Here is a 72089-nt window from a genome sequence, read left to right as displayed (position 1 = left end):
GTTTTCTTCTTTTCTACCCTGTGGGTTTTTTACTGATCAAGAAATCAATTATACTTTATAATTTCGACATCATTTTCACAACAAATTGGTGCGGTGAGCATGGAGAAGATGCCATCAATAAAGTATGAGATTGAAAAGTTCACCGGAGTGAACGATTTTGGTCTGTGGCGCTTGAAGATGAAAACTCTACTGGTTCAGTAGGGTTGTTTAGAAGCGTTAAAGGGAGCCGCAGTCATGGACGTTGCGTTAAAGGATAAAGAAAAAAATGACTATGGTAGAGAAAGCCCACGTCGCCATCTTATTGAGCCTTGGTGATAAGGTTTTTCGATAGGTTTCGAAGGAGACGACGATGTCGGGTCATTGGGAGAAACTCAAAAGTTTGTACATGACCAAATCACTGGTCAATCGCCTCTACCTAAAGCAAGCTCTGTATTCATTCAAGATGGGTGAAGACAAAGTTCTGGCTGAGCAGTTGAATATGTTTAACAAGCTGATTTTTGATCTTGAAAATATGGATGTAAAAATCGAGGATGAAGATCAAGCGTTGTTACTCTTGTGTGCTTTGCCCAGAACACATACTCACTTCAAAGAATATCTCTTGTATGGAAGAGAGTCTATGACCTTTGAAGAAGTTCAATCAGTCTTGTACTCCAAGGATTTGAACGAATGAAAGGAGCACAAACCATCTTCGACTGGTGAATGTCTGTCGATTAAGGCGAAATTCACAAAGAGAGATGACAAGTTCGACAAGAAGAAGGGTAAAAGTCAGCATAAGTCTTATAGTGGTGATGCATTTGGTATTCGATGTTATCGCTGTAAGAAGGAGGATCATACAAGAAAAGTATGCCCTGAACGCCTGAAAGATCATGGAGATAAGGATGATGGCAACGCAACCATTGTTCAAGATGATTTTGACTCATCTGATGTTCTTGTGGTTTCAAGCGACAACTCAAGTAAAGAGTGGATTATGGATTCAGGTTGCACTTGGCACATGACTCCAAATAAAGACTTGTTTGAGGAACTATGTGATCAAGATGGTGGATATGTATTACTTGGAAATACTAAAGCTTGCAAGATTGCAGGTGTTGGATCTGTGAGATTCAAGCTCCATGATGAGTCAATAAGGTTGTTGACTGAAGTCAGGTATGTACCTGATTTGAAGAGAAATTTGATTTCTCTTGGTGAATTCGACAAGAAATGATATGTTTTCCAAGGAGAGAAAAGTATTCTAAAAGTCATGAAAGGGTCGAAGGAAGTCTTAAGAGGAGTGAAGAAACAAGACTTGTATACCCTTGAGGTTAAAGTTGTCAGTGGTTCTGCAGATGTTGCATCCATAAAACCTTTGTCGAAGACAAAAATTTGGCACATGAGATTGGGCAATGTTAGTGAAAGGGGTCTGGTTGAATTGGGGAAACAAAATTTACTTGGTGGAGACAAAGTCGAAAAGCTGAAGTTTTGTGAACCCTGTGTACTTGGAAAATCTTGCAAAGTGAAGTTCAATAAAGGCAAATAAAGAACACATGGATCCCTTGATTACACCCATGCTGATATTTGGCGGTGTCCATCATATTCAGGAGCAACGTATTTTCTATCCATGGTTGATGATTATTCCAGAAAGTTATGAGTATTCATCCAGAAGACTAATGATGAAACTTTTCAGAACTTCAAAAGTTGGAAGACTCTGGTCGAAAATCAGAATAGCAGGAAGGTCAACAGGTTGAGAACCGACAATGGCCTTGAATTTTGCAATGAGGCATTCAATAGTTTTTGTGCAGCCTCTGGTATTGTAAGTCACAACACTACTGCAGGTACTCCCCAACAAAATGGTTTGACTGAAAGGTATAATCGAACCATTTTAGAAAGAGTTAGATGCATGTTGACTAGTGATGGGTTAAATAAGGTGTTTTAGGCAGAGGTTGTTTGGACAACAACATATCTGATAAACAAATGTCCTTCGACTGTGTTAGATATGAAGACACCTGAAGAAATTTGGTCGGGACATCCACCAGATCTCGAAAAACTTAGAGTATTTGGCCTCACAACCTATGCCCACATTAGGCAAGACAAAGTCGAACCTAGAGCTCAAAGATGCATGTTTATGGGATATCCTGAAGGAGTCAAAGCTTACAGGCTATGATTCCTAGAGCCAGGTCATAGGAGGTGTACCACTAGTCGAGATGTAGTTTTCAATGAAGCTGAGATGGCTTTCAAGAAAACTGATGACGTTAGTCGAAGTGCACAGATATCTGAAGAAGAGTTGGAACAAGAATAAATTCATGTTGAGGTGGAGCATGTCGATGCGGAATTGCGTATCCCAAATCAAGTTAAAGAAGAAACACAAGATGGTGAAGATACTAAGGAAGATGAGAAAACTATCGATGACTACCTATTGGCAAGAGATAGGCCGAGAAGAGTCATCAAGCCACCTCAAAGACTTGAGTATGCAGATCTTATAGCTTATGCCTTAATCTCTGCAAGTGAGGTTCTATATAAAGAACCTAGAGATTATAAGGAAGTTATAAGGAGTCAAAATAAGACTGAATGGATGAAGACCATGGATGATGAGATGAAGTCTTTTCATGATAACCACACTTGGGAACTAATTAAGAAAACCTGTTGGAGCCAAGTTAGTCAACTGTAAGTGGATTTTCAAAGTTAAGGAAGGAATCGAAGGAGTGACGTTGAAGAGATATAAGGTAAGATTGGTCGCAAGGGGTTTCACTTGGAAAGAAGGTGTGAACTTCAATGATGTGTTCTCTCCTGTTGTGAAGCACATGTCCATTCAAATATTACTTGCCATAGTGGCACAATTTGACCTAGAACTGGAACAAATGGATGTGAATAATGCTTTCTTGTATGGCGATCTAGATGAAACAATCCTGATGAAATAACTTGAAGGGTATGCAGAAAGGGTAAGGAAGATTACGTGTGCAAGCTAAATAGATCTTTATATAGACTGAAACAATCTCCTACACAGTGGAATATGAGATTCGATAAGTTCATGACACACATAGGTTTCATTAGAAGTCATTTCGATCACTGTGTTTACTTCAGATTTCGACATGGAAATTCATTTGTTATTTTGTTACTTTATGTGGATGATATTCTCATAGCAAGCAACAATGTCAAGGATGTAATGAAGGTGAAGGCTGAACTTAGTAAGGAGTTCGATATGAAGGATCTGGGAGAAGCATCCAGAATTCTTGGGATTGACATCCAAAGGGACAGAAAGCCGTCTAAATTATGCTTATTTCAAGAGACATACCTACAGAAGCTTCTCGACAAGTTTGGTATGTCGAATTCAAAGCCTGTTATGACTCTGACAAACCCTCAATTCAAGCTGAGTACATATCAGTGTCCCAGTACTGAGGTCGAAAGAGCTTATATGAATAACATCTCATATGCTAACATAATAGGTTCTTTGATGTATGCTATGGTCTATAGTAGATCCGATATAGCATATGCAATAAGTCTTGTAAGCAGGTACATGGCGAATCTTGGAAAGGCTCACTCACAAGCATTAAAATGGATTCTAAGGTACATAAATGGGTCTCTGAACAGAATCTTGACTTATGGTGGAGCATCAACATGTGGTGAAAATAGTAAAGCAGAAATCGAAGGGTATGTTGACTCTGATTATGCAGGTTGTATGGATTCCAGAAAATCTGTTTCTGGATACGTGTTCACTATGTTTTGTACAACAATCAGTTGGATAACAATATTTTAGAAGGTTGTTGCCTTATCAACCTCTGAAGCAGAATATATCGCCATCACTAAAGCTGTGAAAGAAGTACTGTGGCTTGAAGGTTTTTCTAAGGAACTAAAACTTCAAGGTCGAGTTATCACTATTAATATGATAGCCAAAGTGTTATACATTTGTCAAAGAATTCAGCATATCACGAGCGAACCAAGCACATCGATGTGAGACTGCATTTTGTCAGAGGGATAATCGAGCGTGGAGAAGTTCAAGTGCTAAAGGTTTCGACAGATCACAATGTTGCTGATATGATCACTGAGACATTATCAAGTTGCAAGTTTTTCCACTGTATGTAGTTGGTAAAGCTGCATGAAGAAAGCTAGTTTGTTCACTTGATATTATAGAGTTTGTTCCAAGGTGGAGATTTGTGAGATATTGCATCGAACTCTAGTATAGTCGAATGGTAGCTTCTTGGTTTGACAATTCGACATGACCTTAGCATACCGTTGAAGTCTGTTCACATGCTATAGTCGAAATATGCTAGGATTGTTAGCATGTCAAATTGGGCATATTTTTTTATGCCTAATTGTTTAAGTTAGCTTGTTATCTAAGTTGGCTTGTGTAATGAGCCTGTGTGTAAAAGCCCATTAGGTTAGTGTGTTAGTTTTCTTATTAATAGCATACTAGTCTCTTAACATTGAAAAATGTAAATCCAAATTAGGGTGTGAGAGGTTATTTACTATTCTATAACACTTGTAATCTTATTTCAAAGAGAAAATAAAGAATAACAGGTTATAACAAATTTTATTGTGTTCTTATTGATTTCTTCTTTTCTACCCTTGTGGGTTTCTTATTGATAAAAAAAAACAATTATACTTTATAATTCTGGCATCGTTTTCACAACAATTATGTGTGAATTTTAATGTTTATTGTTAAGTATATAGTGTAATTTATGTGTGTCTAACTAGTTATTGTAGAGCTATGGCCAATTACATCCTCTTGGGAGAAAACAATCAGAATGTTGATACAACTTGTTATAGTATATAAGTAACAAATTACAGTAGAAATATACAAGTTCAATAACTATTTACACTTTGTCTATAACCGATTACAGCTGTAGAATTTTTTGTTTCTTAGGTTATTATTTGTACCTCACTTAATGTAATTTCTTATAAATATTCTCTAGGAATTTCATTAATAAAGACTCTCTCTCTCTCTCTCCAAATCTCTCTCTCTCTCTCTCCAAATTAGAAATCATGATTCTTGTGGTTCCTTGTCCCAACATATGAAATCAAGAGCCTTGTTTGATCCATCAAATACTTATTGTGCAAAAATGTTTTCCATCTCTGATGAACACATCCCTACAAATCTCCCAATTCTCGACGCAAAGAATTACGACAAGCAATGCAAACAAATGAATGTGTTATTTGGTTATCAAGATGTTCTTAAAGTGATCAAGAACGATGTTACTCCACTTGTAGAAGGTGCAACGATTGCATAAAGGATTTCACACAAGGAAGAGAAGACGAAAGATTATAAGATGTTGTATCTCATTCATCAATATGTTGATATCGACAACTTTGGGAAGGTTGGTGATTGTACATCCTCAAACGAAGTCTGGGAAATTGAAATTTTGTTCTAGTGCAGAGACAAATGCTGAACACAATGTCTGAGGCAATGTATACCAGAAAAAGTAGTTTGCAGGATAGATAACAAATAATAATTAAAGCAAGAAAGAACACAAAAGATTGTTAACCTAATTTGGTGCAACCTAACCTACGTCTGGGTGGATTCCAATCCAAGAAAGGAAATCCACTCTCAATAGTATTAGTAAAAATAGTCTTAAATGAACAAACCTTGTTCAATGCCTCAACCTAATACTACTTATAAATTTCTATTTAGGACTTCCTATAGAACTGTTCCACTCTCAATAGTCAGAAGGACAAATGAGCTTACTCCGAACTCTCTCAATTCAAGGCCACTTTCTTAATACTATCCGTGAAGCTTCATCCAAGCTTCCTTTGAATAAGAGACCCCTCTCGCTTTCACTCAAACACTCTCCGTGTGTTTGGTCAATTACAATAATAAGATGGATGGTATAAGAACCTTACAACTCAATACTCAATTAATATGATTTAGATTTGAAGCACATGAATTGCATGTACAAAATACAAATGAAAACAAAGACTTAACTAAAACACAATTCTCCTAATGATTAGATATTTTCTCTTGAGGTCTAAGTCTTCACAAAGGAGATGAACTCTTTATATAGCCATAAAATTCCAGCTCCAAAAGCCCATAAATCTGAATCTTTATTAAACTTCTAAAAAGCACATGAGATCAATCTTTAATAATGATGATTTTCAATCTTGATTGACCACCTTAAATAAATTTGAATCTCTTGACTGTTCTTGTTGTATTTGATTCATATCACATCCTCCAAAAATTCACATAAGCAATCAAATCCTTATAAGTAAGATTGAGATCTTTGTAACCAGTCTGAGAAACATGTCTCACATATCATGGAACATTTGGCTTATCATCTGTCCACGTAACACAATTCTAAATTTTGAACAAATCCAATAATTTTTTTACTTGATATACATCATAATTCTAACTTCTCAAGTAAATGATTCATAATAAATCTCTTGCTAAAAACTGAACCACACTTTAAATCATCTTTAATAGAGATTCGAGATTTCCTCATTAAGTGCAACTCCAAATCTTGTAATTAAAAATAAATCCAATAAGATACCTTCATGGAATATAAATCTTCAATCAATATCTTTGCATATCAATCTTTCAATAAACTGAATCCGAAAAAATATTCCTTTAAAGCATATTCAAATGATTTTTTTCTTCAATGCAAATCCAATCCAAATCTTTTTAATTAAACCATATCTAATTAAATCTTATTCAAACTTATGGATTAGTAAAATCATTTTCCAAACTAATTTGGATTAACAAAATTCTTCCTAACGTAATCTTCTGATCGTACCAGAATTAATGTAGAATCATATAATGTAGTTTGTGCAGAACATGCGTCCAAATGTCACACAATATGTTTAAGACATATTGCACAACAAGTTTCTTGAATTTGAACAAACTTGAACATTAAACAAACCTAAGCCAACTTATTGCAATAACTTATGGGAGCAAACATAATCACGCCCAGATTTATTCACGAAACTTGGCTTAATGGTTGATGCCAGATGATGAACACATGCTGAAATATCTTGTCCCACATGATGCCTCATCACAATTTACATATTGTGTTACGCATGTTGTTTTACCAAATGCAGCCAATCAAAAGGAAAAACAATCACCCCCTTTGTCAAATTTTGGCTAAAGATATGCAGGAGTAAATAAAAAACAATCCTCATTCAAATAACACACCATAAAAGAACATATAAGCAACAATAGTAGCATACATATCAGAGATCGTGCAAGGTGGTTGCTACATTCATTACTCCTATTTTTTGCCATAATTTGGCAAAGGTATGGATAGAAAAATAGAGCATCAATCACATTCTAAGATCGGAAATGAATACCAACTCTGGAAGAACACAAACCATTTTCATAGTACATAAACACATCAAGGTAACAATACACAAGGTCAAATATTCATTACATAACCAGTAACACCAGCAAAAGAGACACAGTGCACAAACCATCAACCAAGTGCAAAAACCATTATCATATTGAATATTAAATAAGTGGCCCTTTTTATTATTCTCCCCCTATTTTCCTCAAAAGAGGCAAGGACATAGGACCACCATCAACCAAGTAGCAAAAAAAACTGAAAAAACCAACAAACCAGTAGCAAATCCTGTAAACATGCAAGATGTTATGCAGATTGTCCCATACATTCTTTAGGACATTCTTCAGAGTAGATTATCAGAGTGTAACAAAACTAACAAAAACTTGCAGTAGCAACAACAACAAGTTGAGGTGAAAAAGATCCAGTATTTCTTCATTAAAAACAAGTGCACAAATGTATATCACAATGTCAGACACATTTTTCCTAACAAATAACTTGCAACTAAAATTCAACAACCCATGAGGAATATCATCATTCTTAACCATAAATTCCTTCATCAACTTAGGATAACAAGCTCCAACATTCATCATTGTCTTCAACAACTAAGGATTACTGAGAAGCTTCAAAGAAAAAGAATCATCCTGATTCCTAGTTTTCTCAAACACATATTCTCCAAAATTTAGATTTGCCTTTGTTCCTATTTGGAAGATAAGTTTGGCCAAAGCAGTGGTTATCCCTGAACTGTGATTTGTGGGTGCCCAATTAGTTGCACAAATCCTATTAAGAATATCATACTTCAAGCTCAATATTCCACTATAGAGTAAACCTCTCTCGGGTCATTGTTTCACTTTCTTACCAGTTATATATTTAGAAATCTTATCAATAGAGAGAACCTTATCAGACCTTGCGGACTTGATTTAACCCAAATAGTAATCAATGATTGAAGAGGAAAACTTCACACACTTTCATCTATCATACACCATTCTATACTCCTTACTTCATTTAACATTACACTTAGTAGTAATGTTTACAATGAATTCCTTAACCAACTTTTCATAGCAAGGACCAAATTTCATTTACCCGCTACCTTTAGCAACTCCATAATCTCTTTACAATCAAAAGCTTCTTTACCTAGTTCTCTTTCACAAGCAATCCTTCTTTGGAAAACATACTTCCACTTCTGAGCACTTGTTTCAGAATGAAATGACACATTATCGAGGGGAGCACATGAGATATTCATTGGAATTCTCTTTCCACCAACCTTTCTCCTTACAATGTTCATAATGTCTATGATATCTTATTCATCACATATCTCAGAATCACTTGTAGTTTCCTCTTCTTCCTCACTTCCATCTTCTTAGTCATCCTCATCTTGAGTAGCCTTGTCTTGAGACTTGGTTACTTTCTCAATGATTTTCTTCATTATGTTGGCAATAGCAAAGTCACCATCCTCACCAACTTCTATATAAACATCCTTCTCAATGACATCATCCTTGTTAGTGACATAATTACTAACATCCCATTTGACTTCCACATTCAAGTACCTATTGAGGAAGGAACTTTTCACATCCATATGATAAAGTGTGAACATAAGGGTAAAAGATGAGCTTCAAGATGAGCAATAGGAGTAGAAGCTTCATCAAAGTCAACCCCTTTGATTTGAGCATAAACTTGTGCTACAAGTTATGTCTTCTTTCTAGTAAGAAACATATTACTTTTCTTGCTTAGAGGCATCTCTATGTCATTCAAGTTATCATTAACATCTTCCTCCACATCTTCTACTGCACGAGCCTTCTTTCTTTTTAATGTAGATTTTATTTTCTTATTATTATCATCAACCTCAAAATTATCATAATCACTCACATAATTGTTGTTACTTGAAACTGTGTGATGTCATATGCAAGTGTACATGTATGTTTTAAGTAGGAAGTGATATAGTAGTAAGAATGTCGAACCCACATGGAGAGGAAACTAACTTAGGATGACTTTGTAAAGAGTTATCTTTTGTAAATAAGCATGAGAATAAATAAATAGTTTATGGTTATTACATGTTTAGTTTAATAGCAAACAAAGAGGATACCAAAGTTATGAAAGTGAGTTAAATAATAGAGAGCATGTTGGGAAATGATCCATTAATATAACTTTGTCATTTATGTGCACATGATGTGTTGTGTCGTGCCAGGAAAGGTTAAAAAGAGATCTAAGGGTGTATCTTTACATCATAAAAAATGTATACCTCAGGGCAAGGGGAAACATTTCTAAGCCTCGCTTGTAACCCTGAAGCATGCTTGATTTTATTTTGAAAATCCTTTATGATTGTAGATATTTATCTCTAAGTAGCTAATCTAGTGAATATCTCTATCCTAATATTTGCAATCACTTTTATCATAAAATCTGTTTGTTGTTGGATCTCTCACAACAACAAACTTGTATCTTTTTCAAAGTTGATCAATCAAAGAAGGTGATTTATAACATTTTAACACATGATAAAACAAAGCATTAATAACACACCATTTAACATAAATACTAAATTATATTAACTTTTCATTTCTCAACATAAAAGGGTTTATCTCATACTGAGCTTAGTACATACAATAATACTTGTTCTTAAGCTAGTCATTCTCAAACACACGATGAAAGAGAAATAACAACCTAAGAGCAACTTTTTTGTCTTCTTGCTATAGTTAATCACCAAGAGATAACTTTTGTCACGTCAAGTATCAGCACCAAACACTTGAAGGGATGAGAAGAAGAATCTCCATTCATGTTCAACTCACTTCCTTCACTACTTTCTTCTAAGTGTTTTTCTCTAAAAAATGTTAAACATCTTTCACTTCTTCAAGAGCTGCTTTTATAGTTGCTCCAGCTAGGGTTTTGCACCTTGTCTTGAACTATGGGATTAAGAATAAAATATCAAATCAGACCCAAAGAAAATCAACATTATTCCCTCCATTTCTTCCAATTCATACAAAAGTAGAATCATGTACAAACAACAGTGTGAGACAAAGGGTAGTTTGGAAGTCTGTTGACAGAGATAAGCATGCGACATTGTCCTTATGGCAGGGTGGTGCATTAGTGGTCGTACTATGTACTTGATTTTGTATTCTAGTGCATGTTGTTATCATTTCACCTCAACTTTCATTTCACATGCAGATTACGGCCACATGTGCCCTAGAAATGTAATTTATGTTTCTCCTTTTTCTCAGTTGCTTCCAGTTTTCCACTTCCATTTAGGCACAAGTTGTTGTCCTAAATTAACGTGCCAGATCTCATCATAAGCTAACCTTTCATAAGCAACAAACACATAAAAACTACAAAAGAGAGCACCTATTGTGCTCTTTATAACCTACTCTTGAAACAGAAGAATGCAGTAAATTTAACTAATGAATGGTAAAATAAATAAAAAGATTCAAGTATTAAGTTTTGTAATCACTCACAATATATGAGTTATCACACCCCAAACTTAAATCATTACATGTCCTCAAGTGATGTGACATATAACAACAGGAAAAAAAATTCATTGCCCTTTATCTCATAATCTAAAAGTTTAACTCATAATCAACTCAGAATTTATCTCAGGGGTCTGTTTTCAAAAATTGGCACAACTCAGTCTTGCTACTAATCAACTTGTGTGTGTGTGTTCTTCTTGGTGCTACATGTCATGCCAAAACTCTTCAATTAAGATAGTCAGTCCAATTCCTAGTTTGGTTATCTTATCACTACTACAAAAAACACATTTAACTTTAGAAGCAAAATGCATTTAACCTCAGCTGCAAAAGCGAGGTAGCGAAGGGTGTCATGAAAAGTGACCACTTTACCCTTCGGTTTCTAAATAACTTAGGGCTAAAGTTATCTACACATGGGTTTGCTCCCCACCATCTTCCTTTTTATTATTTTTAGAACTAGATGGCGCATCCAATATTAAATCTCGATTTTGTGTACAACTGAGGTAATAATGCAATATTTGTTTACCCCGGTTAGGAGTAAAAATCGAGGGGATTACATTATATTTTTTTATAATTTCGTTTGTACCTGTATTACAAAACGATATCACAGAATATATAACCATATTTTGTAGATTTCTGAAACAGAAACTTGTACATTTTGCCAATTTTTCAAACAGAAACATTGTACCACAAATATTAATTGTTTACATCAAATGCAAAGCCAAAATGGCACACACCTTATAATTTTACAACAAAACTAAAACAAATGATTAACCGACAAATATAATAACCAAAATGGAAACTCTTGTAGATTGTCCAAAAGTTCTTTGCCAATGTTAGTCACTGGTTGTTAAACACCTATAATTTAAACAACGTTTAAAACCAATTAGATAATCAATAAAAACATTAAATCTTTAGTAAAAAGATTAAAATGAGTAAAATGAATAATTATAAATTACTAAGTGATATAAAATATTTACTTACTAGTTTTCCCATAACCCTTTTTTATGATCGCGGCGAATAACATGCACATCATCTGAATCATTTTCTTCAGATGAATGTCGTACATGTGTTCCAAAACAATGGGGATCATAGTTAAAATCTTGATTTTCAGTAGTATTATTAGGAAGATATTTTCCGTGAAGAAAAATTGACCATCTAGTGTTAACATGATCAATGACATAAAAAACTTGTTTTATTTGGGTTGCCATGATGAATGGTTCGTTCTTATAAGTTGTCGTTCAAAGATCTAGATGTGTGAATCCAAATCATCGGTTTCTACACCAGCGTTACTGTCAATCCACTTGCACTTAAATAAATGCACTTTAAAAACAACATAATCAATCTCCAAAATCTCCTAAATGACCCAAAAGTATGCTCTAGATGCTAGTACAAGATTGTTATCTTTGGAACTAGAGAACTACATGAATTCAACTTCAACCATAACCCTATTATTTTGCATGGTACTACGATCATCCTTTGATTTTGTATAGAATAGAAATTTAGTAATGTCGTATGTAATCCAAGTAATCACATTAAACTTAAGCATACATGAAAACCATTTAATTGTCTATGATGCACTACTCTCGTTAGGAACACTTTCATTAAACCAAGTGATGAAAGTTTTGTTATGCTCTGTCAACAACCATCTTTCCTACATATGGGAGATTTTTTTTATAAGACTTTTGTGAGCGGTCAAGTAAGGTTGAAATTCATCCATGTTATTCAATATATATAAATATGTTTGAAGAACTACATCTCATCCAAAAGTATTAACATTTAAACCTTGAGTACCTCTACCATTATATCTTCCATCATGATGAGACTCAGGAATTTCTATAGAGTTTGCTTCTGACAAATAGTTTGTACAAAACTCAATAGCTTCTTCTATGATGTATCGTTCAAAAATCGAAGCCTCCAGACGGTGATGATTATTTACATACCCTTTAAAGATCTTCATGTATCACTCTACCGAATACATCAATCGTAAATAAATTTGATCATAAATTCTAATCTTCCTTACTATATGAGCAACTAAGTGAACCATAATGTCAAAGAATGATGAAGGGAAAAACATCTCTAATTGACACAAGATAATTGCAGCCTCATGTTCCAACTCGTCTAAATTTCCAGGATCAATGACTTTACTACATATAACATTGAAGAATAAGTATAATCTAGTTATAGTTATCCTTACATTTTTTGGTAGAATGCCACGAAAAGCCACTAGTAGAAGTTGTTGCATCAAGACATGACAATAATGAGATTTTAAGCCAACTAATTTGAGATCTTTCATCGATACAAGTTTCTTCACATTTGATGAGTACCCTTGGGGAACTTTGATACACTACAAACATTTGGAATTTTCTTTTTCTTTTTTTGATAGAGTGTGACAAGCCTGGGGCAAATATGTTCAATTTCCTATTTCTTTTGGAGATAACTCTTGTCGTATACCCATCATCATCATATCCTCATGAGATTTCTTAGTATCTTTTATCTTGCCTTTGATGTTGAGAAGTGTTCCATCAAACTATCACATACATTTTCTCCACATGCATCACATCAAGACAATGTCTTACATCAAGACTAAACCAATATGGGAGATCAAAGAACACCGACCTCTTTTTCCAAATATTTTTCTCCACGGGCCCTTTTTGTTTCTTTGTAAAGATAAAATTAATGTGTTGTTGTCTTTTATAAACTTCCTTCCAAGTTAAGGGCTTTGGAGCGATATCAAACTTCTGCTCTCCGTTAAAAGTCTTCTGCAACCTACGGTATTGGATGATTCAGTTTTTTTTTTTTATGCCCAAGATAAACAGTATTTTTCCATTTTTTAATTGGTGGTGACATGTAAAAAGTTCACATATAAGACACACTTTATGTCCCTTGACGATGTACCTAGACAAATTACCGTATGCAGGAAAGTCATTAATTATGCAAAACAACATGGCACGTAACTTTAAGTTATCACTTGTATACGCATCATCAACATAAACGCCTTCCTCCCACAAAAGTCTTAAATATTCAATCAATGACATTAAATAAATATCTATGTCATTTCCGGGTTGTTTTGGACCCAAAATCATCATTGGTAATATCATATATTTGTGCTTCATGCACAACCATGGAGGTAAGTTGTAAATTATGAGAAGAACAAGCCATGACACAAGGTTAGTACTCAAATTACCAAAAGGGTTCATTTAGTTGGTGGCAAGTACAAGCCTAAGGTTCCTCGGTTCAAGGGAAAAAACTGGAAACAAGGAATCAATATTCTTCCATTTTGCAATGAATCAGTTACATCGCGGATTTTTCCATGACATCTAGTATTATTTGCGTCATTTACATTAGCAAACAATCTCTTAAAGCATTGAATTATCGGTAGGTACCACATCACCTTGGAAGGAACACCCTTTCTAGTTACATTGTCATCATCTTCAACACCATTTTCCTTCTGCTTTTAGCGCGACTCTCCACATCTCGGGAAATCCTTCAAGTTTTCATACTATTTCCTGTATAATATGCAATCATTATGACATGCATGTATTTTTACATAGTCCAAACTCATTGGACATAATATCTTCTTGGTCTTATAACTACGGTTCAACAATGTGTTACCTTCTAGAAGCATTTCTTTCAATAATTTAAGAAATTTAGTGAAACTTCTATCCGCCCATCCACTTCTTGACTTAAGATAAAATAGTTTTAACACAACTAACAATCTTGTAAAACTTTTGCATCCCGGATACAACGAATCTTCCACGCCTCTTTGCAAAGTATCTACCACATTAGCTTTCTTGAAATCATCTACTCCAATATCATGAATCATGTCTTCTAGAGTATCATTCATAAATTCATCATCATCTTCAATTGTATGTGACAGAGGTCTTTTTTTTATCACTTCACCATGTCATATCCATTTCGTGTAATTTTGAATAATTATATCACAACCTAAATGATTGAATATAACAACACTTGGATGTTTTTGCGTATTTCGGCAAATTTTACAAGGACACCAAAAAATTCCATTATCGTTAGGAAGATTTTTTTCCCGCGAACTCAAGAAAATGAATCACTCCATTCTCATACTCTTTACTTAATCTATTGGATTTTATCCAACTACGATCCATAATCACATACATCTTCGGAAAATAAAATAATTATAGTACACAACCAACAAAAATAATCGTATAAGACTAGAAAAAACATAATAACAACAATAATAACGAGACAACAACAATAATGAAGAATTTGTACATACCGAAAATGTGATGAGAGACTAAAAGAAAAGTGTTGGCTTGACGTTCGAGCTTCCTTCCTCCTTGGAGAATAATGGTGTTTTAGTTTCGTTCGCTGGAGAAGAATATTATTTCAGCATCGTTCGCTAGCTCGGGCGCAAAAAGTGAATGAGACTTAAGATTAACATTAAAACTAAAGGAATAAAAAATTCTTTAGAGAGTTTTTATCTCGGTTTTCTTAAAAATCGAGGGAACATATCCGACGTAAAAACTATAAAAATTAAATGCGCATTTTTAGTTCTAAATAAAACATAAAATTGAAAGCGCTGGGAATCGAAGATCAAACCCTGAGCAACTTATTATGTCGGTTTTTGGGAAAACCGAGGTGAAAGATTAAGTTTTTTAAAAAATAAATAACTAGCGCGTTTTAGGTTATTTGACCTCAATTTTTCAATAGCTGAGATGAAAGTTTCGTCATGAAATATATTATTTATAGTAGTGCATTGTCGCACCTCGAAAAAATGGGGATACGACTTCAAAGCGAAGCGCGATCGCACGCTCGCAATGATGGACTGAACAGAGTCGCCACCGAACTTTATTTATTTCTAAAAAGGAAAGGGGAAATATCGATAAAACCTCTAAAAGAAAGGATAAGATATGGTCATCGCAACCAATATCAGGGTTCGGGAGTCGATTACGCAAGGGGAAGGTATTAGCACCCCTCACGTCCGTTGTACTCAACGGGAACCATTAGGTTAGTTGTGTGTGTTAGTGTTAGTTGAAATATTAGGCTTTTCGAATTATTAGGTGGGAAAGAAAGAAAGGATGAGAAGAGAATGTTTTTGGATTTTTGACGAAGGACTAAACCTAAGTTTTTTTATTAGTGGGCCTGACAAGATTTACGAATCCTGCTCCTACGTATCTCAAAAGAGAAATCAAGGCTTACGTAGTTTTGGGTAGAAAAATGTTTGTTTGTTGGTCGATTTTAGCGAAAGCTATATTGTATTAATCGACGAAAACATTGTTTTACCAAAAACAGATGAGGAGTGGACGCATACCACACATCGAACGGATTTATAAATCTACATTCGGAAAAGCGTCACTTATCTCGACTCAACAATCGTGACTGAAACATTGTTTTGTATCACTTAAGACAATATATATTTCATTTATGAAAAAAGTTCTTTGATTAGTCGCACAACGGCAAAAAAGAGTTTGATTGGTTGGATGTATTTTGAGTGATGACGATAACTTGGATGAGCGAGATATACATCTCGAATCCTAGTCTCAGGAGTGCACAGTATACACCATGTTCCATTTCCATCTTTATTGGCAAAAGTGTTTAATAGAGATTAAGTATTTTTAGGTTTGATTGAGAAAGGGTTTGAAGGAACCACATTGACAATTTTAGACGATGGCGAGAGTTAAGATTGGCGAGGCATCCACCTCGAATCTTAATCTCAGGAGTGCACGGTATACACCATGTTCCATTTCCATCTTTATTGTAAGAGGTTAAGATAGGAATTAAGTATTTTGGAGTTTGAAAGACGAGTACTTATGACTTGCAAGCTCTTACAACTTGGGTCTAGTACTCGGGACTACGTCTGGACATTCCACCCAGGCAGTCTGTTTCTTTCCAATATTGCTAAGAAAATAATTCAAATATTTATGAATGTTTTGGAGGGAAGACAAATATTTATGGCTTGCAAGCTCTTACAGCTTGAGCCTAATATTCGGGATTATGACTGGATATTCCCTCCAGGTAATCTTTTTCTTCCAACTTAATTAAGAAGATGGTTTGAGATATTTACAGGTGTTTTGGAGAGAAGACGGATATTTATGGCTTACAAGCTCTTACATCTCGAGCCCAATATTCGGGATTACGATTGGATATTCCCTCCAGGTAATCTTTTTCTTCCAACTTTATTAAGAAGAGGTTTTGAATATTAGAGTATTAAAAGAAAGACAAATATTTATGGCTTGCAAGCTCTTACAGCTTGAGCCTAATATTCAGGATTATGACTGGATATTCCCTCCAGGATAATCTTTTTCTTCACGCTTTATTTAGAAAATGATTTGAATATTAGAGTGTTAAAGAGAAGACAAATATTAACGGCTTGCAAGCTCTTACAGCTTGAGCCTAATATTCGGGATTATAACTGGATATTCCCTCCAGGATAATCTTTTTCTTCACGCTTTTAGAAAAGGGTTTGAAAATTATGTTTGATTTGTGAAATGATCTTGAAATGATTCACATTTTTTTTTTGGAATGTATTTTGAAATGGAGGAAAGTTGAAATTGATTTTGAAATCGAGTGAAATTTGAGTATGATTATTTATACGTGTAAAAGTATGGATATGGTACTAACCTAACTAAATTAATTAACACACAAAAATTGACTAATCGAATAAAATAAAAATAAAATAAAATAGCAAGATACTATATAGAAAAAGAAATTAAGTAAAATGGTAAGCATAACAAATATAAACACAAAGATTGTTGTCCCCAAGTATTGAACCCACTCCACTAAAGGCAATGAAAGTACTCTCTCCCTACTAGGCCATTCATGATTATTTGCTACCTTAATGCTAATTCGGATAAGTAAACCAGAATAGATTAAAATTAAAATTAAAAATAAAAACTAAGATAAAATAGTCTGTTGGACTACCAAGAAAAAAAAAAGAAATTAAACCCAGTCGTCTGGCTGTTGGGTTCCAGAGGCTAATGGATTGAGATAAACATTAATATATTAATATGCACTACTAAATGAAAACATTATTAAATAAAACCTAGGAAGTTTAAACGTAACTTTTAATGGTTTCAATGTTTATTCTGTTTAAAAATAATTAAAAGAAAGAAATTGGAAACAACGGTAACAGATGCTTCATCGTCCTCGTTCTCTCTCTCACGCCTCTCAACCGCGTTTCTCTCAAACTTCGCTCATCACTCTCAGTTGTCTCTCACAACCTTCGTCCTCTCAAACGCTCATCATCCCTCAATTACTCCTTTAACCACAAACTTCACTCTACATGCAAACAGAAACGAAGGTTTTGACGAGATTTAAACGGTTAAAACTCACCTTCGGCGAGGATTCCTGCGGTGGCGGTGAGCTTGCGAGCCTCTGATTTTCCGTCTCTTTTCTAGGTTTTCGTCGCCTCCGAATTTAGGGTTCCTTCTTCTCTCAAAATCGCAACCTCCTCACTGTATCCTTCCCTCCTCTCTTATACCCACCATGTTAGGGTTTTTAGTTGTCCCAAAGAGATCCAAAGGGGTATCTTCTGTGTTGCTTTAAGGCGCTCAGACTTTGGTCTGTCTCATTTGATACTACAATCTGGAAACGGTAATACTATCTACGCGCTTTCTTACTCTACTTTGTCTCAATTCCATTTCGGGTATTTTTCTAAATTTTCTACAGCCTTGCTGATTACCTGTGTTTTTTACTGCAGTGAAATTGGTTACAAGTGGACACATTGAAGAAGCTGAGAATTTGATGAAGGTTCCCTCGTGTTTCCAGTTATCAATTGCAAACTTTGGATGTCAAGGATGTAAATTGCTCTTGATATTTCGCATGGAATAAAGTATCTTTATGAAGGAACTATTTACAAGATTGTGCTAGTAGAGAGTTTTTGCTTAGAAGGCGAAATTCATTCGTCTATATATTCAAAGCCGCCTGTTCTTCCTTCTTTGGAATCAGAATGGAGACATTGTTCTGTGGTTCCGATAGGTTTGAATACTTCAATATTTAGGCAGCTTATTTTCAACCTTCAAACTATCATGACTGTGAGCTTCGTGCTTCTGAGTTTAAGCGCTTGGCTTTAGATTTGCATTCTCAGAATGAAATCACTGTTGAAACTCATGATGTGTCTATTGATGCTTTTTGTTGGCAGCCGTACTGTGATAATCTTAATGGACTTCAATTCTTCTGTTTTATTCTGTTTTATCGTTGTTATGGTGTTGATTAATTTACGTGTTTTTGCAGGGCTATGTTTTAGGTTGCAACAAAGGACGGGTTTTGGTTTGCAACAGACTTGGAACTTCTCATATTTGGCTTTGGTTTACAGTAAGGCAGGTTTTGTGTATACTTGCTGTAAGTTCTGGATGAATTTGAAGATAATTTCCAAGATTACAATTCAACCCTATATCAAAATGCAGAGTCTTCACGCAATCTATATCTGGTTCTGCAGGTTTTGGTGTGAACTGACCATGTCCTGTTGCAGCTTGAAATGTTTGCCTTTATCTGTTTGAATTGTGGCTCAAGTTTGGTTCATGGTATGCTCAAATACATGGCCTTGATTAATGGGCGACTGTTTGCAGCAAGACTCCTTCATCAGCAAAAAAAGATGTCTCCAAGGACAAAAGGTAGGCTACAAAAACTGCATACTGAACCACATGCTTTACCTTTTTCAGTTCATCCATGTCAGCTCTTCTAAGTAAAATTGTGCAACCTAATGGTTTTGGGCATTTGCAGGGTCTGATTCCTCAAAACAAACTATAAGGCATGTTTGTTTAGCTTGTGGATTTTTGACTTGGACGGTAATGTAGGCTGGACTGTTGAAGATGTTCCTTGTGGTAACAGAGTTGCTTTTGCTGTTTTTGCATCTGTCATAGTTCTTTAATGCTGTCAATTATTGCTCTGCAGGTTCACAATCATATTCGCGGGTGACTCAGTTGAAAAAGACAATGATATGCTAACCGTCTTACTGCTCCTCTCAAAGACAAACATCATGTGATCTACTTTATTGTGATATATCGATCTGTACCATGCTTAGCTCAATGGTCTTTAAGGTCAACTGGGTGTGAGAGGTCATGTCCTTCAGCTGCAAGCCGGCTAAGCAGCTTATTAAAAGCACTTCCACTCATTTTCCTACTGCCTACTCGTGTATGCCTTTTGTTGGGCACTGCTGGAAGTGGATACACCGATAAAGTGGTTGTACAACAAGCGGATTGCCAACCTCCATTACCCCATTTGTAGCATTGTCTGAGAACGCCAGTACAAGAGCACACTGGTGCTGGCATGGTTGAATCGTCGTATGCAACTTGGTTCAGTGCCAAGTTCTGGGGTTTCCAATCAGCCTTTGAGACCGCTAACTGCTTGGTAAGTTCGTCACTTTTGCTTATAATTTCCTGACTACTCTTCCATTCAAGTGCTTTGTCATTGGCAATCATTGTCTTCTTTAAATCTTTACCCTCTTTCTTGACCTTTCTTGTAGCTTATGGAGTCTTCTTGTTGGGCGAAACAGACTTACTTTCCTTTGGTCGTTTGGCCTGCCTAGGTGGTTTCCCAACCTCTGAAGGAATAAGTGATTCTGGGAAGGCATTGAATGTGGGCAATTTACGCGTGCCGTAATAAGAATCTCCTATAGTAGGCAAATGGTTTACCTGTTGCGGAAGACGATGTATATACTTAACTCCCCGTGAAATTTGACATCCTGGAGGGCACGATGACATACTGCCATTAGCCAAAGTGTGTTTCTCGAAACTGAAGGGTTGTTGTGGACTTTAATATTGTAATGTATGGACTTGTCGATAATGACTAATAGTGTTAAGGTGTGTATGGTGACTGATAATGCGAAAGGAAATGTATTGGATTTGTGGTAATTTGGTATGTAGTATGAAATTATAATGGAATGTTTGAAATTGTCCTTGAAATTGGGCTTTATGCATCTGTGTAATTGTTAACTGTTAGTGTTTTGATGAATGATATGAACTGCAATGAATTGTTGGTTCAGCTGCTGCTAGCTAGTGTTGTAGGATATTGATGTGATGCATTGTTATGCTTGAATGTTAAATGGACATGAAAATGTATGTATGAAAATGAGTTTGGAAATGTTTGAAAGTTAAATATTATTTATGAAATGAGTGTATGTACTATTTTGATTTGAAATGAACTATGGATGGAAAATGGATCATGTTTGTGAGATTTTGCTTTGTTATTTTTTGACATGGTTATTGTAAAGTAATTGGATTGTTAATGAATGAAATGATTATTTGGACCTTTGAATGGTGTAATGAATGTTTGAATTTGGCTAGTGTAAAATGTAGAATGAATTGGAAGTGAAATTGTAACTTGGTTTGAAATTATTCATGGAATGAAATGAATTTGTGGTTATAGAAATGGATATGGATTTTTGAAATAATCTAAAACTTATCTAAATGTCAATTTAAAATAATAAAAAACCAATAAAACCAATTAAAATCAAATTAGTCTATAATTTGTTAAAATTACTTTGATATCAATTCTAACATTTATTTGAAAATTAAAATCAATTAGAGTTTGAATCATTAGTAAAAAAAACAATTAAGATTAACTTGAAATTTGGAATTAGATTTACTTTGAAATTAAATTGAAATTGGAAATTAAAAAGAGTCAAATAACTAAAATCCATTTTGTAATAAAAAAAAAGCACCATGATCGAAAAGCTTAGATAATAACCAATGTTTATCAAAAAAAAATATGGATTTGGAAATGGACAGTTGCCTTTGGTCATGAATGTATGCAAATGAACTTTAGGCCAAGTGCCAAATGAAAAATAAAAAAAATGGAAAAATTCAGGACCAAAATCGGGGTATGACAGTTGCCCCTATTTAAGTATCTTCAACTAGAGAATATGAAGCAGGACACTCTTCATATGATCATAGTGGGAGATGGTTAAATACTAAGAAGACCCAGATTTTGATCCTGAATCCCTATGACATGATATGATATGATATGATATGATATGATATGATATGATATGATATGATATGATATGATATGATATGATATGATATGATATGATATGATATGATATGATATGATATGATATGATATGATATGATATGATATGATATGTGTTGATGCAAGATTCTTTTTTTGTAATTTTTATCAGCTAGGGATATGGTGGACCTTTAACATGAGATGCTACTAGGCGGACCAATCTGTGGGGAATGCTGATGACCCACAAGGAGACAGAAAAATGGTAAAAAACAACTTTTCTGGGGAAAACAATCCTGCTGGAGAGTCAGACACACACCGGGGAGTACTCATAGTGAATTTTGATAAACGATACTTAGAAAACAAGAGATTTCGGTAGTAAGTTCACATATGACTTACTAAACCCGAAAAAGGAAAAGAAAAGAAAAAAAATGCTACAACAGGTTCATATATGACCTGGCAATACTGGAATAAAACACAACAACAGGTTCATATATGACCTGACAATGCTGGGGAATATCAAGGATCTGGTAATACTGGAATAAAGCTCAACAACAGGTTCATATATGACCTGAATAGTATTGAACAACAGGTTCATATATGACCTGATAAAGGAATAAAGTTCAACAACAGGTTCGTATATGACCTGAATAGTATTGAACAACAGGTTCATATATGACCTGATAAAGGAATAAAGTTCAACAACAGGTTCATATATGACCTGAATAGTATTGAACATACAGGTTCATATATGACCTGATAAAGGAATAAAGTTCAACAACAGGTTCATATATGACCTGAATAGTATTGAACAACAGGTTCATATATGACCTGATAAAGGAATAAAGTTCAACAACAGGTTCATATATGACCTGAATAGTATTGAACAAACAGGTTCATATATGACCTGATAAAGGAATAAAGTTCAACAACAGGTTCATATATGACCTGAATAGTATTGAACAACAGGTTCATATATGACCTGATAATGGAATAAAGTTCAACAACAGGTTCATATATGACCTGAATAGTATTGAACATACAGGTTCATATATGACCTGATAAAGGAATAACATTTGGATTGTTAACCGTAAGTAATGGATTACACCCAACTTTTAACGGATTTTGCCAACAACAATTGGACTTGAAAATGACTGCGAAAATCGGATGCTGGTTTAAGGGCACCAAAGACAAATTGGAATTAGAGGTCAAAGGATATAGGATCAACAACAAGACCTAGGTCAATGCAAAATGAGCACGAAGTACATTTCGGCTGTGCATGATTTGGATTTTTATGCATGATATATGAATGATCATGATATGAGAATGTTGACACTTGAGTGGACTGGGAGTTATAGAGGCTTTTTATGGATATCATGATTCCTCAACACCGAGAACTCAACCAAATATTTTATCAAAGGAGAATTCTATCCAGCTTGATAGCCACAGCTTAGCCAATGGGATCCTTTTGGAGGATTAATGAATCATGCTAGCATAATTTCCAGGCATTCGTCTTAAACTCAATAGTTGTTGACGTATGGCAGAATTTGTTTGAGCAGTTGGAAAGCATGAAGAAAAAGGTTTTGCCCCTCTGTGGCTCATCTTGCCCCAGTCTGTTGGGTCTTTGGAAATGTTCACCTTGAAAGTGAGTTTGGAAACAACTTGCCACGAGACTACCTCGAGATGGCTTGCCCCAAGTGTTTGAAACTTGCAATGATCCAAACTTGACTAACCAAATGTTGGAATGGTAGACTCTTGATTGACTTTCCTTGGATAGTTGGACTTACTGAGCTCTGAGGTGGCTTGCCCCTGTCTGAGTCTTGAAACAAATTACTCTTGGCGAGATGACCCTTAGGGTGATTAGCTCGAATTAACTGATGCTCAAAGTGATTTGCCCCTGACTAGACTTCTTTCACTTTATCAAGTTCCTCAACTGTATTTGGAATTTCTTGATGCTAAGTGTTGATTCGCAAATAAGATTGTTCATTCAAAAATGGTAATTTTAATTCAATGCTTATGCAAAAATTTGAAATCAAAGTTTATTGATATGAATGGGTGAAATATAGTGAGCGAGTCGTTGATAAGAACACAATGGTGATCAAGTGATTCACAGTATGCAAGTTGGGCGATCAAATGATTAACAAAGATCGTTTGGAGTCAAGTTAACACAACCTTGTTATAGTATGCTTTCAAAATAAACCCTACCTCAATTAGGTCTTTTAAGGGTTGTAATGTGGTCTGGTTCACGGTTTTTGAGACAAAAGGATATAAGGCTCAAAATTTATTTTTACCCACCCCTTCTTCTTGATGATCTCCAGATCCTACGTTCAGTTAATGCGATACACGCATTCGACTTCGAAGGTGCGAAAGTGAAAATGAGGATTCAAGGTGAGATTTTCTTGAAATGGCAGTCACCTTATTTTTCTTTGTTGAGGATTTAATGACCTCTTTTGATTGATTTCCTTTATCCCTGATTTTTTCTGGACCGCTTCTTTGAAGCTTTCGATCCATCGGGATGCCCTAACTTTTGTCTAAGTCGTTTTGTGGTATTTGACTTAGCGGACTTTTTCTAAATTTTCCTTACGTGTTGACTGCCACATTATTGGTGGATGAGGACCAACCAACGCTAATTTTAGCTTTTCTCAACTTCTTCGACACTTCAACATGTGCGCGAAGGATAACGTGTGGTTGAACCCAATTGGAGGGTGTACATATGGACGATTTTTTTGAAAGATCAAATGCACGATCAAACTATCTGAACATAACTACCCTGCCCCATGTTAAGATTAAGGGTTTTAGATCTGAAATAAACACCAACTTCTAGGCTCAAAGTGGTTGACTAGGGATTAACTCCTTATCTCTTCAGTGTTTGGGGATTTGAAACAATGCCTTACATCATCGACAAGGTTTTACTCAAAAGCATACCACAACAATTTCAGGTGTTTTATTTTCATCATCCTCCTTCCAATCTTTGTTAACACAACGGTTTGATGAACAAAAGTGAATGAGAGGAGTATTTTTGTTTTTAACATAAATGAAAAACGAGTGAATACGAATGGATTAATTCAAAAGATACATAAACATTTCATTAATCTTACCAGTTTAAATAAAACAACAATGCTTAAAAGCAAATAATAATCAACATGCAAAGAAACTACAAAAGAAGTGTTGAAACAACCAAATGATTGTCAACTTTAGGGAATTGACTTCTTCAAACTTGAAGGTTGGGATAACCAGGCTTTTTGACATTGGCATGATGATCTTCAAATTCTTTTCCTTCAATCTCATCGTTGAACGCAACCCTTTTGGATCCACTACTCACTTCTCCTTTTCTTTCATTGGTATGGGTCGTGACATTGGAAATCCAAGGCGGTATCTTAATGCTCTTACCAGGAAACAATGATAGCTCATTAGCCACATCCCTGACATCTTCCTTGTGGAACAAAACCTTGAGGGGTTTCAAGGGTCCTTTCCCCTTCTCATTACCTGGCCCAGAAATCAAGGTATATGTACTTGAGCCTTCCTCCTCGAGTGTTGGTGACCTTATGTCAATCAATCTTTGCAGCTTGAGCTTAAAACTCTTGCATTCCTCAATGGAGTGCCCCATTGTTCCAGTATGGTATTCGCACTTGACCTTCAGGTGATCTTCTTTAAAGATTAAGCTCTTTTTGTTAATCAGTTCTCGTACCAAGGCTTTCAGCGCTAAGCAAGAATCTAGGTCATGTCCCAATGCCCCTTTATGGAATTCACATGTTGCATTTGGATTGTACCATGACAGGTATGGTGACACAGGGGTGAGAGCTCGAGGGGTCACCAAAGCATTCTGGATCAGTTGTGGGTAGAGCTTGCTATATGGCACCGAAATTGGGTCATTGTGATTTTTGTTCCTCTTGTTCTGATTCTGATTTTTATTCTGAACCTGACTTCGGTGATTTTGAGGAGGAATAGCCAGAGGATGTTGATGATGACGTCTTGAGGGAGGGCCATATGCCGGTAGATGAGGAGCTTCCACATGGAATTTCCCTTGACTTGAGGTAAAACTAGATGGATGCGGAGTAGTAGCTCTCTTTGTTGCAGCAGTGTATATTGGGTGACCCTCTTTCAACAAGACTTGCAGGGTTTCCAAGACCCATCTCATTTGGCTCTTCAAAAGATTAAGTTTCTCCTTCAGTGCTTCTTGGCTTTTCCTTAGCTCGTGCATCATCTCTTGAGACATGGTTCTTTGTTCTAGACGCGTGTTGAGAATCACTTTGCTGATCACGGACAAAGGATGGATGAGTTTTTTTTGTATTTTGTCTGGAAAATGACATGCGTTATGATGAGATGCAAATGCAATGAAATGTGAATGAATGCAATGCAAGCCATGCATATTTGTTTTTTTCATTACACGGGTTCAAAAGTCTGAGGTACTGATGAATCAGATTGCTCTCCAAGAATAGGTTCTCACCGGGTATGATCTAGGGTTACAAAGGTTCCTAGAGTCATGGATCCATTAGACTGTTTGCTACCTGCGGCAACTTACTTGTCGGGCATCAACTCCATCTAAAGAATCTACTCTAAGTGAGGTTCTCGCATCGATCCAACGAGAAATTCATCTCGCAGACCCACACTACGCAACCATCTTTCCTAGTTGGGCAAAGAACTAAGGTTCTACAAATGGTTCTTAGAGTCATGGATCCTAAAGAAAATATCGAAGCTTACGGCAACTTACTTGCCGAGCGACAACATCCTCTCAAGAATCTACTCTAAGTAAGGTTCTCGTACCGACCCAACGAGAAATACATCTCGCGGACCCGCACTACTCAACCTCGTCCTATCTTATGTTTTTACTCGAGACTCGGGTAAAAAGTCTTTCCCACAAGGTTTGCAATCAGAGTATCCAAGTACCAAACCATAATCGAACCAATACAACAGATTCATATTAATATGACAATAGAGATAGTAAAAACAATAAAGAAAAGCCACATAGGTAAACAAACAAAGGCACACAAATGACCTAACTAGGCTTGACTCACTTAGGGATGGGGTTTCCCCAGCAGAGTCGCCATCTGTCGCACCTCGAAAAAATGGGGATACGACTTCAAAGCGAAGCGCGATCGCACGCTCGCAATGATGGACTGAACAGAGTCGCCACCGGACTTTATTTATTCCTAAAAAGGAAAGGGGAAATATCGATAAAACCTCTAAAAGAAAGGATAAGATATGGTCATCGCAACCAATATCAGGGTTCGGGAGTCGATTACGCAAGGGGAAGGTATTAGCACCCCTCACGTCCGTTGTACTCAACGGGAACCATTAGGTTAGTTGTGTGCGTTAGTGTTAGTTGAACTATTAGGCTTTTCGAATTATTAGGTGGGAAAGAAAGAACGGATGAGAAGAGAATGTTTATGGATTTTTGACGAAGGACTAAACCTAAGTTTTTTTATTAGTGGGCCTGACAAGATTTACGAATCCTGCTCCTACGTATCTCAAAAGAGAAATCAAGGCTTACGTAGTTATGGGTAGAAAAATGTTTGTTTGTTGGTCGATTTTAGCGAAAGCTATATTGTATTAATCGATGAAAACATTGTTTTACCCAAAACAGATGAGGAGTGGACGTATACCACACATCGAACGGATTTATACATCTACATTCGGAAAAGCGTCACTTATCTCGACTCAACAATCGTGGCTGAAACATTGTTTTGTATCACTTAAGACAATATATATTTCATTTATGAAAAAGGTTCTTTGATTAGTCGCACAACGGAAAAAAAGAGTTTGATTGGTTGGATGTATTTTGAGTGATGACGATAACTTGGATGAGCGAGATATACATCTCGAATCCTAGTCTCAGGAGTGCACAGTATACACCATGTTCCATTTCCATATTTATTGGCAAAAGTGTTTAATAGAGATTAAGTATTTTTAGGTTTGATTGAGAAAGGGTTTGAAGGAACCACATTGACAATTTTAGACGATGGCGAGAGTTAAGATTGGCGAGGCATCCGCCTCGAATCTTAATCTCAGGAGTGCACGGTATACACCATGTTCCATTTCCATCTTTATTGAAAGAGGTTAAGATAGAAATTAAGTATTTTGGAGTTTGAAAGACGAGTACTTATGACTTGCAAGCTCTTACAGCTTGGGTCTAGTACTCGGGACTACGTCTGGACATTCCACCCAGGCAGTCTGTTTCTTTCCAATATTGCTAAGAAAATGATTCAAATATTTATGAATGTTTTGGAGGGAAGACAAATATTTATGGCTTGCAAGCTCTTACAGCTTGAGCCTTATATTCGGGATTACGACTGGATATTCCCTCCAGGTAATCTTTTTCTTCCAACTTTATTAAGAAGATGGTTTGAGATATTTACAGGTGTTTTGGAGAGAAGACGAGTATTTATGGCTTACAAGCTCTTACAGCTCGAGCCCAATATTCGGGATTACGATTGGATATTCCCTCCAGGTAATCTTTTTCTTCCAACTTTATTAAGAAGAGGTTTTGAATATTAAAGTATTAAAAGAAAGACAAATATTTATGGCTTGCAAGCTCTTACAGCTTGAGCCTAATATTCAGGATTATGACTGGATATTCCCTCCAGGATAATCTTTTTCTTCACGTTTTATTTAGAAAACGATTTGAATATTAGAGTGTTAAAGAGAAGACGAATATTAACGGCTTGCAAGCTCTTACAGCTTGAGCCTAATATTCGGGATTATAACTAGATATTCTCTCCAGGATAATCTTTTTCTTCACGCTTTTAGAAAAGGGTTTGAAAATTATGTTTGATTTGTGAAATGATCTTGAAATGATTCACATTTATTTTTTTTGGAATGTATTTTGAAATGGAGGAAAGTTAAAATTGATTTTGAAATCGAGTGAAATTTGAGTATGATTATTTATACGTGTAAAAGTATGGATATGGTACTAACCTAACTAAATTAGTTAACACACAAAAATCGACTAATCGAATAAAATAAAAATAAAATAAAATAGAAAGATACTATATAGAAAAAGAAATTAAGTAAAATGGTAAGCATAACAAATAAAAACACAAAGATTGTTGTCCCCAAGTATTGAACCCACTCCACTAAAGGCAATGAAAGTACTCTCTCCCCACTAGGCCATTCATGATTATTTGCTATCTTAATGCTAATTCGGATAAGTAAACCAGAATAGATTAAAATTAAAATTAAAAATAAAAACTAAGATAAAATAGTCTGTTGGACTACCAAGAAAAAAAAAGAAATTAAACCCAGTCGCCTGGCTGTTGGGTTCCAAAGGCTAATGGATTGAGATAAACATTAATATATTAATATACACTACTAAATGAAAACATTATTAAATAAAACCTAGGAAGTTTAAACGTAACTTTTAATGGTTTCAATGTTTATTCTGTTTAAAAATAAATAAAAGAAAGTAATTGGAAACAACGGTAACAGATGCTTCATCGTCCTCGTTCTCTCTCTCACGCCTCTCAACCGCGTTTCTCTCAAACTTCGCTCATCACTCTCAGTTGTCTCTCACAACCTTCGCCCTCTCAAACGCCCATCATCCCTCAATTACTCCTTTATCCACAAACTTCACTCTACATGCAAACAAAAACGAAGGTTTTGACGAGGTTTAAACGGTTAAAACTCACCTTCGGCGAGGATTCCTGCGGTGGCGGTGAGCTTGCAAGCCTCTGATTTTCCGTCTCTTTTCTAGGTTTTCGTCGCCTCCGAATTTAGGGTTCCTTCTTCTCTCAAAATCGCCACCTCCTCACTGTATCCGCCCCTCCTCTCTTATACCCACTATGTTAGGGTTTTTAGTTGTCCCAAAGAGATCCAAAGGGGTATCTTCTGTGTTGCTTTAAGGCGCTCAGACTTTGGTCTGTCTCATTTGATACTACAATCTGGAAACGGTAATACTATCTACGCGCTTTCTTACTCTACTTTGTCTCAATTCCATTTCGGGTATTTTTCTAAATTTTCTACAGCCTTGCTGATTACCTGTGTTTTTTACTGCAGTGAAATTGGTTACAAGTGGACACATTGAAGAAGCTGAGAATTTGATGAAGGTTCCCTCGTGTTTCCAGTTATCAATTGCAAACTTTGGATGTCAAGGATGTAAATTGCTCTTGATATTTCGCATGGAATAAAGTATCTTTATGAAGGAACTATTTACAAGATTGTGCTAGTAGAGCGTTTTTGCTTAGAAGGCGAAGTTCATTCGTCTATATATTCAAAGCCGCCTGTTCTTCCTTCTTTGGAATCAGAATGGAGACATTGGTCTGTGGTTCCGATAGGTTTGAATACTTCAATATTTAGGCAGCTTATTTTCAACCTTCAAACTATCATGACTGTGAGCTTCGTGCTTCTGAGTTTAAGCGCTTGGCTTTAGATTTGCATTCTCAGAATGAAATCACTGTTTAAACTCATGATGTTGCTATTGATGCTTTTTGTTGGCAGCCGTACTGTGATAGTCTTAATGGACTTCAATTCTTCTGTTTTATTCTGTTTTATCGTTGTTATGGTGTTGATTGTTTTACGTATTTTTGCAGGGCTATGTTTTAGCTTGCAACAAAAGACAGGTTTTGGTTTACAACAGACTTGGAACTTCTCATATTTGGCTTTGGTTTACAGCAAGGCAGGTTTTGTGTATACTTGTTGTAAGTTCTGGATGAATTTGGAGATAATTTCCAAGATTACAATTCAACCCTATGTCAAAATGCAGAGTCTTCACGCAATCTATATCTGGTTTTGCAGGTTTTGGTGTGAACTGACCATGTCCTGTTGCAGCTTGAAATGTTTGCCTTTATCTGTTTGAATTGTGGCTCAAGTTTGGTTCATGGTATGCTCAAATACATGGCCTTGATTAATGGGCGACTGTTTGCAGCAAGACTCCTTCATCAGCAAAAAAAGATGTCTCCAAGGACAAAAGGTAGGCTACAAAAACTGCATACTGAACCACATGCTTTACCTTTTTCAGTTCATCCATGTCAGCTCTTCTAAGTAAAATTGTGCAACCTAATGGTTTTGGGCATTTGCAGGGTCTGATTCCTCAAAACAAACTATAAGGCATGTTTGTTTAGCTTGTGGATTTTTGACTTGGACGGTAATGTAGGTTGGAGTATTGAAGATGTTCCTTGTGGTAACAAAGTTGCTTTTGCTGTTTTTGCATCTGTCATAGTTCTTTAATGCTGTCAATTATTGCTCTGCAGGTTCACAATCATATTCGCGGGTGACTCAGTTGAAAAAGACAATGATATGCTAACCGTCTTACTGCTCCTCTCAAAGACAAACATCATGTGATCTACTTTATTGTGATATATCGATATGTACCATGCTTGGCTCAATGGTCTTTAAGGTCAACTGGGTGTGAGAGGTCATGTCCTTCAGCTGCAAGCCGACTAAGAGGCTTATTAAAAGCACTTCCACTCATTTTCCTACTGCCTACTCGTGTATGCCTTTTGTTGGGCACTGCTGGAAGTGGATACACCGATAAAGTGGTTGTACAACAAGCGGATTGCCAACCTCCATTACCCCATTTGTAGCACTGTCTGAGAACGCCAGTACAAGAGCACACTGGTGCTGGCATGGTTGAATCGTCGTATGCAACTTGGTTCAGTGCCAAGTCCTGGGGTTTCCAATCAGCCTTTGAGACCGCTAACTGCTTGGTAAGTTCGTCACTTTCGCTTATAATTTCCTGACTACTCTTCCATTCAAGTGCTTTGTTGTTGGCAATCATTGTCTTGTTTAAATCTTTACCCTCCTTCTTGACCTTTCTTGTAGCTTATGGAGTCTTCTTGTTGGGCGAAACAGACTTACTTTCCTTTGGTCGTTTGGCTCGCCTAGGTGGTTTCCCAACCTCTGAAGGAATAAGTGATTCTGGGAAGGCATTGGATGTGGGCAATTTACGCGTGTCGTAAGAAGAATCTCCCATAGTAGGCAAATGGTTTACCTGTTGCGGAAGACGATGTATATACTTAACTCCCCGTGAAATTTGACATCCTGGAGGGCACGATGACATACTGCCATTAGCCAAAGTGTGTTTCTCGAAACTGAAGGGTTGTTGTGGACTTTAATATTGTAATGTATGGACTTGTCGATAATGACTAATAGTGTTAAGGTGTGTATGGTGACTGATAATGCGAAAGGAAATGTATTGGATTTGTGGTAATTTGGTATGTAGTATGAAATTATAATGGAATGTTTGAAATTGTCCTTGAAATTGGGCTTTATGCATCTGTGTAATTGTTAACTGTTAGTGTTTTGATGAATGATATGAACTGCAATGAATTATTGGTTCAGCTGCTGCTAGCTAGTGTTGTAGGATATGGATGTGATGCATTGTTATGCTTGAATGTTAAATAGACATGAAAATGTATGTATGAAAATGAGTTTGGAAATGTTTGAAAGTTAAATATTATTTATGAAATGAGTGTATGTACTATTTTGATTTGAAATGAACTATGGATGGAAAATGGATCATGTTTGTGAGATTTTGCTTTGTTATTTTTTGACATGGTTATTGTAAAGTAATTGGATTGTTAATGAATGAAATGATTATTTGGACCTTTGAATGGTGTAATGAATGTTTGAATTTGGCTAGTGTAAAATGTAGAATGAATTGGAAGTGAAATTGTAACTTGGTTTGAAATTATTCATGGAATGAAATGAATTTGTGGTTATAGAAATGGATATGGATTTTTGAAATAATCTAAAACTTATCTAAATGTCAGTTTAAAATAAAAAAAAACCAAAAAAACCAATTAAAATCAAATTAGTCTATAATATCAAATTAGTCTATAATTTGTTAAAATTACTTTGATATCAATTCTAACATTTATTTGAAAATTAAAATCAATTAGAGTTTGAATCATTAGTAAAAAAAACAATTAAGATTAACTTGAAATTTGGAATTAGATTTACTTTGAAATTAAATTGAAATTGGAAATTAAAAAGAGTCAAATAACTAAAATCCATTTTGTAATAAAAAAAAAGCACCATGATCGAGAAGCTTAGATAATAACCAATGTTTATCAAAAAAAAAATATGGATTTGGAAATGGACAGTTGCCTTTGGTCATGAATGTATGCAAATGAACTTTAGGCCAAGTGTCAAATGAAAAATAAAAAAAATGGAAAAATTCAGGACCAAAATCGGGGTATGACATGCATCATATGTTCCAAGAATTCATTTTTTTTAGTTTTAAAAGGGGGAATTAATTGTTCTGCTTTAAACTTTTGGTTCATTTTGAACTTTGGGCTTACACATGCATTTTTATTATTGATAATTTTTGCTAGATGCTCCACCTTTTCACATGACGTGATCTCACTTGTAATGAGTCCAAAATCCGTTACTAATGATAAAAACATCCATTGTTCCTCCAGTTTCAAGCTTATGAATCGTTTCTCCAATTTCGGACACAAGAACTTTATTTGTAATGCTCATTAGCACTTTCATTCTTTTTACATACTTGTGTGTGTTCCTCTAGTTATTATGGTGTTGGGAACGTCAAATGTTCGCTCCTTGACGTCTATAGCTTTTTTACATATATTACTCTCCTCGTTCTTGATATAGCATTCGGCTCGTGCCATGATTTCTGCCATGGGAATGGTTGGCTTCTGGGTGAAGGACACATTGAAGTTCCTGACCTTCAAACCATTTTGGAATGCCCCTACACACATCTTGTGGTTTGGGTGTATGACTTTGATTGACGCCTCGTTAAAACGGGTGAAATACTCCCTAAATGACTCAGAGGGCCCTTGGCAGACGTTGAACATGCTTGTGATTAATACTTTTTTGTGCTTATTCACCGAGAAATGGTGGATTGATTTCTTCACCCGATCCTGGTAACTAGTAACTGGTAGACATGGTAAGTTCATGTACCACCTAAATGTGGTGTCTTTTAAGGTTCTAGAGAGTAGCTTGCACTTTAAAGAATCACTAGTGCTGATGATAATTATCTGATTGTTGATGGAGGCAACATGCTCCCGAGGGTTGTTCATTCCGTCAAACTTTGTCACTAAGGGGGTTTGAATTTTTTTGACACACGCCTCCCATTCAATTTTCGTCATAAAAGGGTTTAGGTCTTATTTTCAAGGCCATATAATCGTGGTGAAAACAAACTATCTAATTTCAACGTGTTAAAAAAGTTAGACTTGATAGAAATAATGGTCTCATGGTCACTATATGCATTAGAGAGAGCGAGAATTAGAATTTGACTAAAATATCATTTTCATGTATTGATTTATTATTTTTATCATAAACTCGTAGAATATATTTAATTTGGAGTGATAAAATTAATACTCCCTCCGTCCTAAATATAAAAGAATAAAAATACATTTTTCTTGTCTCAAAATATAATAGAAAAAAAATAATTTTTTATCCTTTTCAAAATAAAATTAAATACAAATTGTATTTAATTTACTTTCTTTCTCATCTTTTCTATAACCAACGACCAATAAGAATTATTTTTACATCTTTTAAAATAATTTATCTCAACAAAATCTTAGTCAAATTATTATATTTTTTAATCTTTTTTATTAAATATAATTTTTATTTTTTCTCTTATTATATTTTAAGACCGAGGGAGTATTAAGTTGAAAGAGAATATTTATTTTAGGACATTTTTTATATTCATGTTTTGTGGTTTCACTAATTTTAACGTTGAAACCTTAATCAAAATTTCAAATAATTATATTTTACTTTAATTGATAGGTAATTCGATCATATAATTTTTTTTAATACCTCGTGACAATCTTTTTCCAAAAAAAAAAGAAAATAACTAATTTGAATTTTCTACATTCAGTCTAGTAATAAAAATATTATTGAGCATTTTTGGACGCTTCAGATTCCATCCTATTTAATATTGGTAAGTGTTTATTTTTTGGTACAACTTTGGTATGTATTTATTATTAAATAAACTATTAAAACCAAGACCTAGAAAAACTAACAAACCCGTTAACATGCTTATCCTCCAACTCAGCCACCCATATAATTAATTTCTGGTAAGAAGTTTTCTAAAAATATATGTCATATAATCCATGGAGATCCATTTTTGCTTATTATTAAGATTTTTTAACGGTTCAGATTCATTTTAATTATTTATTGAATTCACCATATGTATAAAATATGAATCTAAAAATATTTTTCATAAAATAGAAAACCATATTCTACTCTCTCTTTAAGATATTCAGTTTTATGGATGCTCTATCATTGTCTCCATGGTCACTCTTTCAAGATTTCATTCCACTCCTCATAGTAATACTGGTTCTTTTTCTTGGCACCGTCTTCTTCTTTGTAATCTGTTACCGATGGCTCAAATACAGAATGTTTTTCCCTCCATCCTCCTCCGGCGATGTCACTGATTTACCGCCAACAGCGACGGAGTCCCGGTCCCGCCGCCACACACAGGGTTTAAACGAGTCAGTTATAAACATAATTCCATCATTTATCTATTCTACGAGTAGTAATTACAATGAAGAAAAAGAATGTTCACGTGATTGTGCTGTTTGCTTGGTTGAATTTAAAGACGATGATTATGTTCGTACTCTTCCTCTTTGTTCGCATACGTTTCATCTCCGTTGTATTGATATTTGGCTTTGTTCACACCCTAACTGCCCTCTCTGTCGCTCATGTCTTAGCTGTGGTTTGTCTCAATGGCCTTTTAGACCTCTCATGTCCGAGAGAATTGGCCCCTCTGTTGTTACACCGGCGGTGACGCAGATCAGCCTCCCCACTTCCCCGACACGAGAATCGCTTTAATTTGGGTTACACCGGCGTGCCAGGAAAGGTTTCAAATTTATATTCTAAGGAATAATAATAATAAACAAACAAAAAGTTAAAAAATTTCAAATTTTTTGGCACAGTTTTTTTTTAATGTCACGTATGTATGTATCATATTATTCTCTCTAATAAAAAATATCTTATTTGAATAATAATAAAAGTTAATAAATAGAAGTGTATATAAGTAATCTATCATTGTTTTTTAATATTTCCTTTTTTTTCATAGTTTTTGTATCACATATCTTTTTGGTTCAATAGAGAGAAGAAGAGAGAAGAAGAGAGAGATTTTTAATTACATATGTTTAGTTCAAAATATGAAGACGTAAGAGTAGAAGTGTTCATGAATCTGAATTGACCCACAAAGCCACTAGTTCAAACCGAGTCAATTCATAAATTATCTTAACTCATTTTGGAGTATACTCAATCAAATCCATAATTTTTTTTTATAGTTTTAGTTCGGGTCGAGTTTGAGATTTGCAAATCACGGATCCCGTTGAATTCATTAACGTGACTTTAGTAATTTGTTATTAGTTTTATTATTATTTTAAATAAAAATATAAAATTAATATCTTACTAATAACCATAATTTTTCAAAAAAAAAAATTATTCTCCGCAAATAATACTATTAGACTAATGATTTTATGTAATTCTAAGATTAAATATAATTTCTTATTTTTTTTTTGTATTTTTTCCAACTTATGTATTTTATGAAAAATAACGTATTTTGTTGAATTTTATACTATTATCAAGCCTTATGTCATGTTGATGAATTTTTATAGGTATTATATGATGCGTTTTGTCGAATTTGAGTGTTACAAATGAGTATGATTGTATTATTGAGTTGTGTTACATTTTTTTAAACTGACAAAAAGAATCATAAAATTATATTTTTTATTTGAAACAAAACCCACAAATCCAACCCATAAATGAACTTGTCAGTTTCGGTCGATTTGTTTCGGTCGATTTTGATAATGAAACTACGGGTTGGACAAAGAACCGAATCCATTGAAGTTTGAACGGGTTGGATAACAGGTTGAGTCAAACCATGTCTAACCCGGTCGTTGTACACCCTTAGGCCGGAGGAAGGGAATCATTTTATTTACAAATATATTTGATTCACATGGGGAGATATTATAAAAATGTAACGGTTATAATATATAATTTTAAAAAGATTATTAAATATAAAAAAATCTAACAAAAAATATTATAAAAAATTATGATAATTAAAAAGTAGATTTTTTTCAAGTAACCTATTTTTTCAATTAAAATGCTAAAATAATCATTTTTTCAAAATATTTATCGGAATAACCACCTTTCATGAAGCATGCACCAGTTGGACTGGCGTATATATTTTCTCATTGAGCATAGGCACCCATACCATTGGCGCATGCATGCAATGAAGTCAATGCAATTGAGCATGCATACAATACATCATGTGTATGCGTCATTGCATGTGACACATGCTCTATCTAATTCTTTAAAAAAAATTGTACTTATAAATGAAAAATAATTATTAATATTATAATATAAAGTTATAATATATAATAATTGACAAGAAAATCAATGATCTGTCCGATTGAAATGCCCCCCTATTACACATCCTGGTGCGTTAGCCTGCCTTCGAGGTCTACAACGATTTTCCTGAGGTATTTGGAGTCTTTGAGTGATGACTGATGCAATGGTGGCTGGTGTGAAGGTCCGGTGGAAGATCCAACGGTATTTGACATATTTGTCATCATTTTCCCCAATAGATGAAGGGTTGTCGCCAACGGTGCTTCCATAATTGACTTTGATGCCCATGTTGTCGTAGTTGGATCGTTGTGGTTGAGTGCTTTGTGGACGGGTTGATTGCCCGAATTTAGACATTGAATCGTTTTGAAAATAAAGCAATGGTTCCTGTGGTGTATTAAAGTCAAATAATGGTTGGATATTGTGGCGATGAGATGTTTGAGTGCTCATAAGTGGAGGGCTACAATGGCTTGAGGTTAAATCGTATAAATCATTTGGGCTATAAACAAATGCGGTCGCTGCGTATGGTTGTTGGTGGTTAGGGTTGGGTTCCTGGTTTTGAGTTTGGGTGTGTAGCATGAATTGGTTGCGAGGTTGAATGTTTGGTGGTTGGGTGTATATGATAGGGTGATGGTGCGAGGTTGGTTGTTAGGTTTGGATGAGTTGACATTGTTCTTAGGCGGAGATTTGTTGTTGGGCATTTGATGGCGAAGCTCGTTGGTGCGGATCAATCAAATACCTTGGCTCAGACACAAACCGTAGTGTTATAACCGACCTAAACCATACCATATAATGTTGAGTTGGTCTAGCACCATGTATGACCAGTTCGTTTAAGATGTGTTGTCGTCGATTCCTCCAATGACGACACATCTCTTTTGCGAAGTCTCTCCAATCAGAATAATCCCATTATTCATCGACTCTTTATTGATGCCAATCTCCCAAACACATTGGAGGTTCTAGAATTTGTTGTTGCATGTCGAACTGCAGTTTTATACGGTCACTCTGGTGCATCTCCACAGTAGTGAATCAGATGATTGATGTTTTTGTTGTCCAAACTAAAACATCATCATGGTTAACCTGATGATCAAGACCTAGATACGGCCTCCAGATAAACTGTATAATAATTTGACATGATTAGAGGATATGTAATTGGATAATTTTTTTAAAATCAAAAGTAGAGTAATATGGGCTTTAGTGCAATCAACCTATTTTAGGCTAGGGACACTGTTTGAGATTAGACGTTCCAAATGGAGTTCAGTGTTACAATCTGGGCAGTTGTTTAGTGATGCTTCAATGAAATTCGTTAAAGAAGAAATTGCCAAAGCTAACACACATATGGTCACGGTGTTTGACCATACCAAAGGTTGATATAATGTTGTTGAGTCAATGGATCACAATGAAGGCATTGTCGGGGGGATACTATCGAGTGAAACTAGATAGACGGTGGTGTGACTGCGGAAAGTTTCAAGCCTTTCATATGCCCTGCTCCAATGTCATAGCAACATGTTTATAAGTTCGACAAGATCCTTCCAACTTACTATCTGACGTTTACAAAGTCATAAACCTTTGCAATGTTTACAAAATTAGCTTTTCGATGGTAACAAAAGAGGATTACTGGTCTGCATATCAATGTGACATTCTCTGACATAGTGAAATAATGCGAAGAAAGAAAAAGGACCGCCCAAACAACACCCGTATTCGAACCGAAATGAATACGATGAACAAAATGGTTAAATTATGTAGTTCATGTCGCCAACCCGATCATAATCATACTAACTGTCCCAGTGTTGGAACAAGCACAACAAGATAATTTTAGTTGTAACTCTTTTGCTTTATATTAAAAACAACATTCATTTTGTATGATAAGCAGAACAAATATAATAATTAAATAATAAGACAAGAAACTACAACAAATAAAATAACATCACAAACAAATACAACACATAAACAACATAACTATGGGATTAAACCATCAAAACAATTTTGTGAGAAGTATACATCATCATGTGAACATCTCTGTCAGTTTTAATATTGACCCAGAAACGAACTTCTCCATTTTGGTTGAACGTCATATCAAGACATTAAATCCTTATGATCCTTTCACCAGCTGCAATGTCTCCATCTAACCAACGATTCAAGGTCCTGTTAAGATGTTCAAACGTATCTACATTCCAAAGTCGGATCTTCATCGAAGGTTGCACTGCTGAAAAGATTAAATCGACATTTCTCTTGTGAATATAAGGACACAAGTATGAATATGCATACATTTTAAAGAAAATTGAAGGAGATTGAAGGAAAATGGAAGGAGATGGTAAGAAGTTGTATGAAAAATCATGGGAGGGTGATGTTGTATTTATAGATGAAGTGGTGGAGCATTAACCACATGAATTGACACACGCATAGAGTGCATTATGCATGCGCCTTTACATGTGGCGCCTACACACGACCTACACATGCATGCGCCATTGCATGTGGCGCCTTCACATGCATGCGCCATTGCATGTGACGCCAATGAATAACATTTTCATTGGATGCGCCAAAGCAACCGACGCCCAGGTTAGATGTCTTTTGAAAAATGGTTAGTTTAGTAAATATTTTGAAAAAATGGTTATTTTAGAATTTTAATTGAAAAAATTGATTATTTGAAAAAAAATGTAAAATGTAAGATTAAAATAAAAAAATTTAAACATACAACAAATATAATGGAAGATAAAATTTGTTCAAATTTGACTTTTTTAACATTTTAATAAGTTAAAATTATATTTAAATAAATAAATAAGAGTAAATATGTAAATATAATTATAATTAAATTGAAACATATTCCTTCTCCCTCCAAAAAAAAAAACCCCAAATCAAGGGAAGTAATAAGTAATCCAGGGGGATTTTGGTCTCTTCCATCTACAGTCCCCTCCCCCCTTAAAATTTCAACCAAACACATAAACTATTAAATATTCTCTCCACTCCCTTCCATTTACTCCTAACTAAACAGACCTTAAAATGCTTTGAGAAAGTTACCGTGTATGGGCTAGACAATCGATCGGGTTCGGATCCAAAATTAATATACGATGTAAATTATGGTTTCATTTTTAAGATCTGATTCGATCGATATCTTTTTGGTTTTTGACGGATTCGAATAAATCGGATCGATTTATTAATATTTATTAAAAAATGACTGTTTTTTATAAAATTCGCAAACATTTTTTTTTTTAAATTAAATCTTAGAATACTTAAAGAAGAAGATTTTTTTGTATTATTGAAAATTTGTATTATTAGGTGATAATATTTTCAATATCATTTGACATTAAATTGCTCATTATCATGCTTTAAACCACAAACTAAAAAATTCTCAAAAATTTTTATCGCATGTCTTGTATTCTTGTGAATACATAACATCATCATTAGATTATAAAAATGATAATAATCTGACAACGTTATCAACCTCATTTCTATAATGAGTCAATCCTATAATAATAAAATATATATTAATTAGGTTCAATTGGTTTCGATTTTCGACGGATCCAAAATAATCATCTGAGTCTGACCGAAACAATCTTATATTATCCAAATTAAGCAATCGAATCAATCTGACACCCGACCCGATTCAATCTATTTACACAAAAAAGATAATGAATCAGTCAGTTTCAATCTGCAGTTCAAATTTGTCCATCCCTAAATTAAGTGTAAGTAATTTAATGTCAGCATAACACAACTCTTATTCATTATTTTTCCTTTATTCATTGTTTTCTCTCTATTTTCTTAAAGTATTCATAGCTTATAAAGTAATTTGAAGTTATTATTACTTTTGATGAAGTTTTTTAATTAAAATTTTATTTACCTTGATAATTTTTTAAGGACATTCAATTATGGCTTAATATATCATAAATAAAATAAAGTATAGAAATTGTATCTTTTTTCAAATGAATGGATGACAATTCAATGATAACATATGACATTATAAAATATAAGGTTAAAAATATGTTTTCGTATCTATAAATAATCCATATTTCAATTTTAATTTCTACAAAAAAAATAATCCGAAGAATGATCCTTATAAAGTTTTTTCGTCCATATTTTTGGATATCTCCGTCCAATTGCGCTAACAGATACTGATGTGTACTGATAAATGACATTTTTTTAATTAAATAGAAATTAATAAATGTCACGTTTCCAAGTAGTTATAACGTTACGATATTAATTCATTTTATAAATCAATTTGAAAAACTCAGACTTAAGTAAAAAAAAACCTAAGGATGTGTTTGTTTCAAGTTTAGAAGTAACATTCCTTGGAATTTTATTCCCATCATTATTATTACTTGGAATAATATTACTATCCAAGTGTTTGGTAAAAACTAAATTTCCTAGGAATGTTTATAATATTTATTTAATTTAAAAATTATAAAAAATAAAATAAATAAATAAATGTGAGTAGTAGTGGGGAGTTGTAGTTAGTTGAATTTTATTCTCATGGGAATGTTGGATTCCCACCCTTTAAACCTTGGAATAAAAATAAAAGAACCATGTGAAAATAAAGTTCCTGGGAATAAAATATACCTTGGAATAATTTTTAAAAAATTGAATCAAACATGGGAATGTTGCATTCCCATGACAATATTCCCAGGAATATTTTTTAAAACCTTGAAACAAACACACCCTTGGTTTCTCCCTATTCACTCTCGCATAATCGTTCATCGTTGTTGTCTTCCTTAAAGGTATGTTCATCGCCATTACCATAAAACTCATCGTTTTTGTCGCAGAACTCGTGTAGTGGAACAATAAATGTATCCTAATGTTTTGGTTGCATGTTTGTTTCTCATTTTGATGGTCCCAAAAGTGTTTCTTCTTTTTTGATGTGGTCCCAGAATCGTGTTGGGTGAAAGGTTGTAGTCCCTATTGTTTGAAACGCAGGTAAGTCCATATGTTTCTTAATTCCCAACTTTTTAATTGAATATTAACCTAGGGTTTATCTTCCCAAAATCGTATTATATTGTTAATTATGGGTCCTAGTTGTATTAACTGTGTTATGTTATATAATTTATTGATTTATCCCATTTGTTTGACTGGAATTTATCCCATTTGTTATGTATAAGCATGAGTTTATTTTAGGTAGTATTCTACACCAAGGATTGTTTTGTAAAAGATCATATGTTAAGGTACGAGGGTGGGGAAGTGAATGTATTCAGTGGTCAAGATCCTGATTTTTGGTCATTTTTTTAGGCATGTGGTTTAATAAATGGATTCAGAGTTTGAATTTAAGGATGTGAAAATATGGTGGAAACATGATGTTGGTAGTTTAAAAGATGATCTAAAAATCTTTAGGGATGATGGAGATGCACATGAGTTAGTTGCATATGTTAAGCATTATAAATGTGAGGTACAAATCTATATTGAGTTCAAACCAAATGAAATTGAAGCAACATTCATGGAGAATGTAAGAGAGGGGTTGAAGGGGGGGGGGGGGGGGGGGGATTGAAGATGATTTTGAGAGGAACATCTCAAACAAGAAAATTGTGACGTCTGGAAAGCATCCAAAAGATCCTCTTGTAATTCCTTAGGAGGATACTTCAATATGTGGCAGTGGGAGTGACAAGACAAAGAAGAGTTGGGATGACATTTTCTGATATTTTGAAATATTTGTAATGTTTCAAGAACATGTTTATAATGTTTCAAGAACATGTTTGTAATATTTCAAGAAGATGTATTAAGTTGTTGTATCAATGGTATTAAGTTGTTTGTGCGAAACATGATATGTAATGAATTTGTTTAAGGCATTGTTATTAAGATGTTATTTATTAAGATGTTATAACAATTTTAGGTATTAAGATGTAATGAACCTCTTTTAGGTGATGGTATAACAATTTAAGGCAAAATTATGCCAACTTCATGTCCAATTTATAACAACTTTAAGCAAAAGTATAGCAAAATTATGCCAAATTCATGTCAATTTTAATAGTTTTGCAACCATAATTGTGAAAATTACAACACACTTGTAGTACACAAAGATTGCTCATAAATAATGAACAACATCCGATACACAATAAACAACATCCGGTATATAAAACCTAATGAACAATATTACATCATATTTCTAGACTCTAGTATATAAAGATGACTCTTTCACCAATTACATTTAACAAGAAGTACATATTAATCATAAGAGAAACTATAAAATAGAACAACTTGATTTTCCCAACTTAAACCTTTGAATTCAATTTCGTCTGCAACTTCTTATTCTTCTTCTTTAAAGCTTGAAACAACTCCTCAATAGTTCCACAACTTCCAAATCCTTCAATTTGTTGTCATTTACATTTCCAACGCAATTACCACCTTCTTCTTCAATCAAATCTTCATCCCATATGAATAGATCACATGTAACATCTGTCAAAATGGAATGAGATTATAAGAGCTCCACAATCACACAATCATCCTGGACAACTTTTTACGGATGAGGAAGACATCATATTAGATTTCGTAGCCCTTGTTTTGCTAGGCGACATGAAAAAACAAGATGAAGCTTAGTTGTGATAATATTGAAGGAGATGAAGTTGTTGCATTACGAAGATAAAGAAGAAGTTGGGGGTTGTGTTACGAAGACGAAGATGAATTCGATTTTTATTTAAATAAAATAAATAACTATTTCGTTATTAATAAATAAATATGTGGTATTTGCTAATTCTTATTTAATTAAAAAATTTGCTTGCCACGTGTCAGCTTCGGTTAGAATAATTAGACGATAGAAATCAAAATTATACAAATTAATAAATTATTTACAAGGGACGATGTACATATTTATCCTAAAATATAACATCCATATCCATATATTCAATTAAAAAAACGTGATGAAAATGACGTGACATCAACTTTACTATTATGATTAATTATTATATCATATCATTACTGATCCAATCCTTGAAAACAGAAAGAAAGATACGTGACAGAGAGGAAAAAAAGGACCAAGATCTGCTACCTTTCTCTCTATATCTCTATACTAAATCATGTTTCTCTCATCTAAACCAAGTTTCATAATGCACTAAACCTAAATACATGGGTTTGCTAGCTTTTAACTTTGGTGTCTTTCATGACTCTATCTCTTTCTTAATCGTTATTTCTCTCTCATCAAAACAGTTCTTTTTATTTATTCATTTGTCTCCTAAATACACTAAAGACATTAGAGGCACACAAAGGTACCTAAACCTTTCCCATAAAAAAGGGAATTTAATCCCATGCAGTCAGTGTGTAGTTAGTGTATTTTGGAGGTCATTTTTGTCCTTTCCTTCCTCAATATTATCTCTTTCCAAATCCAATTATATACCTATTTGAATTAGCTGCAGAGGATCCAGATCCAAAAAAAAATGGCAATCACAGTATCAAGTAGACAATTATTCATAGATGGAGAGTGGAGAGTTCCTATCCTCAACAAAAGGATTCCAAACATCAATCCTTCCACTGAAAACATCATAGGTACCTTAATCCATCTCATCTTACATTGCAATATACTATCACTTTTTAGCACTTATTATAATAAATAACTACTTATAAGTTATGTGCATGGTTGATTGATACACATGCAGGAGATATACCTGCTGCAACTAAGGAAGATGTTGATCTTGCTGTGGATGCTGCTAAAAGAGCCATTTCCAGAAACAATGGTAGAGATTGGTCTGCTGCTTCTGGCTCTCTTCGTGCTCGCTATCTTCGAGCCATTGCTGCTAAGGTTTCTAATTCTTTTTTTCTATTTTTGTTCTTCATGGATTACAGCACCAGATTATGGATACTTTCAATTTTAGGACTAATTGTGCGTGTCTTGTCCTTTTTTTCTTTTCATTTGTCACAGATAAAAGAGAAAAAGAATGAACTAGGGAAGCTGGAATCAATTGACTGTGGAAAACCGCTGGAGGAAGCACTAGCGGATCTGGTAATTAGTATTTGACTACTTATTATAGAAAAAACATGTTACCATTCATTGTTTGCTTACATAGGATTGGACCTTTTGTGGTTTGATTATCTAGGATGATGTTGTTGCTTGTTTTGAGTACTATGCTGGGCTTGCTGAAGAGTTGGATTCAAAGCAAAAAGCTCCTATATCTCTTCCTATGGATACCTTCAAAAGCTATATTCTCAAGGAGCCTATTGGTGTTGTTGCGTTAATAACTCCATGGTATCTTCTTTTTCTTCATTTTTGTAGCTTATGAATATTTTTTCTGGTAATCCATGTAATTGATGTTATATATTAGGAACTATCCTTTCTTAATGGCAACTTGGAAAATTGCTCCGGCTCTGGCGGCTGGTTGTGCTGCAATATTGAAGCCGTCTGAATTGGCATCTGTGTATGTTCTTATCAACTATTACAAACTTGAGCATTATTTCTGTTAAGTTGATATATCATGATTTCTTATGGTTTATAATTTTAGGACCTGTTTGGAGTTAGGTGAAATATGCAAAGAAATTGGTCTTCCTCATGGTGTTTTAAATATTGTCACTGGATTAGGCCATGAAGCCGGTGCTTCTTTGGCATCCCATCCTGATGTAGATAAGGTTTGAAACTTCTAAAGCTAGATCTTGTTGTATATCTCGCAAGTGTTGTTATCTTGATGTTTTTGAGTATGCTAAGATATTGTACCATTGTGCCCTCTATTTTGATAGATTTCTTTTACTGGTAGCTCAGCAACTGGGAGCAAGATTATGACAACTGCGGCACAGCTAGTCAAGGTATGCAAAGAAAAGATAGGAACCTTTCTGTTTTTTCTCTCGTTATTATTGTTATTAATCTTTCTCCTTTTGTGATTTCTTGTGTGCAGCCTGTTTCACTAGAGCTTGGTGGAAAGAGCCCGATCGTTGTTTTTGAGGATGTTGACCTTGATAAGGGTTGGTGTACCTTCGCAAATATGTATTTATGGAATCACATTTTCTTGCATTTTGGCATCACATTTTATGAACCGCACGTATTTTGATTTCTTGTATTGCGAATTTTGGGTATCCGAAACCTATGGCATGTTCCAAAACATTTGCTCATATGCCGTTTATAATTTACTGATCTGTCTTCCATCATTAATTAGTTGCTGAGTGGACTGTCTTTGGCTGTTTCTTTACTAATGGTCAGATATGCAGCGCAACATCTCGACTTATTGTGCACGTAAGTTATAGATGCTCTTAAGTTCCCTATTCCGTCAACAATTCATCATGTTCATGTTCTGTTACTGCCAAAATTGAATCAAAAATCACCATAAACATGTTCGAAAACATGCATTTGTGGCTTTTTTTTCTTTTTTTCTTCTTCTGCATAAATGGTAGGATTAGATTTTCTTACACTGGTAGAATTTTGTCTGAAAACCTTGTAGCAATTCCATTTGCTTTGACTTTTAAAAAATTGTTTAAGTTAAACACTTTTACTGTTTCAGGAAAGTATAGCCGTAGAATTTGTGGATAAACTTGTCAAATGGGCCGAAAACATCAAAATTTCGGATCCGTTGGAAGAAGGTTGCAGGCTTGGACCTATTGTCAGTGAAGCACAGGTATGTTTTTCTGTTTATCAATTCTGTATACATGAGATGTTACTTAGCTTACCACATGATGTTAAAATCACACATCAGTTATTCGTAGAGAGATTGAAAGAGGCAATTGAGTCTTACTTATCTTTCTTATATGATTCAGTATAAGAAAGTATTGAATTGCATCTCATCGGCTAAGAGTGAGGGTGCAACAATTTTGACTGGTGGCCGTCGACCCGAGGTATGATTATATCCCCGAATGTATGTACTTGGTTCAGTTTTTCTGCATTTGTCATGAGAAACAATAACTTGTTTTTTATAAATTCAATGGCAGCATTTAAAGAAGGGATATTTTGTTGAACCAACCATCATAACCGATGTGACCACCTCGATGCAAATTTGGAGAGAAGAAGTATTTGGACCTGTACTCGCCGTGAAAACATTTAGCACCGAGGAAGAAGCTATTAATCTCGCAAATGACACTCAGTGAGTTTGATGAGCTGATATTAATTTCACTTCTAAACCATGTTTTTCTTCACTTGTGGATTGATGCCAATGCTTCAAACTTGATATTTCACAGCTATGGTTTGGGGTCTGCTGTAATGTCAAACGATTTAGAAAGATGTGAGCGTCTATCTAAGGTTAGACTAATCCAAGATATTATCATCCTATAAAACAACAAAATGATTAGATTTCTACTAACTTGATGGTTTAAACTTTGTATTGATTTTTGCAGGCTATTCAAGCTGGAATTGTATGGATCAATTGTGCTCAGCCAAGCTTCATCCAAGCTCCATGGGGAGGCATTAAACGTAGCGGCTTTGGCCGCGAATTAGGAGAATGGTATGAACCTTGATTCCTAAAATCAGCTATATGTCTTTAATAAGAAATCTGAGAAGTGGAGTCTGAATTTTTGTTGTTGTTTTCTGATTCAGGGGACTTGAGAACTACTTGAGTGTGAAGCAAGTTACTAGGTATACATCGGATGAGCCGTGGGGCTGGTATCAACCACCTTCAAAGCTGTGATAGTTAATCATATTTCTAAAATCTGGCATGGAATAAGGGTGTTTGTGTGAGAAACACCAAGTTATCTGGCATGGAATAAGGTGTTTGTGTGAGAAACACCAAGTTATGTAATAATATACCAGCAACATTGTTGTGAATTCCCGTTTCCCACGGTGCATTGGTTGATGATATGATATATAGTTTGAAATCAAATCAATAATCCACATGAAATCTTATCTTATCAGTAACTTTGATTATGGCAGTGCAGGATAATATTAAAGAAATTCCTAGCAGGTAAATGTCTATTATTTTGTCTGTTGATCCATTTGTACGACACTAGAAAACAAATTGTTGCTCTTTCCTTTTCTTGTCCTCATCATAGGTGGGGTTTCGTTGCAAAATTTACCTAATGCATTATGATTGAAATAATATAATGAAATTAAAAACGACTGATTGGCCTCCAGCTATTATACTGTGCGCTATTCTTTAATAATTAATTTAAATAAAGTCAGGATTAAGTATTATGGGGGAGTTTTTGCTTCAAATGCCCTACTATTGAAATAATGCTCCATTCTATTATTAATATTCTAAAAATTATTCATTTTTATTATTAATATTTTAAAAATAATGTTATCACAATTTTTTTATTATCATGAAAAACTATAATTATTTACTATTGATTTTAAATATTTTTTTATAAAAAAATTATTATTATTTTTAATTAAATTAATTATATTAATTAAATATGGAACTAATAATTAAAAATCAATTATATTAATTATTATTAGTATTTAATAAACTATTTAAAATATTAAAAAATAAAAAAACAAAATGCTTCATCTTCTCGTCACTTCAAGTGACGAGCTCACACAGCGAAAAAACATCTTCATCCCCTCGTCACTTCAAGTGACGAGCTCTAACTGGAAAAGGGGTAGATTGAAAAATAATTTTTAGAATGGAACATATAAAAAAATAATTTTCAATAGTAGGGCATGGCATAGAGGGGCTAAGAATTATCGTCTGCCCAAAGGTAGCTTTTCTAAAAATCTACCTTACATAAAATCTAAGTTGAGTCTAAACATGATTGTTATTCTAAAATTAGGTGTTCCAACCAGACATGTCTCATTTAATTCCGTCACGGAAAAGTCTGAAAAAAAAAACTGGGCAGCGTAGAGCATGGCGGACATAGGCCTGCTCCGAAAAAAGAGAAGGTGAAATGGGATGGGTGTATGGACACTATACTTTTTAAATTTAAAAATTCAAAAAATCATACAAATATTTGCATTCGCAAAAGTTAAAAAAATGGGGCGGATATATTATAGCACCTAAATCCTAAACACTTGATCCATTCTGCAGTAAAGCACGGCAAGAGTGTGGGTTGGTTAATCAAAATCCATAAAATCCGATCAAACACATCCAAATCAGTCCAAAATAATATATTTTAATGGATAAGAGATCCAGACTCACTTAATCCATAAATTTTATCATTAACTATTATAATTTTTTTTAGATTTTTTGATGAATTGATATAGAAATTGTTCCGGACTGGGCCATGACCCTTGGCACGGCACGGCCCAATGCTCGCCAAGCCCACATCCAAACGACCATGTCCGCACGACCACGAGGATACGTCAGGTGGACGACAGTCCGCCCGACGAACGTCTCCCCGACCCCTTAAACACGTGTCGGACAGCGAGCGGGTCCTCCTCATACGATCTCCATCCACTCACCGTCAGCCCACGTCGCGGGCACCTCAGTTGTGTCGGGCAGAGCCCTAACGGCATCCCACTCACCACGTCACCCAACTCCCCTATATTGTCGCCTTAGGGATAGGGGCAGTTGGACCAGGGGGCAGACTTTGGTCTAGGTCTTAACGCTTCTTACGCGTCCCCTGGCAGCTCCTCCTTGGGCCTAGCTAATCCAGCCCATTAGGAGCCTTGGCCCAGCGCTGGGGGCTCACTATAAATACCCCTTTCATGGCAAAGGGGCAGGTATTCTAACTCACACTCTGATAACCTCATTCTGTACCTTTCTGACTTAAGCATTGGAGCACCTTGCAGGTACACCCCCCTCTCATTTCATTCTCCGGCCCATTAACCAAGACCGTGGAAGGCCCTCCTGATCAGGTGTGATCAGTGGCGCCGTCTGTGGGAACTAGCTATCCCCATCTTCATCAAACGAGGATCAAAAGCTCATTCATTTCTGTCCTTCCAACATGGCCGGAGAACAACATAGCGATCACAGCCGTCCCCTCGTCAACTACAACATGGACGACGGCCCGCCATCCCATGAGGCGGACGTTCGGGACGGTCATCCATCCACCCCGTCTCCAGAGCCCCAAAACAACGGAGATGTCTCTCACGCCCACAATTTAGGGGCAGAGACATTTCATCCCATTCCCGTTCCCGTTGAAGGAGACGCCGTAATGATTGCCATGGTGAATGCCCTCAATCAGGCCGGTTCTATGCTCCACCAGCAGCACGAACGAATCATGGCCCTCGAAGCCGAACGACAAGAGGCCCGGCCCCAGCCGGTGAGTAGGATACAACAACGTCCGGAGCCAACGAAGAAGCGAGGACGTCGCTCTCCCGAACCCCACGCCAGCAGGGCACGCGCCCATCGTGACGGTGGTCGAGCGAGAACATCACCAAGGCGCGGGCACAGCCCCGACAACAACGAACTGTCTCCCTTAAGGAGCGACGAGGAAGATTTGCATTGCCCCCTATCTCGGGCAATAATGGAAGCCCCGCTCCCCAAAGGCATGGAGAAACCGCCAAACCTAGCTGTGTACGACGGGACTACAGATCCCGACGATCACGTCGACAACGTCAACGCGATGCTCGACTACCGCAATGATATAACCGGGCACCTCAAATGCCGACTGTTCTCAACGACCCTCAGGAAAGGGGCCATGGCCTGGTACAAAAGCTTGGCCCCTGAGTCCATTACGTCATGGAGAGTCATGAGGTCCATGTTCACCCGGCACTTTACAGCCTCCCGTCGTCACCCCAAGACTGAGGCGACCCTTGAAGCCATAGTGCAGAAGAAGAATGAAACACTGCGCTCATACATCGAGCGATTCAACCAGGAAGCTGTCGAGGTAGATACCACCGAGCACATGAAGAAGTATCTCCTCGAGAGAGGTCTCTTACCCGGCAGTGAACTTAGCAGAGCCGTAGGGATCGAGCCTCCCCGCACCTTAAACGAGCTCCTGCATAAAGCCCAGGCCTACATCAGATACGAGGAAAAGCAGGTGGCACACAATGCCCGCAGCGGACGTAACGCTGGGGAGACCGAGCACTCAAAACGCGAGGACACGAGCATTTCCCGTCGCAACGGAGACAGACGAAGAGAAGAAAGACCTCGCGAGCTCCGGGAAGGAAGAGGCCCCGCGGGCAGATATAGCGAGTACACCTTACTGACAGCTCCTCGAGAGCGTATCCTCGCAGAATGTATCAACTCTGAATTTAAGCAGGGCAGGGTCAGGTTCCCAAAACCGTCTGCACCAAAGCCCCACACCGACAAATCAAAGTACTGCCGGTTCCACAGAAGTCACGGGCACGTGACCGAAGACTGCGTCCACCTGAAAGATGCGATTGAAATTTTAATCCAAGAAGGGCACCTGAAGCAGTACACGAGGAAGAACGAAGCTCCCAGACACGACGAGCCAGAGAAGAAGAGACCCCGGGAAAACACACCCCCCGACAACTCTCCCTATCAAGTGGCCCTCTGCGTGTCACGACCGGAAGATTTCTGCCTCCCCGAACCACTGCCCGAGGGCAAGATCACTGCACTCAGCCCCTGGGAAGACTTCCCTACCACACTGGTGATATCAGGAGGAGGAACTAACGGGGAATCCGCGGCCGTCTCCGTCAAACGTAAGTTCGACGAACTCCTACTGACTGCCCCCGAGCAGAAAGCGACATTGACAAAATACCGGGGGAAATCCAACCCAATATCCTTCTTCCTGGAGGAACTCCCGGGCGGATCCCCGAACTCGGCCATCCCACTATTGATAAGAGCAAAGATGGCCCGATTCGACGTACGACGCATCCTGGTCGACGAAGGCAGCTCAGTGGATATCATGTACGTCCACCTCTTCAAGACTCTGAAGCTAGACAAGACCAACTTAGCCCCCTACGTCGGATCGGATCTCCAAGGATTCAACGGAGCAACAACCAGACCGTGGGGATATGTTGAGCTCCTCGTCACCTTCGGCGAACAAGAAACGGCCAGGGAAGTCAAAATCCAATTCCTGGTCGTAGACTGTCCGTCCCTCTACAATTGCATCTTTGGACGCCCGACACTGGCCGAACTCACTGCGGTCCCTTCCACCGTCCACCTGAAGATGAAATACTACACCAAATTGGGACGTGTGGTCACCATCCATGGTGACATCGAAGCAGCCCGACGATGCTACGACGCCGCAGTAAAAGGACAGGCCGTAGTCAGCACGAAGAGCAACTGCAACAACAAAAAACTCAAGACCGAGGATCCCGCCCGAGGAGTCAACGCCATCGACCTCGACTGTCGCATCGGGCTGGACGAGACCGAAGAGGGGAGGTTCCCCAAGGAACGCTCTCTCGAACACCCGGTCCGACCAATTCCCGACGGGGAGTTCGAACTCATTCCTCTTGGGGACGATCCGGAAAGGACGGTGAAGATAGGCAAGGGACTACCCGAGGAAACAAGAGAAGAGCTAGTAGCATGCCTCAAAGAGAACTCCGACCTCTTCGCGTGGAATGCCGCAGAAATGCCCGGGCTGGACCCCGAGATCGCGTGTCATAAGCTAGCTGTAGACCGGGCAGCCAAGCCCATAGCACGGCGTAGACGCAAGCAATCGCCCGAAAAGGCAGAGGCTGCCGAGCGAGCTGTAAAAGACCTCTTAGAGGCAAATTTTATTTCTGAAGCCCAGTACACAACCTGGCTCTCTAATGTAGTCCTCGTTAAGAAAAATAATGGAAAATGGCGTATGTGTGTTGATTATACTGATCTTAATAGGGCTTGCCCGAAAGATGCTTTCCCCCTCCCTAATATAGACTCGCTCGTTGACAACTCTGCAGGTTTTAAACTCTTGTCCTTCATGGACGCATATAGTGGATACAACCAGATCCCTATGTCGCCCGCAGACAAGAAACACACAGCGTTCATGACCCCAACGGGCAATTACTATTACAACGTGATGCCGTTCGGGCTCAAGAACGCTGGCGCTACATACCAACGCATGATGAACAAAGTCTTCAAGGACGAAATAGGGGACATGCTCGAAGTATACATGGACGACATGATCGTCAAATCACACGAGGAGATAACCCATGCTCGACACCTTACGAAGGTATTCGAGCAGGCGAGACAGTGTAAAATGAGGTTCAACCCCGAGAAATGCACGTTCGGTGTCCGGGCAGGCAAGTTCCTCGGTTTCTATCTCACCGAAAGAGGGATCGAGGCCAACCCCGACAAATGCCGGGCATTCTCGGAGTTTCCGACCCCGAAAACCAAAAAATCGATCCAGTCGCTCAATGGAGTGCTCGCCTCACTCTCCCGTTTCATCGCCAAGTCCGCCCAGCACGCATTGCCATTCTTCAGACTCCTTCGCAAAGAGGCTACCTTCGACTGGACCGATGAATGCGAGCAAGCGCTACTCCATCTAAAGAAGGTTCTGTCCCAACCCCCGGTCTTATCACGGCCGTCAGAAAAGGAAACCCTATACTTATACCTATCCGTGGCGACCGAGGCCGTCAGCGCCGTTCTAATAAGAGAAACCGACGAAGGACAAAAGCCCATCTATTTCACGAGTAAAGCACTCCAAGGTCCCGAGCTCCGATATCAGCAAATCGAAAAGGTCGCCCTGGCCCTCATCAACGCAGCGAGGAGACTACGATATTATTTCCTCGCACACACGATAAAGGTGAGGACCGATCAGCCAATCAAACAGCTGCTCGGGCGCCCGGATATGGCCGGGAGGATGCTCAAGTGGTCACTAGAACTCTCCGAATTCGACATACAATACGAAAGTAGGAAAGCCTTGAAAGCTCAGGCGCTGGCCGACTTCGTCGCGGAGATGACCCACTGCCCGACTCCAGCAGAAAGCGCCCACAAATGGACGATCTTCGTCGATGGCGCCTCTAGCACATCAGGCAGCGGGGCCGGGATCATCCTCGAAAATGAAGAAGGGATCCTGATAGAGGTATCGTTAGCGCTAGCGTTCCCAACATCAAACAACCAAGCCGAATACGAAGCCTTCCTCGCAGGCCTGAGGTTAGCCGAGGACCTGGGAGCAAAAGAGGTAAAAATATCCACCGACTCCCAGCTCGTGGCCTCACAAGTGCGAGGAGAATACCAAACCAAGAACGACAACCTCCTCGGGTACTTGTCCCTCGTCAAAGAAAAACTTGATAGATTTGAAAAATGGGAAGTTCAACACATACCCCGCGAGCACAACACACGAGCAGACGTTCTCTCGAAACTAGCCAGCACGAGGAAAAAGGGTGGGAATAAATCAGTAATCCAAGAAATTCTCCCGCGGCCCAGCATCGACAAACTACCGCCTCCACTCGAGGTCAACGCTATTGGAGATGCCCACTGTTGGATGACACCCATCTACAATTACCTCACACGAGACGAACTCCCGGCTGACCCGAAAGAGGCGACCACTGTCAAACGACGCGCATGCTCGTACGTACTCCTCGAAGGCAAACTCTACCGGAGAGGATTCTCCATCCCACTACTCAAATGCGTCGAGGAAGAGAAAGTCCCCGACATACTTGGAGAGATACACCGGGGAATTAACGCTCAGCACCTCGGCGGACGATCGCTCGCACGAAAAGCCCTTCGAGCAGGCTACTACTGGCCGACCATGCAAAACGATTCGAAAGAGCACGTCAAAAGATGTGACAAATGCCAACGACATGCCGACATGCACCTCGCACCCCCGAACGACCTCAAATCACTGTCTTCCCCATGGCCCTTCGCGTGGTGGGGCATGGACATCCTCGGACCCTTCGTCACCGGATCATATCAGAATAAATACCTCATCGTCGGGGTGGATTACTTCACCAAATGGATCGAGGCGGAGGCACTGGCTAAGATAACCGCGCAGAACATTCTCCGGTTCTTCAAACGCAACATCCTCGCTCGGTTCGGTATACCCCAGGCACTTGTCACAGACAACGGGACACAGTTCACGGACGGAGGATTCCAGGACTTCATCGCCAGCCTGGGCACCACACAGCATTTCACGTCTGTCGAGCATCCGCAGACGAACGGGCAGGCAGAGGCGGCCAACAGGGTAATCTTACGTGGCCTCAAACGCAGACTCGGCGAGGCAAAGAGGGCATGGGTCGAGGAGCTACATAGCGTCCTATGGGCCTACCGCACGACACCACATTCTACCACCGGGGAAACCCCGTTCCGACTAACTTACGGCACCGAGGCAGTCATCCCGGTGGAGATACGGACGCCAACGAGGAGGACAGAGGAGCCCCTAGACGAGGAAATGAACGATGAAACCCTTAGAGCCGAGCTCGACCTAGTCGAGGAGATACGTTCCGAAGCAGCTCTCCGGGAAACAACCCTCAAACAAAAGATAGCACTACGCCATGACGCGAAAGTCATAAAAAGAGAGTTCCAGGTCGGCACCCTGGTCCTCAGAAGAAACCAGAAAAACCCGAGAGAGGGCAAACTGGCGGCCAACTGGGAAGGCCCTTACCGCGTCCGCGACAAAACGAGCAACGGGGCCTATTACCTAGAAAACCTACAAGGAGAACAACTCGCTCGACCATGGAACGCAGAAAAACTTAGACAATATTACAGCTAAATACACCACGGGGAGACGTGGCAGGTACGACCACGCTCTTCGTCCCCAAAACCCCAGGGAGGAACCACGAGACCCGGGAACGATCCGGGGTCACGTAACAAACACAACCCTCCCCGACGGTTGGGATCTTGACCAAGGCTCAACGTCGAAGTACCAAGACTGGCAGGGCACCCAGCTCGCGATGGGAGGACCCAAGCCTCGGGACCAGGGTTCGAACAACGGACCCGGGCTTCGATACCCACGGGCACAAAGCCCGACACTTCGTCGGTTCCCTAAACCGAGGAGATTAACACAGTCGAGCAGAGTACGAATTCATACAAACAAGTATCAGACACAAACGAGCACAATGAATGATAACGAAAATATTCATGCATTAAAAACGATAAGAGTGGCCGAAGCCAAGTACGCCCGAAGGCCATATTACAACGCCCGAAGGCCAAAATACATAAGGCACGCAGGCCATGATAAGAAAAACATATAAACTAAGACTCCGCTCGGAACTCCTCTTCATCCTCTTCTTCTTCTTCTCCCCCCAGCTCCTCCTCCACTTCAAACGGGCAGATGATCTCTCCATCCCGGACGCAGCAGTTATAGGCCGACCCTTCCGTCACCAACTCAGGGTTCAGAAGCCCGAGCTGCTCGACAGCATTGTCGAAACCCTCTTTGAAGCAGGCCACAAGATCTTGGTTGAGAGTCCGAATATGCCCTAGCAGCTCACCGCGCGAGCCAAAGGCGCGTTCCTCCTCGGTCTCGTCTGCCAGAGGACGGACCTTTCCCTCGAGAAACTCAACCTGAGCCCGTAGGTAGGCGTTGTCCTCGGTCAGCTTCTGATGGTCGACCACCTGCTCTTCCAGGCTCGCCTTGGCAGCCTTCAACTGGTCCCTCTCCCTTTCCACCTCCTCCAGCTTCTGGCGCAGCCCTTCCTGCAGCTGATGCTCTTCTTTGTAGTCCGACAGATCTTGAGATAGTCTTTCCTTCTCTGTCCGAACCTGCAAAAGGGCTTCCTCCAGCGAGGCGGTGGAGACCGAAGTGTCGGTCAGAACCATGGCCGTCTCCATCACCCGGATGACGGCAGCAATATCCCTGGCCAGATCTTTCCTCCGGGCAGCAACATCCTGGTCCAGAATAGCCTTGGCCTCAGGCGCAGGCACAGCAATCGACTCCTCGGCCTTGAAGAACGACCGTTCCACATAGCAGGGAGGCAGAAGATAGCTGCCCGGTCCATGCGAACCTCCTGGAGACGACCTGGTAAGGGCCCCAGCCGGACGCTTCCGTTTATGGAGGGGAGAAGCCGCTGGCGACGGACTGCTATCAGGAATGGTGATCGGGTTAAGCCGAGGAGGAGAGGAAGGAATCACGCTCGCCGCCTGCGAGGGACCGACCCCGGCATCGCCAGCAATCTCCGAGACACGGGCCGCAGTTTTCTTCTTCTTCTTGGGCACCCGGTCAGGAGCGCCGACCTGATTCGCCAGCTTCAGCACCCGATCACGAGCATTGGGCATGGCACCTGCAAATAAATTACACACAAACGTTAGCGACCGAAGTCATAAACAGAAATAAAAAGCTAAACAAAGTCTGCCTACTCAATAACGCCAGAGCTTCCTCCTCGGTATCACACTCGAGCAGAGCCTTCGTATTGATATAACGCGTCTCGGTGATTAGCTCCCCGGCCTCATCCAGGTAGGGCACGCCCTGTCGATTCGCCCAGAACGCCAAGCTGAAGCTCTGCACGTAATCGACCAGCTTCTTGTACGCGAGCCTATCCTCCTCGCCGAGCATCGCGTACTTGACCCGGTAATGCGCTGTGGAGAGATCGAAATGATCACGCTGCCACCTCAGCGGTATCTTCGACATCAGCGTCTCCTCCCCGTTGGGTTCCCGTTGATAGTAGTAGAGAGAGTGAAGGGCAGCCCGGGTAATCGGCATCACCACGTACCACCGGCTTTTGAAATGGCGAACAGAATCCTCGTACGTCTTGAACAGACGCACGGGCTGCTTGAAAGAAACCCAACTGTGGCGGCCACGGGAACCGGACCTCTGGAGATGGAACACGTGGAAGAAGAGAGCCCGGGTGCAACCAATGCCGAGGAACTGGCAAACTAACTCGAATGCCCGCATAAATGCGAGGGCATTAGGATGTAGTTGGGACGGCGCCAGCCGGAGCCACTTGAAGACCGACATCTAGAAGGAGCTGAAGGGCAGTCTCATCCCCGCCTCACGAAAAGCAAATTCATACATGGTGAACTGCTTCCCCGGGAAATGATGACAAATGCGGTCTTCTTCCTTGGGGGCGCAGCAATACCAGTTCGGTGGATCCTCCCGGTTTATGGCCTCGACCATAGCGTGAGCAGTGATGGCTTCGTCACAGAAGTCTGATTCCTCCTCCAAGGGCTCGTCCGCAACCCAGGAGAAGTCGACCTGCCCGGAAGAGGAGGCGTGTTCGGTACCATCTCGGACACTCCCATCCCCGACAGGGAGACGAGCGATTGTCGCGTCGTCGGTGGAGGACCCAGAATCTTCCTTCCTCGGTCGTAAGCGCCCGGTAACACCTGAAACGCAGACAGAAAGAGTGAATTCGACGTCGTATCAAATCCACCATTCCACCGCAGGTCAAGTGAAAGGGCGTAGCGGCGACGGACACTAACCGTGCTCAACTCGGTGGCCCGCGCATTCTATGGAGACCGGGCATAAACTTCATACAACCTACGCAGGTGTTGCCCGGCATATGAAGTTTATGCCCGGTACAGTAGGATCCCAACCCTATTTTCTACCATCTAATATACACCTACAGTCCACTACACTGTCCCTAAGTTAAACCTAACCACATTTCTACGAAAATAGCATGCGTTTGACAGAAAACAACAAGGAAAAAGAATGGGTCACAGTGGAAAACCATACCTGACATAGTTAAGTTGAAAAGGTACGGTGGTGTCCGAGCAGAAGACGGTGGTTCAGATAGGAGGACGGGCGGAGACGGCGGTCCAGACGGTTGAGAGAGCAAACGAGAGAGAATGTGGAGAACTCCGATGAACGCGTGAGCAAAAAGAAAAAGTGGAAATGAAGTTACTCAACCCCCTTTTATAGGGCTTGGCACGTGGACCAACACGCTAGGTCATCATTGCCTAGCCTGCCTACGCCGTCTTTGCACGCGAAACGAAGCGACCCCACTAATTCTGAGACACGTCTGTCAAAGATGAGAAGCTGAAACGACCCGAGCACCTATCCGTCTCCTCGACTCACCAAGACGCCACCTCCCCGCGTCATACCCACGTTTACTACAAGGAAGGCGCAGATCAACCGATCACCTCCATCCCCGACATTCCCGAAGAAAGGGTCGGTCATGAATAGGTCTGGTACGACCTCGCCTATCTAACGATCAAGCTTCCCCATCATCTCGGGGAACCCTTAGTTGAAACATAAGTCATCCCTCTGGCTCAGAGACTCGACTTGGGGGGCTCCTGTTCCGGACTGGGCCATGACCCTTGGCACGGCACGGCCCAATGCTCGCCAAGCCCACATCCAAACGACCATGTCCGCACGACCACGAGGATACGTCAGGTGGACGACAGTCCGCCCGACGAACGTCTCCCCGACCCCTTAAACACGTGTCGGACAGCGAGCGGGTCCTCCTCATACGATCTCCATCCACTCACCGTCAGCCCACGTCGCGGGCACCTCAGTTGTGTCGGGCAGAGCCCTAACGGCATCCCACTCACCACGTCACCCAACTCCCCTATATTGTCGCCTTAGGGATAGGGGCAGTTGGACCAGGGGGCAGACTTTGGTCTAGGTCTTAACGCTTCTTACGCGTCCCCTGGCAGCTCCTCCTTGGGCCTAGCTAATCCAGCCCATTAGGAGCCTTGGCCCAGCGCTGGGGGCTCACTATAAATACCCCTTTCATGGCAAAGGGGCAGGTATTCTAACTCACACTCTGATAACCTCATTCTGTACCTTTCTGACTTAAGCATTGGAGCACCTTGCAGGTACACCCCCCTCTCATTTCATTCTCCGGCCCATTAACCAAGACCGTGGAAGGCCCTCCTGATCAGGTGAGATCAGAAATTAATACTTATATATTTATCAATGGAATTTCGTTGAAGAAATTAATTTTGAAATCGAGACTTCTTTTTGAATTGTGGAAGATATTTGAACAATGTTTTTGATTCTTTTTGTAATTTGATGAATGATGACTTTGATGTATTCATATTTGATTGTTTCAATTTTAGATTTTTATTTTGTGAGTCATAATTTTGAATTATTTATGATATTGCACTTAGATTATTTTGATGATAATACTAATAAATTCCGGATAATTTATTTAATTTTAATTATAGGTAATGTCGTAATACAACTTTGATTTTTACAAATATTTTTATCATAAATTTATAGAATGTTTAGATATTTGATATTATAAGAATAACACCGATACGACTAAAATATTTTTCAAGAAAAAATAGTTGGGACATTATTTGAAAAATAATATAACACATCATTTATAATTATATAAGAAAAAAAAGAAAAAAAAAAGAAAAACTTTGTAATGACTCACTATCTAATGCAATTTAATCCATAAATTTATGATTTTATTCAAATCGATTCAATGATGTTGTGGGTGATTATTTTAACTCACTCAAACGGATGAAGAGATAATGAATTTAACACTAATTGAGATTGAACGAAATCTTCAAAGGAAGAGCCGAAGTCTAAAGGAATTTGCTGGAATGCCTTATCCAAGTGGATATGTGGTTGAGCAGTTGGGAAATAAGCTCATATACGAAGAATGGAGTTACAATCCAGCCGAACAATTGCAAGAATACAATAATTTGTTCTTAAATCTTACAGATAAATATGTTAAATGTTTGTAAGTTTTGTCATAATTTTATAAAGTTAACTTTTAAAGTATGATTTTATCTTACAATTTTTTTTAATGTATAATTAATTTATTCACTGCATGTTTGCTATGTATTTTTTTAAAATTAGATGAGCAAAGAGGTGTATTCAAGCGAATAATGGAAGCAGTAAACAATCAACAAGGAGGCGTATTTTTTTTTGTATGGATACGGTGGCACAGGGAAAACCTACATGTGGAGAACTCTAGCTTCCTACATAAGATCAAAGAAACAAATTTGTTTAACTGTTGTTTCATCGGGCATAGCTTCACTACTACTTCCAGGAGGTCGAACGGCTCATTCAATGTTCAAGATTCCAATACCTACAATGGAGTCTTCTACATGTAATATCGACAAAGGTAGTGATCGTGCAGAGCTACTAAAAATGGCAAAGTTGATAATTTGGGATGAAGCTCCAATGGCACACAGATTTTGTTTTGAAGCGTTTGATAAAACCCTTAAACACATAATGGGGCGTTCCAATTGTTCTGACAAATTATTCGGAGGGAAAGTAATTGTATTTGGTGGAGATTTTCGGCAAATATTACCAGTTGTACCAAGGGGCAGCCGTTCAGATATAATACATTCTACAATAAATTCATCATACATCTGGGATCATTGTGTTGTGCTGAAGCTTACAAAGAACATGCGACTCCAACAAGCCGGCAATACTTCAAGTACATCTGAATTAGAATTGTTTTCTAATTGGATATTAAAAGTTGGCGATGGGAAATTGGAAGAACCTAACGATGGTTACACGGATATTCCTATTCCAAATGATTTCTTAATTTCTAACTATGATGATCCACTAGAAGCCATTGTTAGTGAAACATATCCGAATTTTCTTAACAATTACAAGAATCCCGAATTTTTGCAATCAAGAGCTATATTGGCAGGAACAATTGAAACGGTTGACATCATAAATCAATACATTTTGGGATTCATACCAGGTATGCGTTATCCATTGTAAACATATTTATAGATACATTCATATATTTATATGTACTAACATAGATTTATAATAATAAAATTTCAAAAAATTTCCCAAAGGTGAAGAAAAGGAATATTTAAGTTCAAATTCTGTAGACACTTTTGACGGTGAAGGAAATGAAGCTTTTGATGTTTTGACCCCGGAATTTTTGAATACACTTACAACTTCCAGTCTACCTAACCGCAAGATTAAATTGAAGATTGGGACCCCTATTATGTTGCTTCGAAACATTGATCAACCTGAAGGTCTCTGCAATGGAACAAGGCTTATAGTTACAAGATTGGCAAACCGCGTTATCGAGGCAAAGATTATATCTGGAAAGAATATTGAAGGGGTTATCTATATTCCAAGAATGGATATGACTCCAACACAATCTCCGTGGCCATTCAAAATGACTAGAAGGCAATTTCCCATAACTATATGTTATGCTATGACAATTAACAAATCTCAAGGTCAGTCATTGGATTATGTTGGATTGTATTTGCCTAGAAGTGTATTTAGTTATGGTCAACTATATGTTGCAATATCAAGGGTCAAAAGCAAAAAAGGGCTTAAGATATTAATCCATGACAAGGATAACCATCCATTGAATTCTACAACAAACGTCGTGTTCAAAGAAGTTTTTGAAAACTTATAGAACGTAAGTTTTTCATTAGTTATATTATATCAACAAATGTCGTTGTTTATTATTAGAATTTTATTGAATGAGTTGTATAAAATATACATTATGTTTTAACATTTGTTTATATGGATGTAATTGTTTTTTACAGGGTAATGAATCATCACTTCCTAAAAGGTTGCGGACAGGTTTTGTATAAACCCAGTTTTTTAAGGACCAAAGAATTGTACGAAGTTAAATCATTTTTGTTGCTGGACTTATTTCTCACAATTTTAACTAAAATTGTGAACCTTTTGTTTCACTATCTTTTGTTGCATTAAACCTTACTGTATCAATTGCAATTAATTTCAATATTTGATAGTATTCATTACTATATTTTAAAACAAATGAGGTTCTGGTATTTCTTTTACATGGTTTATGTATTTTGGTTAAATAATCATTTATTATGAAGGTTAATATTTACGCTTTTATACCTCAAATTAGTAACAGATTGGAAAATTTCATCCATTACTAAATAAATATATTTTTATTTCTTATGTCCAAAATCTCAATGATAAATGGAATGTTTATTCATAACATTAACAATGGAATGTTTATTATATATCAATATACCAATAAATTGTAAAAATATTTTTGTATTATATTTTTTGATTATTTCCTTAATATAGTATACAAAAAAATTAAGCAAATTATATTACTATAAATTAATAATGTTTTACTTTATTATGTCCCAAACTGAAAAAAGTTATTTGTGGAAATTTTTTGAACCCATTTATTGATCATTTAACATCCATTACATTAAAAAAAAACTCTTATGCAATAAATTTGTGTACGTTGATCCAACCATATATATATATATATATATATATATATATATATATATATATATATATATATATATATATATATATATATATATATATATATATATATATATATATATATATATATATATATATATATATATATAAACAAAAAATATATATATTTTAATTTTTTTTAAATAAATTATTGCATCGCACGGGTCCTTTACTAGTTATTTGAAAAATAATATAACACATCATTTATAATTATATAAGAAAAAAAAGAAAAAAAAAAGAAAAACTTTGTAATGACTCACTATCTAATGCAATTTAATCCATAAATTTATGATTTTATTCAAATCGATTCAATGATGTTGTGGGTGATTATTTTAACTCACTCAAACTGGTATACTATGTGATTTGGATTTTGCTTTTGGACAAATCCAACCCAAATCAATCCATGTACACCTCTAAATACAAGTAATACAAATGTTCAACGGACTGAACCCATTTTATCACACCTAGCAAAATGCTTAATTATTTTATCTTTAATTTACTTTTAAAATCTATTTCTTTCGGGTTTTAGAAAACAATATTTTTATGATGTTACATATTTTATTTAACAAAGAATTTTTCTTGAAAAAAATTTAAATAAAAAATTATTTAAATAGTTTTTTTAAATATTACTTTTTGTATATCATTTTACTATAACATTTTTAATATCAAAATTAAAAAAAAACACTTAAAATTTGAATAGCTTTTTATAAAATTTATTTTTGAGGTACATTATTTTAAAAAATAAATAAATTTGCGATTATATTTTATTTTTTAATAATATATATTTATTTATTATTAATCAATTTTTTTTATAAAATACAAGTTTAAATTTTTATATAAATGGTTTTATAAAAATCATCATTAAAAATACAAAAAAAAATGTTTTTTAAAGTTAAAACAAAATAAATCCATAATCAATTTTATAAAATTATTTTATTTTAAATTAATTCTTGTCACCACAAAACCAAACAAACTTCCTTCTCAAAATTGCTAAATACATTTTGAATTGGCCCTCGAGAGATGAAGAGGACTAATTAAATAACTCGTGTTGTGAGATATCCAACGTTATGTGATATAGCAGTTAAAACCAGTTAGAAAGTGCTTAAATGTTAAAGTTAGTTAGTTGCTTCAGAGTTTGCACTAATGAATTTGTATCCATAACCCTTTGGTTCACGTGTGAAGGAGTCACGTTTTCTAGGGTCGTGACTTGCATATGCTTCGATGATGAAGGGTGGTAATGACATTCCACATTCTCTTCCAATTTTTAATGGTAAGAACTGGGATCGCTGGTACAAGTAGATGAAGTCCCTATTTGGATTTTAAGATACTCTTGAGGTGATTACCAATGAAATTTATGAGCTTGCAGCAAACACAAATAAAGCTCAGAGCAATCTTTACAAGGATTCCAAGAATGCTTTCAAGTCAACAATAAATGAAGATATGTTATATGTACCAGGTATGAAGTGTAATCTTCTGAGTGTTTATCAACTTATTGAGAAAGGATTCTCACTAATAACAAAGAATGAGACCCTTAAAAATTTTGATACAACCAACAAGCTAGTCTTAAGTTCTTATTTATCAACAAATATGACCTTTGAGACTTTGATAAGCTCTATAGAAGTTCAATGTCTGAAAGTTGTGGTTGAGAACAAACAAAGTTGGTTGTGCATATGAGATTTAACAATTTAAATTTCAGATCACTCAATTAAATTGTGGCAAAAGAAATGGAGATTGGTATGCCAAAGTTTTCAATGCCTGAGAAGCTATATGTACCAGGTATGAAGTGTAATCTTCTGAGTGTTTATCAACTTATTGAGAAAGGATTCTCACTAATAACAAAGAATGAGACCCTTAAAAATTTTGATACAACCAACAAGCTAGTCTCGAGTTCTTATTTATCAACAAATATGACCTTTGAGACTTTGATAAGCTCTATAGAAGTTCAATGTCTGGAAGTTGTGGTTGAGAACAAACAAAGTTGGTTGTGGCATATGAGATTTAACAATTTAAATTTCAGATCACTCAATCAAATTGTGGCAAAAGAAATGGAGATTGGTATGCCAAAGTTTTCAATGCCTGAGAAGCTAAATGAAGGTTGCTTGGTGGGAAAGCAATCCAGGAATGCTTTCAAGTCATATTTTCCTATGAGGTTAGCCTGCATTTGAGAGGTAGTTCATTCAGATGTTTGTGGCCATTTTGAGGATCAACCATTAGTGGGAATATGTACTTTGTCTCTTTTGTGGATGAGCATATTATGAAGCTTTATGTGCACTAAGTCAAGTACAATAATGAAATGTTTAAAGTCTTTAAGAGATTCAAAGTTCTCGTGAAAATCATAGTGAGAAGAAGATCAAGGTCCTTAGAACAAATAGTGGAAGAGAATACACTTCCAAGATATTTGAAGAATTTTGTGCACAACATGGGATTGATCATGAGGTAAGAGTTCCATATACCCCTCAACACAATATTATAGTTGAGAGGAGGAATAGAGGCATCCTATATATGGCTAGTTGTATGTTTAAGCAAAAGGGTATGTCTAACTCATGATGGGGAGAAGCAATTACAATTGATGCGTATGTGTTGAATAGGTGTCCAATAAGGATATTAAAGAACAAAGTTCCAAAAGAAGTGTGGAGTGGCAAGAAACCATCAGTGAATTATATTAAAGTGTTTGACTCAGTTTGTCATAAGCATGTGTCTGATGCTACAAGGAAGAATATGGGTGACAAAAGTGAAGCCATGATTCTTGTTGGTTATCACAAAACTTGGGCTTATAGATTGTTTAATCCAATCAGTGGAAAGCTAATAATCCATAGAGACATCATCATTGATGAATATGAGACATGGAATTGAGCATCTGGTATCACAACTATCAAGCCTTTGTTGAACTCAAGCTTGGAAGAAGAAGATGATGAGTCATATGATGCTTCACCATAGGAAGTAGTTGAAAATGTACCTGGTGTGATTCAAAGACATCAAAGAATAAGGATGGCTTCAGCAAGACTACAATATAATGAGGTGACTGCTGATAATGAAGTCATGGAAGATGGAGATCTTGTTTGTTTTGCACTACTAGCATATGTTGAACCTATATAAACCATAATGAAGCTTTGAAGAATGAAGCCTGGAAAGTTGCAATAATTGAAGAATTGGAAGCCATTGAGAGGAAAAATACATGGCAATTTGTCAAATTTCCATCTAATACTAAAGCAATTAAAGTAAAATGGGTATATAAACTGAAACACAACCCCGATGGCTCAGTTGCTAAACACAAGGCCAAGCTAATAGAAAGAGGATGTGTGCAAAGAGAAGTACTTGATTACTCTGAGGTTTATACTCTAGTTGCAAGGTTGGAAACAACCATGTCAGTAATAGCTTTGGCTTGCAAGAGAAATTGGATAGCATTTCATCTTGACGTGAAATATGACTTTTTGAATTGACCATTGGATGAAGAGGTTTATGTCATTTAACTTCTAGGTTTTATGAAGATGGGGAAGGAAAGTATGGTATATAGGTTGAATAAAGCCCTATATGGCCTTAAACAGACACCAAAAGCTTGGAACAAGAAAATTTAATTCTTATTTGGTGGAATTAGGTTTTATCAGGTGCTGGTCTGAATATGCAGTCAATAGGAGATGACATGACACTCGTATGTATATATGTTGATGATTTGTTGGTTACAAGAAACAACTTCAACAATTTTAAGAAGTTTAAGCAACTGATGATGAAAGAATTTGAGATGTTAGATTTAGGAAATATCATACTTCTTAGTTATGGAATTCCTGAAAACTGAAAAAGGCATGATATTTCATCAAAGGAAATATGTTAGAGAAGTTCTTAAGAAATTCAACATGCTTGGATTTAATCCTTCAGCCTCTCCTATTGAAGCAAGTTTAAAACTTGAGAATAATGGGAATGAAGATAAGGTGGATGCAACTCTATTAAAACAAATAGTAAGCTCATTGAGATATTTATGCAACACCTAACATGAAATACGATTCTCAGTTGGCCTAGTAAGCAAGCACATGGATGATCCTAGAGTATCTCACATGAAAGTTGCAAGAAGAATAATGAGATACCTAAATGGAACAATCAATCACTGTATTCTTTTTCCCTAGAAGCACGAATGATAATGATGCAATAATCCCATGTTATTCAAATTCATATTAATGTGGAGACAAATATGATAGAAGAAGTATAACTGTTATTTCTTCAAAAAAAATGGGTGCACCAATCTCAGGGTGTTCTAGGAAACAACTATTTATTGCATTATCCTTATGTGAAGTAGAGTATATTGCACGATCTTATGCAACATGTCAAGCAATTTGGATTGAATTAGTGCTGAAGGAGTTAAAAGTTCAAGTCAGGAAACCACTTGTCCTATAATTAGATAACAAGTCAACCATAAATTTGGCAAATAATCTAGTTCTTCATGGTAGGAGCAAACACATAGAAGCTAGATTATATTTCTTGAGTGAGCAAGTGAATCAAGTAAAGCTAGAAGTGAAGCATTGCCCAAGTGAATCTCAACTTACAAATATTTTCTCTCTCACCCTTTCTTACAATATTGGGAATTGAAATTCGACTTAATTCTTACTTAAGTCATTTTTAATTTGAGATACTTATTTGTATGGATCTTATAATTTTTAATAAAACTTATTTATTACTTTTAAAAAAAGGAGTGGAAAAAGGATATTGTAGATGTGAAAAAAGTAGGAGATTGAATCATAGCCTTGAAATTTGTAGTGGATTAAGACACCTTTAGTGTTATTAGTGCTTAAGCACCTTAGTTGGGTTGGTAGAACACCTTTAGGTAAAATTTTGGGAGGATTTAAAAGATTTACTTCTGGATATACCTAAAGGAGAGAATTTTTTCCTAGGAGGGAATCTTAATGGGCAAGGAGGTAGCGTAGTAAGAGGTTTTAGAGCGTGCATGAGAGGTTTGGCCTAGGGGAGGTGAATGCGGAGGGTAAATCCACCTTGGAATTTTATTTAGATTTGAATCTTACTATAGCAAATACATGGTTTATGAAAAGATATGAACATCTTATCACATATAAAAGTGGGGCGGCATGTTCTCAAATAGATTCTGTAAGACCCCAATTTTGACCCTAAGATCCCTCATACAATTTCATCATATGCATTAACATTGGGATCATACCTTGGCATCCTCCTTACCCTTTTTTTTCATTGGATTTGTTTTGGGAGAGATCACCAAGAACCATGTGATTATATCATGCTTGTTTATTATCATTTTTGCTAACCAAAATACCAAAAATATGTCTTTGCATTTGCCTAACTCTTTTGTAGGTAGGGCATGGTTCCCATTGATATATCAAGTTCATATCTATGGTTCAAGACCCTCATGGCTAAAAGCACAATCAGTTATTGATCCATAATGTCTAAAAGCATCCTATATGAGTCCCCATGATCTTTACATGTTATTTTGATCAAGATTTCTTCAAGAGTTTGGAGTTGATTTGCCTTGGAAACCCTAGTTTGTATGGGTATCCTGAGTAACTTCCTCAACAAGCTACCTCACCAATTGATCAAATTCCTCAAGGGAAACTTCAAATTTCATCATCTTATGCATATATGATCTACCATGAGCCTAAAAAGTCAAGAGAATTGAAAGTTAGCAAGTTGGTTGGTGATGGTTGGCCAGATGAATTCATCTGATCAAAACTGGGTCTCCCTAGACCCTGTCTCCTACAATTTTCACCATATAAAAATGATTCCAAGAGAAAAGTTACTCTAAATTACATTCCAAACAACTTTCATGTTGAGACCAAGAGCTATTTTTTCTTGGAAAATCATTTTCTATGTTGAAACATTATAGGTCATTTTGTCTAAACCCTAATTTGAAAGTCAACTTCCCAAGGCCATAACTTGCTTAATTTTTATGAGATAAAATATTTCCAAGTTGAAAAATCAAATTCAAGATGTATACTTCAACTTTTATGTTTGGAGTGAAAGCTAAATCAACTTTTATGAGCATGTGATATGAGGATACATTATAGGTAATTTTTTACCTATACCATTGAACAAGTGATTTTCCATAATTTCAAAAATGCATAACTCTATCATTATAAATCCAAATGACATGAAATTGGTGACCATTTTTAAGGTCTTTGAAAGATATAAAACTTTGATGAAGACACATTTCTCATTTGGAGCTCACATGAAAAGTTAAGTAAGGTGGAACATTGAGGTATATGACTTGACACTTTGAAACATTTTCAACATATTGAAATTTCCAAACTTTCACCTCAAATTTCACCATGATACAAGTTCCAAATGAAAAATTGTCCAACATAAAAGTTGTTCCCCTTGATCTAAGCTTTCCAAAAAGTCCCTTTTCATGCATTTTGGATAAGGTTTGTTAGGGCTGTGCATGGTCTTAACAGGTATGCATCAAGTGGAAAGATCAAATGTCCAAAACACCATTTCACATTGCCTTGCCATTCAAGCTTCTTTGAGACTTCAGAACAATTGAATTTGGACCAAAATGGATTGCTTCATGGGCCTATACACGCCAATGTAAGCTTGTGCATGACATTGCCATATTTGGAAGCAAATGCAAGTGTGTAAATATCACTCCCTCATGCTATAAATGCATGCCCTCTTAGCTCATTTGAAGGATCCCTTGCGTGCCAGCTTTGCCCCCTCTTTTCAAACCCTCATAATTCAAGGAAAACATGAGAATTTTTAATCTGAAAATTGAGTTTGAATCTCACTGTTTGGAGATTCAAAAACTCCAGGATCCAAAGCTTTGTTCCATTGTCAAACCACTTATGCAAGTTCCCTGAGTGTGATCAAGCAAGGATTGAAGCAAGCAAGATCAAGTTCTGCACAGCATTGAAGGTATTTTCTAGAAATTTTCTTCTCTTCGATTCTCACTCAATTCTCATCAATTCTCTTGGATCTTTGGTTATCTGAAGTCCTACCAATATAGGCAAGAAGATTGAGTTGCTTTAAAGTCAAATCGAAGCAACTCAGTTGACACACCTCAAAATTCAACTCCTCATATCTTTCTATATATTTGGAGTGAGTTGAAATTGAGGTCAGATTCGTGCTCTACGCCATTTTTTCTTTCAGATCATGTCCTCCTTTTTCATTCATGTGATGGTGATGACTGAACCAGTCCGGTGAGCCTCGCCTGAGAAGGCGACCGGAGTTTCAGTGCCGGTGGTGTGCTGGACAGGTTCTGAGCCACATGATCAATTCAAAATGTTTGAATCTCACGCGTTGGTTTTGATTACCATCCATGTGGCGCATTGACTTAAGTCCATGGTGGAAAGCGCGCTGATGACCACTTGATCTGCCACCTCAATTAATGAGGGAGATCAAGTGGTTCACGTTTTTTTTGCATTTTCTGATTTTCATTTTATTCCTTTGATTTTCATTAATTCATATTAATTTTAATATTAATCTAAAAAATATGAGAGTTTCACCAAAAAAATTTAAATAAAATCCTCTTTCATATTTTGAATTAAAATTATTTTTTGGATCATTATTAATATTTTTCATGATTTAATTGATTTTTGAATATTTTTAATTGTTTAAAAATACTTTTAAGTCTCTAAAAATTCTGAAATTTTTTCTCCAAGGTCCTTTGACCTTGTTTGACCTATGATAAATCTCATGGCCATTTCTTTGGTGTTTTGATGAGATTTTAGGAATTTGACAAACCATATTTAATTTAATGCATTATTTTTAGTATTTTTAAATTGAATAAATGCAAAATAATTGTGTTGAGCCATTTTGATTGTTTGTATGAGTTTGACTTATGTTGTTGGGCCTTGGTCAAGGTTGATTTGACTTTGCTAGGCTAAGATCATTGGATTTAGGGGATTGATGGAATGTACATTCCATCTCTCAAAATGAATGAATGATCTTAATTTGGTAAAAGTCCTCCTTTGTCCAATTTGAGTTTTGATCAATTACCCTCCCTCTTCATCTTATTCCCCTTCTTTATGTATTCATACCATGGACCTATGATATCTCAATATCCTAAGGCTAGTTGATTGAAAAATCAACATAAGTATGGATGAGATTAGGCCACCTCTTTTGCATATTCTTTTTGTGTGTGGTATATTTCATGAGCATAGTCCATTATACTATGTCTCTAACATGCATTAACACCAAAATTCTATTGCCCGACCTTAAATAGTTGTGACTTCTACATAAGCCCAATTACGATTGCTTAACATAGCGCTAAATTTTTGACACAAAGGGCATAGCATTCTAGTTAATGAGATTGTAAGTCTCCCCTCTTTCATGGTATTGTCTGGAAACTTAGCCTTTTTTCCTTCCTTTGGAAGATGTCTTGGTTCAAGGATCCATGCTTGTGATAAGTGGGTTGAGTGTTCTCCAAAGAATGACTTAAAACAAAAAAGCAAAAGCAATACTAACTTCTAACTCATTAATAACTAACATTTAATTTTAAGTCATTTACTTTTAATGCACTTTAATTTTTAAGCTTTATTCATTTGCCATTATTCATACCATTCTAATTGTTTATTTTAATGTCATTTTCACTTTGTCCATTTGGACCATATTGTGTTTGTTTGTATGGTCTTTGGCCATTAATGTACATAATAAGAACAAAAAACCCTAAAAAATATCTTGTGTGGATTGTTGGTTTCCTCTGAGACAATTGGACTTAAAATTTAGGCAATACTCCCTATACAAAGGACTTGGCCAATGATAACTTTCATGTAACCAAGTGCTTGTAATCTGAAACTTCATCTGATACATCATTAAAGATCCATTTGAGTTCATCTGCAACATGATCATTGTGAAGATGTTATTTTGAACTTATGACTTATAGCATTGTGGAATTCATCTTCTACATGGGAAAATTTGAAGAAGATCATGGAATGGCTAAGCTTGGATGTGGTTATCTTTATTTGATGTCTTGCTCTTCAAGTTAATATGGTGTGCGTTGTTTGTTGTTTGATTCTAATGTCCACGGGAATTTGGGTTTCTATATGACATTCTTGTCTATTGGATTGCAGCTCATTGGTCAGATCTTTTCAACTCTCAACTTTTAAATTTATGCTTAGGATTAGTCTCTTCATCTCTCCCCATATCTTTAATTTCAAAATCTCTCTCTCCTTTTAAAAATTTCTTTGTTTGTACTTGTTTTGTTTCTAAACTTAGACCATTTTGCAAACTAGAAACGTTGGCCTTATGCCATTGCATTTTCAAATTTCTTTTCTTAAATAGACATGTAAATAAACTAAACTATACTTGACTTAAAGATTTCAAAAGTAAAAAAGAACTAACTCATTCAAACCATTTTTAGGCCTCTGTGCCTTTCAAAACTATTTTTTATTAAAAGCAAAGCATTCACTTTGAAATTTGTATCACGAACTACGAGGTTTTGATCCCTCATTCTTATGTTGGTACGTAGGCACAAGTCTGAAGGTCTTGTCAAACACAAAAATATAATTAATGAATTCTTTTCTCATCCTTCCATTCTATTTGTTTGTAAACATCATTTTGTACAAAATACATATGCACACAAGAAAGGGCTCCCTAG

General features: G+C 36.9%; 3 protein-coding genes and 3 pseudogenes across 5 annotated transcripts; 4 read left to right on the top strand and 2 right to left on the bottom strand.

The window, feature by feature from the left end:
• Positions 1-19650: 19650 nt before the first annotated feature.
• LOC127080040 (protein BASIC PENTACYSTEINE6-like) lies at positions 19651-30575 on the bottom strand (annotated as a pseudogene).
• A 315-nt stretch (positions 30576-30890) lies between these two features.
• LOC127080039 (protein BASIC PENTACYSTEINE6-like) lies at positions 30891-33043 on the bottom strand (annotated as a pseudogene).
• Positions 33044-34912: 1869 nt separating this feature from the next.
• Positions 34913-35347, top strand: LOC127080038 (RING-H2 finger protein ATL65-like). The gene has a single exon (XM_051020374.1). It carries the CDS (start codon positions 34913-34915, stop codon positions 35345-35347), a length of 435 nt encoding a protein of 144 aa, XP_050876331.1.
• An 8445-nt stretch (positions 35348-43792) lies between these two features.
• LOC127083580 (aminoaldehyde dehydrogenase 1, peroxisomal) lies at positions 43793-47581 on the top strand. Of its 3 annotated transcripts, none has more exons than XM_051023896.1 (16): positions 43793-44058; positions 44200-44335; positions 44446-44588; positions 44709-44789; positions 44884-45032; positions 45109-45201; positions 45286-45409; positions 45518-45583; positions 45673-45739; positions 45931-46007; positions 46273-46386; positions 46526-46603; positions 46697-46848; positions 46943-47003; positions 47099-47205; positions 47298-47580. In XM_051023896.1, exons 2-16 carry the CDS (start codon positions 44227-44229, stop codon positions 47386-47388), a joined length of 1512 nt encoding a protein of 503 aa, XP_050879853.1. In that variant the 5' UTR covers positions 43793-44058; positions 44200-44226; the 3' UTR covers positions 47389-47580. The 3 variants fall into 3 exon arrangements, with proteins under 3 accessions (XP_050879853.1, XP_050879852.1, NP_001413814.1); XM_051023895.1 differs by having other exon boundaries at positions 43824-44058; positions 44206-44335; NM_001426885.1 differs by having other exon boundaries at positions 44035-44335; positions 47298-47581.
• A 2001-nt stretch (positions 47582-49582) lies between these two features.
• LOC127080037 (uncharacterized) lies at positions 49583-55183 on the top strand. Its single transcript, XM_051020372.1, has 2 exons — positions 49583-53275; positions 54521-55183. The coding sequence occupies exons 1-2, from the start codon at positions 49583-49585 to the stop codon at positions 55181-55183; spliced, it is 4356 nt and encodes a 1451-aa protein (XP_050876329.1).
• Positions 55184-59832: 4649 nt separating this feature from the next.
• Positions 59833-61700, top strand: LOC127080036 (uncharacterized; annotated as a pseudogene).
• The last annotated feature ends 10389 nt before the right edge of the window (positions 61701-72089 follow it).

The sequence above is a fragment of the Lathyrus oleraceus genome, chromosome 5, assembly GCF_024323335.1.
Source record: "Lathyrus oleraceus cultivar Zhongwan6 chromosome 5, CAAS_Psat_ZW6_1.0, whole genome shotgun sequence".
Taxonomy (NCBI): domain Eukaryota; kingdom Viridiplantae; phylum Streptophyta; class Magnoliopsida; order Fabales; family Fabaceae; genus Lathyrus; species Lathyrus oleraceus.
This window is presented reverse-complemented; position numbering and strand designations above follow the sequence as displayed.

Coding starts and splice junctions, on each gene's coding strand:
- LOC127080037 (XM_051020372.1), top strand. CDS start 49,583: ATGGCCGGAGAACAACATAGCGATCACAGCCGTCCCCTCGTCAACTAC. Junction 53,276..54,520: donor TCCTCGCACACACGATAAAG/GTGAGGACCGAT, acceptor GGTATACCCCAG/GCACTTGTCACAGACAACGG.
- LOC127083580 (NM_001426885.1), top strand. CDS start 44,227: ATGGCAATCACAGTATCAAGTAGACAATTATTCATAGATGGAGAGTGG. Junction 45,584..45,672: donor CTGCGGCACAGCTAGTCAAG/GTATGCAAAGAA, acceptor TCTTGTGTGCAG/CCTGTTTCACTAGAGCTTGG. Junction 46,604..46,696: donor CTGGTGGCCGTCGACCCGAG/GTATGATTATAT, acceptor ATTCAATGGCAG/CATTTAAAGAAGGGATATTT.
- LOC127080038 (XM_051020374.1), top strand. CDS start 34,913: ATGTTTTTCCCTCCATCCTCCTCCGGCGATGTCACTGATTTACCGCCA.